Source organism: Zeus faber (assembly GCF_960531495.2).
Source record: "Zeus faber genome assembly, chromosome: 18".
NCBI lineage: Eukaryota > Metazoa > Chordata > Actinopteri > Zeiformes > Zeidae > Zeus > Zeus faber.
Window position 1 is genome coordinate 30416351 of NC_137210.1, and position 72089 is coordinate 30488439.

The 72089-nt window shown below is 45.2% G+C and overlaps 2 protein-coding genes across 3 annotated transcripts; both read right to left on the reverse strand.

Moving 5' to 3' along the window:
* Positions 1-13478: 13478 nt before the first annotated feature.
* Positions 13479-38253, reverse strand: ttll4 (tubulin tyrosine ligase-like family, member 4). 2 transcript variants are annotated; one of them, XM_080019658.1, is made up of 21 exons: positions 38159-38253; positions 33744-34562; positions 32782-33151; positions 32147-32324; positions 31832-31911; positions 29073-29136; positions 22320-22438; positions 22003-22113; positions 21614-21690; positions 21336-21530; positions 20840-20922; positions 17624-17752; positions 16496-16618; positions 16210-16308; positions 15090-15224; positions 14793-14921; positions 14671-14710; positions 14338-14542; positions 14188-14255; positions 14025-14086; positions 13479-13891 (listed from the first exon to the last, which is right to left on the reverse strand). In XM_080019658.1, exons 2-21 carry the CDS (start codon positions 34524-34526, stop codon positions 13738-13740), a joined length of 3204 nt encoding a protein of 1067 aa, XP_079875784.1. In that variant the 5' UTR covers positions 34527-34562; positions 38159-38253; the 3' UTR covers positions 13479-13737. The 2 variants fall into 2 exon arrangements, with proteins under 2 accessions (XP_079875784.1, XP_079875783.1); XM_080019657.1 differs by having other exon boundaries at positions 14629-14710.
* Positions 38254-40871: 2618 nt separating this feature from the next.
* Positions 40872-47562, reverse strand: tmem237a (transmembrane protein 237a; the record flags this gene model as incomplete). The annotated part of the gene is made up of 10 exons (XM_080018987.1): positions 40872-41025; positions 42368-42489; positions 42789-42876; positions 43035-43108; positions 45099-45290; positions 45686-45803; positions 45944-46095; positions 46187-46295; positions 47057-47185; positions 47493-47562. 10 exons carry the CDS (start codon positions 47560-47562, stop codon positions 40961-40963), a joined length of 1119 nt encoding a protein of 372 aa, XP_079875113.1. The 3' UTR covers positions 40872-40960.
* Positions 47563-72089: the final 24527 nt, after the last annotated feature.

Below are 72089 nucleotides of genomic sequence, written 5' to 3' on the forward strand. Positions count from 1 at the left end.
ATCTCTAACTCTAACCCTATATCTAACCTTAACCCTAACTCTAATCCTAAGCCTAACCCTAACTCTAACCCTAACTCAACCCTAACCCTGACCCTAAGTCTTACTCTGACCCTAACTCCAACCCTAACCCTAACCCTAACTCTAACCCTCACTCTCACTCCAACTCTAACTCCAACCTTAACCCTAACTCAAACTCTAACCCTAACCCTAACTCTAACTCAAACTCTTACTCTAACCCTAACTCCAACACGAACCCTAACTGTAACCCTAAATCTAACCCTAACACTAACTCTAACCCTAACTCAAACCTTAACCCTAACTCTCACCCTAACCGTAACCCTAACCGTAACTCTAACCCTAACTCTAACCCTAGCCCTAACTCTAACTCTAACCCTAACTCTTACCCTAACACTAACTCTAACCCTAACCCTAACTCTGACGGTAAATCTAACCCTAACTCCAACCCTAACCCTAACTCAAAACCTAAGTCTAACCCTAACCCTAACTCTAACCGTAACCCGAACGTAACTCTAACCCTAACTCTAACCCTAGCCCTAACATTACCTCTGACCCTAACTCTAACCCTAACCTAACACTAACCCTAACTCTAACCCTAAGACTAACTCTAACCCTAACCCTAACTCTGACCCTAACTCTAACCCGAACTCCAACGCTAACCCTAACTCTCACTCTATCTCTAACCGTAAATCTCTAACTCTAACCCTAACTCCAACCCTAACACAAACTCTAACTATAACCCTTACACTATCTCTAACCCTAACCCTAACTCTAACTCTAACCATATCTCTAACTTTAACCCTCACCCTACCTTTAACCTTAAGCCTAACTCTAACCCTAACCCTCACCCTAACTCTAAACCTAACACTAACTCTAACTCTTACCCTAACTCTAACTCTAACACTGACCCTAACTCAATACTTAACTCTCAACCTAATCCTAACTCTAACCCTAACCCTAACCCTAACCCTAACCCTAACTGTAACCCTAACGTAACTCTTACCCTAACTCTAGCCCTAACCCTAACCCTAACCCTAACTCTAACCCTCACTCTAACTCTAACCCTAACTCTAACCATAACCAAAACTCTAACCCTAAACCTAACCCTAACCCCAACCCTCACTCTAACTCAAACTCTTACTCAAACCCTTACTCTAACCCTAACTCTGAACTTAAGTCTAACCCTAACTCTAACCCTAACCGTAACCCTAACGTAACTCTAACCCTAACTCTAACCCTAGCCCTAACACTAACTCTGACCCTAACTCTAACCCTAACCCTAACTCTAACTCTAACCCTATCTCTTACCCTAACACTAACTCTAACCCTAACCCTAACTCTGACCCCTACCCTAACTCCAACCCTAACCCTAACTCTAACTCTAACCCTATCTCTTACCCTAACCCTAACCCTAACTCTAACTCTAACCCTCACTCTAACCCTAACTCTTACCCTATCTCTAACCTTAACTCTAACTCTTACTCTAACCCCAACTCCAACACTAACCCTAACCCTCACTCTAACTCTAACCTAACTCTAACCATAACCGTAACTCTAACCCTAAATCTAACCCTAACTCCAACCCTAACCCAAACCCAAAACTCTAACCCTCACCCTAACTCTAACCCTAACTCTAACTCTGACACTTACCCTAACCTTAACTCTAACTCTAACCCTAACTCAAAACCTAACTCTAACCCTAACTCTAACCCTAACCCTATCTCTAACTCTAATGCACATATTTGTATATACATAAGCATATTCCCTCTATATATTCCATTTTATTTCATTTTATTTTCATTGTATTTTATTTTATTCTATATATTTTTATTTTATTCTATAAGTATTCAACTTACTGTATTACGTTTTAGGAGTCAGTTAGTCGGTCTATTAGAAATAAAAAAAACATTTCTTAGGACATGTTGTGTGTTATCACCGGGTGCATTGCATTTCACTGCATATATGTATGAAAGTATGTATATGTATGTGACAAATAAAAATCTTGAATCTTGAATCTTGAATCTTGAACCCTATCTCTACCCCTAACTCTAACCCTAGCCTTATCTCAAGCTCTAACCCTCACTCCAACCCTAACCCTAACTCTTACCCTAACTCTAACCCTAACTCTAACCCTAACCGTAATCCTAACTCTAACCCTAACCGTAACATTAACTCTAACCCTAACCCTAACTCTGACCCTAACCCTAACTCTAACCCTAACTCTAACCTTAACCGTAACTCTAACCCTAACCCTACTTCTAACCCTAACTCTAACCCTAACTCTCACCCTAACCGTAACCCTAACCGTAACTCTAACCCTAACTCTAACCCTAGCCCTAACACTAACTCTGACCCTAACTCTAACCCTAACTCTAACTCTCACCCTAACCGTAACCCTAACCGTAACGCTAACCCTAACTCTAACCCTAGCCCTAACACTAACTCTGACCCTAACTCTAACCCTAACTCTAACACATTCCATTCTCCCCGTCTATATGTCTTCTCGGTGTCCTCTCCTCAGTCGACCCACCACTGAAACACCACCAACCCATTTTGATCGCCTTAACAATGGCCAAGAAAACTATATTACTCATTTGGAAAAATAGAGATAATCTCACCACTTCCCAATGGTTACATTTATTAATAGATTACATCTCAATGGAAAACCTTTTGGCAATATCCCAAAACCATGTTGATTCTTTTAATGAGATATGGGCTACTTTTATCACTGACATAACTCCATCATTTAATACTTGAGTCTTAAGTCGGTGCAATGTCGTTGCGCTTTGGGGCATGTGGGGGCCCTCCTGGTCTGCCGGGGCTCCGCGTTTGGGTGGCTGCCCGGGCGGCTCAGGGGACATCTGTGGTGCGTGGGCCGGTGTTGTGTGTTCTGTGCCTTCTGGGGCCCTTGGGGGACTGCCTGTTGTTGGGGGTGTGGGTTGGGGTGTGGGGGGTGGCTGTTGGCCTTTTGCTTCTGCGGCGGTGCTTCTCCGCAGCGGGCGCCCCGGGTGCTGGGGGTGGTGGAGGGCCTGTATACCTGGCGGCTGGCCAGCATCGCCGGAGGGGGGGTTACATTGAGGTGCCCCACGCTGGGCACTTGGCACTTAAGCCAGGCGGGGCGCCTGGTCGGCTGCGGTGGGGCGCCCCCCCCCCACCCTTGTGCGGGGTGTCGGTCTGTCACCGTGGGGCAGTGATCGGGGGGTTGGTTGTATGTGTGCGCCCCGGAGGCGCGGGGCCTCCTCGTGCTCCCTGGGACTTAGTCATGCTCCTTGGGCTCGGCGCGGGAGTTGCTCCACGGCCCTCTGGGGGCCTGGGGGTCTCCCATGGCCGCAGGGCAGGGTACCCGGGGATCTCCTGCAGCCGGGGATTGTCCGTGGGGCTGTGGAGTTGGGGGGGCTTCGGGGCCCCTTGCACTGCCTGGAGGCGCTGCAACATAATACCGACCTTCTACACCAGAACCAATGGGGATAAGTCATGTACACTCACTGGTGGACATCTTACACACACACACACACACACCTGCTTGGAGTGCACCCCAGCGACCGGGGGTACCTTCCCCTCCATAACTTTGACAGGAAGAGGCCACGGGACCAGTTGTAGTTCCAGTTTCCTGGACCTAATTCAGTTTTTCAATACATGTTGTCGTCCAGTGTTGATGTTTTAGTGTAAATGTTTGTGTTGTTTGTTTCTATGTTTGTTTGTCTCACCGTGGTGATTCTCCTCCTCTTGGAGTGGTGATCAGTTGTTTATAGATCCGAACATGATGAATAGTTCTCCAAAGAGGGTGGTTGGTGGTGCTTCTCCATAACCAAAGCTGTACTCTTGTCATTCTACAGGGCATCCACAGGACAGAGTTATTGAAGCAGTTCTTGATGATTTAAGAATTAATAAAGAGTTGCATTGCAGGTTGAGAACTTGAGAACTCCTCTTGCAGACTAACTCTGTCCTGAATGCAATGGCGTACAATGCTCTGTGTTTTATGCCCAGCATGCTGACAGCACAGGTTAAAAAAAAAAAAGATTTCACATAAAATGTAACGCATTTAAGCAAAGAAACCCCTGAAGACTCCCTTAGGAGATATCTACTCTTGCTTTGCAGAAAATTCTTGTTTGGGGCTTGGTCGCCCAAAAAAGGAACAATGTCGTGGAAACGTTACAGAATGTGTTCAGAACAACAACTTGTTTGGGTTTTTGAAATAGTGGCCTGAGCGGAGGGTTCTCACTCGATGCCACTCCCAAGAGATAAGTCTGCTAAACAGTACTATTTAATCAGATGAAATGTTGGAATATTCTGCTAAGTACACACTCCATGACTAGATACTATAAAAGGGTTTGTATCTGTGTATTTAGACAGTCTTGTCCTCTGCAGAAACAAAACTCAGATCTTTTTATAATAAATGATCTGAAATGAAAGAACCTCTTCTCCAAGGAGATTTTTTCCCACCACAGTATTCTATTTTTAAACATTATGCATTCTATGTATTCTATTATTTTTCTTTACGTAGTTTATGTTCTTTTACAATGTGTTTCTTTGCCTTTTGTCTTGATGCTTCTGACATTTAATTCAATCAATCGTGATGATTGATGACAGAAAGAAGTCGATAAATATCATCATAAAAATGAGCGTGTATTTTTCTCCCTGGTCCTTGTGTTGCTGCAGGACCTGGCACAAAGCTGATAAGACTCAGATCCTGATCAGTTTTGGTAAATCCAGTGAGGAAGTGTCTCCAGAGTCTCTGCACCATATGAGTCCATGTGTCACGCTGGCGACTCTGCTGAACACAGAAGATGTTGTCAATGATTTTTCTTTCATATCCGCACCTCAGACTCAATAGAGAAAAAGTGAAATAATCAAACTTTACAAATGCTTACCATCTTATTACCTCCACAGACCATATTGAACTAGCACTCAGACATCAGCATTACAAAGTACTTTGCTGATACTGTACTTTTAAGTACAGTGGTACCTCTACTTACCACTGCATCTACTTACCACTAATCCAAGATACCAGCAGCCATAGGCGCCAAAATTTGCATCGACTTGCGACTGACTGCTCCAAGATACGACGTGGAAATTTGCAGTTGGCGCGTCAGTAGCCAGTCAGCGGCCAGTCAGCGGTCAGTCAGTGGTCAGTCAGCGGCCATTCAGCAGTCAGTCAGCGGCCAGTCAGCGGCCAGTCAGCAGCCAGTCAGCAGTCAGTCAGCAGTCAGTCAGCAGTCAGTCAGCGGGCGACCTACATGGTGTGTGCACGTAGTTCGTGGCTTATGGATATTTTTTTCATATTTACTGTGTTTATTCTGTGTATTTAGTTTATTTTCACCCTTCATGATTTCATAATTTGATATGGGAAAAATTGCTTGGACATACGACTGTTTTAACATACGACCGTTCTTATAGAACCAATTACAGTCGTAAGTCCAGGTACCACTGTATAAGTGGCAATCACAGAAAAACCGGATGTGAAAACATTGATACAACAAATGTCCCATAATATGAACCGTCAGCAATGCTGAGGTGCTGTACCTTATATTCCATCCTGTGAAAGTGAGCCACAGTCTGTTCCCTTATTCTGGGCAGGTCCTAAAAATGGCCGGGACAGTCACCGTCAGCTGTCCCCGCCTGTTGCTCTGAGGCTGGCCAGCTCCTCCTGTGCTGCACTCAGGCTACTCTGTGTTTGTCTTACACATGACAGGAGCCTCATTTCATGAGCTTTTCCTCCTCGTTCCTGGTACTGACGCACGGAGCTCCACCAGGACCTGCTGCTTCTAACTAAATAACACGTATTAATAACTTATTAATAACACTTATTAATAACTTATTAATAACACTTAACAGCTCCTTATTTACTGGAGCTGTACTTCTTGTACTTCTAACATCAACTATCTGCAAGAAAAGTTTGAGGGAAAACGTTTGGTGTCATTTCATCGACTTACAAATAGATCTTTCAAGGTAATTATTACATGAACTCACAGTAAAGCATCCTCTCTTGTACTTGTACTTACCGTAGTACCGTCTTCACAAGTATCAGACGGAGTTGAACCTTAAAAAAATATTCCCGCCTCCCCTCCTCTGCAGTTTCTGGGACTAATTCTATGTTCGTCACCTTGTGAGAAGAGAAGCAGAGGTTTCACATATTGACAAAAATAAACGTTTCTAAAACCTGGATTCTGGACGTCTGAAGGACGGATGTCCGATACAGGCACCAGAGAACTTTACCAAAAATGTTGATAATGATAGAGTCAGGCTGCATGGTTTACTTCTGGATAAATAAAACAAATAATACATAATACACAATACACAATAATACACAATTCGTATTTTCTCATTTTCTTTGCTCTCATCACTCTAGAGCAGGGGTCGGGAACCTATGGCTCTTTCAATGACGGTATATGGCTTGCAGACAATTTTCTGCTTAAATCTTTCATCACAATTAACAAGTAATAAATAATTATTCAGTGTAATTTTCAAGTAAAACAGGTAAGCAAAATTACAATTTTGAAAAATAATTCAAAATATAAATGTGGCGGACAATGGGACGTAGTCAAGCACGGGCTGCAGACCACAGAGAGACTCCGGGGGCCTTTTACTCGGCGCCCTGCCCCTCCCGGGTCTCTGCTCAGGCCTCGCTTGTGGGAGTCTCTGCCACAGGCGGAGCTTTAGGGAGGGAGACGGAGTCTTCCTGGCCGTGGTGCGTGAAAATGTAGGGATGCGTGCTTAGCAAGTTACCCCACCCAACACTTTGATCTCCAGCAGCGAGCTGGCTTCACCCCCAACCTCCTGCAGTCATTCAAAGCCTTTTAGAGGATTTTGTGAGCGCTCTATTCTGTTTGAATTCATCACTCATCCACAGCAGCGTGCAGTGGACAAAGCCGACCTGACGTGCATCCCCGGGGTCTGCATCGGAGACTTTGAGCTGGAAGTTGCTGACCTGAAGGCTTCAGATATGTGGGTAAGTAAGTTCAAGTCACTGAATGGAGAGTTGGAAAGACTTACACAACAGGGTGCAGCGCTGGCAAGTGAACACAAGTGGACAGAAATGGAAAAAACTTCAATATTTATGTGACAAATGATCTCTTGAACCTAAAGCTGATTGTTAACACTCGGAAGGAGCTTCCCGTCACATAGCACACCATGCAGCGTGGGAGTGCTGCCCTGCGGAGCGTGCTTGGCTCTCCATACGCATGTGAGCAGTCTTTGTGGCGTCTGAGAAACATGAAGAGCAACCTACGCTCACGTTGAACTGATGGACCCTAAAGGCAGCATGAAGCTCCACCTCACTACGTACGAAGCAGACAAGGCCACCAGCAAAACCAGGCAGCTCCACAAGTCACATCCATGCTAAAAAGTATTTCATTTATTATTGCTTAGCTGCAGTATAACAATAATATTATTAAGAAGAATCAAGAGAAATGTATTATGTATACCGCTTTTTGAAGTACTCAGAGATGTGTTATACATTAAAAATGTATGCCTTACTCAAAAAATGTACGCATTAAGTTGCATTCAATTTTATTAAATATTATATGGATCACAAGGAAATACATTTAGAAATATTTGGCTTTAATGGCTCTCCCAGCAAAAAAGGTTCTCGACCCCTGCTCTAGAGTACAATAAATTAAAGGGGGGGAGAAGACGACAGCCTCCATGTGGCCTCCCCTGCAAGTAACAAGATATGGTTTAAGACCAGTTTGTGAAACAAATGTCGCCACCCAACCACCCAGCTGGAAGACCAAGGTGCAAGAGGCCCGGGGGGACGCAGGTCCATGTCAGGGCGGGCGGCCATCCCGACCATCGAGCGCCAAGGAATTCCAGTGCTTCAACTCAATGTCGAGGGCCTTACCACCGCCAAATTGGAGGTCATACGCCATCTGGCCAAAACCAATGTAGTAGCAGCTGTCCTTCAGGAGATCCACTGCCCAGAAGAGGACAAGTTCAGGCTGCCCGGGTTCCATCTCGCTGGGTCCATCTACAGTAGACAGCATGGCCTGGCAACGTTTGTGAGGGATGACCTCAACTGGACAGACAGTGGCCAGTCCCCACCTGGCTCCAGTGTTGAGTGGCTGGTCACTAAAATCCAGGACACATGGCACCCGCCATCTACACAGGGGACTTCAACTGCCAGCATACCGACTGGGGATACAGCCATACATCTGCAGATGGAGAGACGTTGTGTGAATGGGTCTCCGGGACCAATACTCTGCTCCTGTATGATGCAAAACAGCACCCAAGCTTCTACTCTTCCCATTGGAACATCCATACCAACCCTGTCCTGGCCTTCGCCTTGTGCCACATCAGAGAGAAACATCCTTGACAGGTTTCCCCCGATCACACCACGACCGTCCATCATCCACTCTCCCTCCCTGGTGCAGCCAGTACCAGGCAAGCCTGTCAGGAGATGGCACTTCAGGAAGGCCAACTGGCAGTCATACACAGCTGAGACAGAAAAAAGATCAGCCTGTCTCCCGGACCTAGATTCTGCAGATGTGGACGTTGCGTATGCTGCCTACTGCAAAGTCCTCCTAGGGGCAGCAAAGAAATCCATCCCACGAGGCTACAATGAGAGCTGTATCCCGGGCTGGGATGAAGAATACAGCCAGCTCCTGCGAGACCACCAGCAGGGTAGCTCGAGGGAGGCTTCTCCAAAAGCTGGATGCGACTCATACAGCCAGATGGACTGAAGTTGTAGAGTCAATCGACTTCACCCACTCCAGCTGCAAGGCATGGCTGACCAGCAACCAGCTGGCAGAAAAACATCACCCCCCCAAATGCCCAGTGACAGCAGATGCCATCACATCCCAGCTTCTCAAGAATGGCCGTTTCCCTGGAGCAGACAAGAATTTCACCCTCCTGACATCGCGCAAGGTTTATACCCTCTCCAGGGCGGCCAGTGCCGATGCCAACCTATCAGAAGACTTCACCACAGTGGAACTCATTGCGGCCATCAGCAAACCAAATCAAGGCAAGGCCCCAGGCCGTGATAACATCCAACCGGAATGTGTGATCCACCGGACTGCGACAACATCTGTTTGGCTCTGCGCCTTCCTCTCGTCCTGCTTGCAGGGATCCAAGCTCCCCAAGACCTGGCGTCCTGCTTCAGTCATAGCCCTGCTGAAGCCAAACAAACCCTTGGAAGACCCCAAATCCTCCAGACCCATCTCGCTGCTCTGTGTCCCATTCTAGAGAGGGTGATCCACAGCCGCATTGAGCCAGTGGTGGACCCACAACTTCCAAGGGAACAGGCCGGTTTCTGCCAGGGCGGGTCAACGGTGGACCAGGTAACATTGGTCACGCAAGACATGGAAGACAGTTTTCAGGCTAATGAGAGAGCTGGGCTGGTGCTTCTGGACCTGACAGCCACATATGACACTGTCTGGCACCGCAGACTTCATCTGAAGCTAATGAGAACAATCCCAGATAGGCATATGGTGAACTTCATTATGAAGATGCTGTCGAACCGCAGCTTCATCCTACAGACCAACAATGGTCAGAGAAGTAGGCTCAGAAGACTGAGAAACGGGGTTCCTCAGGGTTCTGTCCTCCCACTGATGCTTTTCAACATCTACATCCATGACCTTCGAGGTACAACATCTAGGAAATATGGTTACGCAGATGACCTGGCCATCATGCTGCGTCAACCTACATGGAAGCCGATGGAAGAGGGTCTCAACCAGGACATGGGCATCTTGGCTTCCTACCTCCACAGGTGGCGCCTGCAGCTCAGTACTAGGGAGACAGTGTCGCCAGCATACCACCTTAACGACAGGGAAGCGAAGAAGGAACTGGATACGTTTGGGGGTTACAAGCGTCTAGAGTTCCAGCAAGCCATTCAGAGTTCCAGCGAGCCCCAAAGTACCTCGGCATACGCCTGGATAGGACACAAACCTTCAAGCAATACCTAGAAGATATGAGGGCCAAGATGACATCAAGGGCCTCGCTTATCCGATGTCTTGCTGGTTCAAGCTGGAGGGCCTCTGCCAAGACACTTCGGATTTCTACACAAGCCCTGGTCTTCTCTGCAGCTGAACACTGTGCGCCAGCCTGGTGTAGGAGCCCACATGTCAAAAAGGTCGACACCGTGATCAACAACTGTCTCCGGACAATAACCGGCTGCTTGAAGCCCACCCCTGTGTCCTACCTGCCAGTCCTTTCAGGAATTGCCCGGGCCGGACTTCGATGAAAGGCTGCTAAACTCAACCTCACCAGGAAAGCCCAGACACACAGCTGGCATATCCTGCATGACATGACCTCCACACAGACTCACGTCCCGCCACCCCTGCAACAAGACAGCACAACAGATGCTCTGTTCCATCCCGGAGGACTTGTCGACTCGTGCATGGCTGGTGGCATCCTGGAAGCAGGAGTGGGGGTCGGCTGGGCCATCATGGATGCATGTATGCATTCAGGACCCGGGAGATTGTGTTTAAGGAGAACATCCACCACGCCAGCAATGGACCCTGCTGAACTGCCTGCGAACCAGAGTCGGCCGCTTCAAGTCATCTTTGAAGAAATGGGTCTTGGCAGACAGCGCAGCGTGTGCTTGTGGCGGACTGTCGAACATATAAGCACCACCTGTCCTCTGTACAAACCACCGTCAGAGATCAGCCTCTTCCAAGTGGGACCAGAGATGAGGGCGTGGCTGCAAGACACTGAGTTGGACATCTGAGGATGATACACGAGAACAACAACAAATTAAAGTTCCATCCAACGCAACACTTTCAATGACTGCGACTGAATGTGAATTCCAAATTCCAAAGAGTTGATAGTTAAGAATAATAATAAGAAATAAAATAAAATAATAATAATTATAATAATAATCTTATTTTTCTTTTGGCTGCTCCTGTTATTAAAAAAAAGAATAAAAATAATAGTAATGATAATAATAATCTTCTTTTTCTTTCAGCTGCTCCCGTTAATAATAATCATGATAAAATTATATATGTATGTATACTTTATATATATATATATATATATATATATATATATATATATATATATATACACACATATATATGTATATATACACATACACATACATACATACAGTATACACATACAAATATATATACATTTACACATGTTTATACTGTATATATATACATACATATATACAGATATGTACATATATACACACACATATATGTATGTGTATCTATGTATATATATATATATATATATATATATATATATATACACTGTATATTGTTAGGCATAATGGTAAACAAGTCAGTGGGTCGTATACAATCACAACATTAATAAGTCGTCACACACGGAAGTGCTTCAAATATGAACTTTTATTGTGAAACCTGAGCGGCCCCTCAGAGCCGTTTTATGCCGTAACGAGTTAAGAACACAGATCAGGAAACAGTTACGTCAGCACGGCTCCAAATCAGTCTGGTTATGATGCTTAATAATATCAAACAGGTTCAATGAGCCTCCAAGTACAGTACAACAGTTCATCTCCAAGCGGAAGACCAGCTGCTCTGATTGGCTGATGGCGACACGCAGCGACATCTTCAACTAACTTTACCACATTAACACACTGGGTGGTAGCAGTACAGGAACACACTGTGTAGTGCTGGTATTGGTACACTGGGTGGTAGCAGTACAGGAACACACTGTGTAGTGCTGGTATTGGTACACTGGGTGGTAGCAGTACAGGAACACACTGTGTAGTGCTGGTATTGGTACACTGGGTGGTAGCAGTACAGGAACACACTGTGTAGTGCTGGTATTGGTACACTGGGTGGTAGCAGTACAGGAACACACTGTGTAGTGCTGGTATTGGTACACTGGGTGGTAGCAGTACAGGAACACACTGTGTAGTGCTGGTATTGGTACACTGGGTGGTAGCAGTACAGGAACACACTGTGTAGTGCTGGTATTGGTACACTGGGTGGTAGCAGTACAGGAACACATCATGTGATGGGTTGTTATAACATTTGGCAAAACATTTCGTGTTTATTCCAAAATGTTATTAACTGGTCATCAGCTGATGTCCTGTTCACTTCCTGGTCAGTGTACAGTCCAGCTGGCTCCATAAGCCCCACAAAACAAGATGGCGGCACCCTCTACCTTCTCCCAGCGACTGTGGGGCGCCAGATCCACTGGTAGAGGATCCAGATCTGTGGGTGGAGGAGCTCCATCAGGTTTCCCCACTTTGCACCACCCGCTGGACACTGGCTCCATTGTTTATCGATAAGTTTGTACATGAATTCATATTGAATCAAAGTGAGACATGATGCGTCACATCATCAAGGAGTTCCTGCAAACAAACACACACACACACACTTCACTCTCCACCCTCCAGGGGGCAGGCAGACAGCTTCCTGTCATACTGCTCCAAACCAAAGCAAAACAAAATGGCCGCCACAGGGGGGTGGGGGTTAAGGCCTCAGATCCAGATCCAACTCCAGCATTTAAGGCTTGAAGCAACCAATAACTGCACATTAACAATAACTGCAAATTATCAATAAATGCACATTATTAATAGTAACTGCACATTACCAATAACTGCACATTAACAATAACTGCACATGACCAATAACTGAAAATTATCAATAAATGCACATTAATAGTAACTGCACATTACCAATAACTGCACATTAATAACTGCACTTTATTAATAAATGCACATTACCAATAACTGCAAATTACCAATAACTGCACATTATTAATAGTAACTGCACATTATTAATAGTAACTGCACATTACCAATAACTGCATATTATTCATAACAATATATGATCAATAACTGCATATTAATAACTGCACATTATAAATAACCGCATGTTATTAATAACATCACATTATCAATAACCTCATAATAACTGCACATTATTAACAACTGCATTGTATTAATAACTTAATTTGATCAATAACTGCATATTATTAACTTAATTTTATTAATAACTGCATATTATTAATATCTGCATATTATTAATAACTGCACATTACCAATAACTGCACATTACCAATAACTACACATTATTAATAGTAACTGCACATTACCAATAACTGGACTTTATTAATAAATGCACATTACCAATAACTGCACTTTATTAATAAATGCACATTACCAATAACTGCACATTACCAATAACTGCAAATTATCAATAACTGCACATTATCAATAACTGCACATTATTAATCGTAACTGCACATTACCAATAACTGCATATTATTCATAACAACATATGATCAATAACTGCATATTAATAACTGCACATTATAAATAACCGCATGTTATTAATAACATCACATTATCAATAACTGCACATTATTAACAACTGCATTGTATTAATAACTTAATTTGATCAATAACTGCATATTATTAATAACTTAATTTTATTAATAACTGCATATTATTAACTTAATTTTATTAACAACTGCATATTATTAATATCTGCATATTATTAATAACTGCATAATATTAATAACTTAATTTAATTAATAACTGGACATTATTAATTTAATTTATTAACAACTGCACATTATCAACAACTGCATATAATGAATAACTGCATATAATGAATAACTGGATCTTGTAAAAACTTGTAGAAGTTGAAATGCACTTAAAAATGTCCCTGAAAAGCAGTTATTGATGTAATTGATGTTATTGATGTTATAGATGTTTTATCATTTCTTTCATCAGCTTTGTGCCTGGAAATAGTTCTTGTTGACGTAACAGTCATGGTTGCTACGGTTTCATGCTACAGCCCTTTAGCAACGTGTGGGGGTGGAGCAGGGGCTGGGGGTGGGCGTGGCTGAGGGCGTGGGGGCGGAGCCGCAGCTGGAGGCGGGCGACATGGCGAGGTCCAGGACCTCTTCCTCCGTGTCCACCGAGGGGGCCCGGCCCCGCACGCTGACCACCACGCTGCAGACAGACAGGGAGCACACAGACAGCCAGCAATGAGACGGGGAGGAAGAGAGACAGGGTGTGAGAAAGACGGGGAGGAAGAGAGACAGGGTTAGGGTATAAATGTCTTATTTTGACGAGGGGTTTGTACCTGGAGCTGCTGAGGTCTGGTCGTTTGGATTCAAACCTGGAAATGAAGCTGCACTTGGACCACTACACACACACACACACACACACACACACACACACACACACACACATTAGAGTGATGTAACATGTGTGACATCACAGGGTGTGCTCCTTCAGGTCCTCACCGTGTGAGCTGGGTCGCTGGTTCCCAGATGAACTGCTTTCTGACACAGAGACATCAGCAGAGCCACGCCTGCAACGAGACAGGTAATACTGAGAGACAGACAGGCAGAGAGCGAGAGAGAGAGAGAGAGGCAGACAGACGGTCTGTCTACCTGAGCTCCTGTCGTTGCAGTATCTCTGCTCCCAGCGGTCCAGCAGGACGTTGAGGTACCGCGGCGCCTGGAAGAAGCGCAGGTATTTGGAAGAGGTGCATGATGGGAAAACCCTCTGGAACTGGCCCCTGCGCTGCAGCTCGTCCTCCGTCTGGGCCAGGACACGCACGTCCCCCGGGGTCAACACGTCCAGCACGCTGGATGCCTGCCATCGGGACCACACCTGGTCTGAGCACCCTGTGTGTACTGAGTGTGTACTGAGTGTGTACTAAGTGTGTACTGAGTGTGTACCTGGTCTGGGAAAGGCTGTGAAACGTAAAAGGTTTGTTTCACCTTTTCATCAGTAGAGAGGTCTGGTCTTGTCCCGTCCTTGCTACACACACACACACACACACACATCAGCTTGTAGGACTCCAGCAGGTCCGTCATTGAAGGGTGCAGTAGCTCCACCCTACCTGCAGGTGGAGCTGTAGCAGGATGCAGCCACATCCTTCCTCCTTGGAAGCAGGAAGCCAGCGAGGTTCAGCAGATCTCTGATCATCTGCCCTTTAATCGAGACGTCCAGCTCTGTGTTGGAGTGGAGGCTACACACACACACACACACACACACACACACACACACACACACACACACACACACACACACACACACACACACACACACACACACACACACACACACACACACAGGTTTTTCTACATGACGGTGGTGTTACCTAGGTGACGGTGGTGTTACCTAGGTGACGGTGTACCTTGGTGAGATATTGACCTCCAGCACCCAGGGTTTGAGGTTCTGGTCCAGCATGATGTCGAAGCCAAAGAGCTCGTGGCAGCTGTAGGTGGAGCTCAGGTGCATCTTCAGCAGTGCATTGACATAGGGCTCCGAGCTACATGGTACACCATCACATCACACCATCAGTTACACCATCACATCATACCCTGAGCTATGCCATCATACGTATAACTTACACCATCACATAACACCGTCAGTCACACCATCACATCATACCCTATGTCATCATCATCATCATTACATTTGCATCTTGTATATGGTGGCACGGTGGTGCTGTGCATTGCACTGCTGCCTCACAGCAAGAAGGTCCTGGGTTTGATTCCCGCCTGGGGCGCTGTTGGCACCGTGCTCCGGTGGGTTATCTCCCAAACAGGAGCCTTTCTGTGTGGAGTTTGCATGTTCTCCCCGTGCTCACATGGGGTTTCCTCCACCTCACGTCAGTAAGGACCCCCACCAAAAACATGCACCCATCATGGTCTGACCAGCGATGGACACTTATCACCTGGTCCCCGGGCGCGTCCACGTACACTGCCCACTGCTCCTGGCTGTGCCCCCGGAGGAAGGACAAGCCAGGATGGTTAAAAGCAGAGGATCCATTTCACCGGCCACCATCAAAAGCATGTGCATGTGTGTGTGTGCAAGCATGTGTTGTAGTGTGGTGTGTGACAAATAAAGATTCTTCTGCTTCTTCTTAAAAAATCTTTCTATTTTTTAACTGAAAACAAAAGTCCAGTCAACAAACACCAGCGCTAATAACTACACCCAGTTAGAGTGAAAATACTACATCCGCAGAGCTGCTGGAAACTAAGGCGCAGACCAACCCCCCAAAAGGATGGAGGAGCTCTGCTGCACACACCATGTTTAACTACACCTTCTTTACATACCACATGGACAACTGTGATCAGATGCAAAACAAGGACAAACTACACCAAAACTTTATGGTCTGCTCACGCCGACATATCAGTGGCGCAATATCTTTTGTCAATTGGACGTTGAGACGGTGCAGATTGGGGCATAACTGATGGTGCTATGAGCAGAACCACCCATTCTGGTGAATCCACCCCTGTGTGCTAACTCACGCAATGATGGTTTTGACGACGATGTCTTTGATCTTCTCCCAGATCACGGTGGTGTTGACTCCCTTGGAGCCCAGGTACTGCCACAAGGCCTTGAGAGCCCTGCGCATGCACACACACACACACACACACACAAATTTGTACTTTAATTTTTCCACCTACTTTAATTTTTGGTACCGTGAAATTTGATGCCACGATATTCTTACAGACCAATAAATTATTGAAGGACAAAAATATGCATGAGAGATTGAAGAGTGCAGCTCGGCCCCCACGGGGCCACGCATCTCACCACTTGTGGCCCTGACAGGCCTTGTCGTCGCTGTTGCTCTGGTACTCTGAGTTCTTCTTGTTCACGCTGTAGTTTGTAAGATGCATGAACTTGTTGCTCAAGCTCTTCATGGAGGAGGAATATCTGCACACACACACACACACACACACACACACACACACAGTCAGTTCCCCTAGAGGGTTTTAGGTGGAGTGGTTGTGCATGGTTCCTCCTGCTGGATTGCTGGTGCAGTCTGTACTGAAGGACATCCGTGTTGGATGACTACTTTCTCATCAGACATCACATTGGATACGTGCTGTGTTTACATACAACATCGTTAAAAGACTCACTTCATATGACACGAGCTCGCGCATACTTTTATTTTTGTCTCCTTTCCATGGCATCTTTTATTCCACTTTCTTTTCTACTACGTAGTGACGCTGCTCAGCTACGTCAACAAACAGAGCAGCAAGAAAAAAAAAAAGACAAACACAAACAAATCAAAATCCTCCGTTGGGAATGAGGGCGTGGCCTAGATGAGCGCCGTGGCATCGTGTGATTTGTTGTCGCCGCTGTGGTTTTTCTTCTGGATTTCCTGCTGTTGATTCCAGCTCTGCCGCCATGGAAACCGCAGAACAAGCGGGCTAAGAGGCGTGGCTCGACAGCACCGTGGAAATGAACCGTCAACCAACTGATTGAGCTGCGTCATCATTCACACAGAGGTAATAACTCAGTCTCCGGGTTATTAATACCGCAAATTCAACCAATATTTGGGACAGAGCCTCCGTCACGGTCTCACTGAACTGATTTGTTAAACTGAAGCATTATTTTACAGATTTATAAAAGTATTGTTCAAGTTCAAGTTCAAGAGATTATTTGTCACATACATATACATACGTTCATACATATATGCAGTGAAATGTCATGACACCCGGTGATTACGCACAATAAGCTCTATAAATACTAAAAAATACCAAAATTGTTAGTTTGAGGTCATGGTTCTAAATATTCAGAAAATAAAAAATATTCCCATTTTGTGGGATGCAGAATGTGTTTTATCACAGGAAGTGATGTCATGTGATTGTATTTATCCAGTCTACTGAACTCACACGGAACCTGAAGAGGAACCAGAACATGGTGAGAACCTACTTGCAGCTGGCGAAGCGGACCAGGCCGTCAGAGAACACGTAGATCCTCAGAGGGTCATAGGACGTGACGTAAACGTAGATCCTGAGGTCGAACTTGTTCCCGCTGATGAGGTAGGGCTTGTGGAGGTACCTCCACACACACACACACACACACACACAGTTTGGAATGTAACTATGGTTCTATGAATTGACTGCCAGAGACAGTGCTTCACACTGGGCCTGTCCTCCTCACGCATGCGCAGTAGAGAATTTTATATCAACAAAGTCACATGGGACCCCCGGTGCCCACGTGCCGCCCCTATAGAACCACATGGGACCCGGGTCTCTCGTTCTACAGAATCTTCTTGCCAAGGTTCTGAGTGAGAGAGAACTCTGGTGGTCATCCAGAAATCATAGAACCGTAGTTATATATACATGCAACTCTTGTTCTATTCATTCTTACTGACCACCAGAGGCAGTGCTTCACACTGGATGACTGATACCAACAAGGTCATAAGGAACCACCACCCCTCACCTGTTGATGGCCGTGGTAGAACCGCCACTCCTATGGCACTGGGAGTGGCGACGTTGACCCAGTAGTACCTGGCGAACATGCAGGGGGATGCCCAAGTAGCTGCAGCACAGATTTCCCTCAATGGCAAGCCCTTCACAGGGCTGCCCATAATGTTGCAACACTTCTGGTAGGGTGGGCCCTAACCCCAGCAGGAGGAGGACAGCCCTCCTGGGATATCATTGAATCCACGATCCAATGAGACGGCCGCAAAGAAATGGCCACTGCATAGACCTTTAGGGTGGAGGGTGACCTCTTACCTTCCAGATGGGACTGCAGGAAGAATAGTATTATGGGCACCAAACAGTGCTCTGGATCTTCCTAATCAGACGCGTACCACCTCGAAAATATCCTCCATCGGCATGCATAGAGTAACCTGGTTGATGGAACCCTGGAGTTTAAGATGGTTCACCTAGGATTTCCGCCTGGTCACAGGCATTCAGCAGTGGTTCAAGCGCCTCAGGGGACAAACCCACGACTGTAGCTGGCCTGGATTTGGGTGCCAGACCCAACCTCCCAATTGGGAGAGGAGGTCCAGTCTCCGGGGTAGATTCTCGGGGCCTCCTGGGGGAGGTTTCTAACGCGACAGGAAACCCACTGCCTCGTTCTGTTACCCCGGGAGGTGCTTGCCCTGAGGCACAAAAAGTGAGGAAGGGAGGAGTCAGATCCCGCACCTCCCTTGTGAATTAACTGAACACTGTAGAGGTATTTGTCCGTTAGGACGTGTCTGTCCACCAGATATGGAAGGATCAGCCTGACCTTTAAAGCTGCGATCGGAATCTGAAATTAAGCATCTTTCAGGTCGATGGTCGTAAACCAATCGCCAGGTGAGATGGCCCACAGTATGTGCGTAGCATGTGAAATTGCAACACCTTCAAGAATTGGTTGAGCCTTCTCAGATCGAGGATTGGGCGAAACCCACCATTCTTCTTCCTTAATAAATAAACGTAATAAAAGTCCATCGAGCTGTGCAGGTTGACCAACAGCCTCGATGACACCCTTTTCCAGGAGGGCGGAATTCTCCTGGCTGAGGGCTAGCGGGATCCTGAACAGAGGGGGGGAGGGAGGGGTGATCCTGGGTTGTCCTTCTGACCCCGTTGAACAATAACCCTAGCCAATGCGTCGCTGAGGCGTCCTCACCTGACGTCTGTAGCGTCTGGGACAAGGCAACCATGAGGTGAAAGAGGTAGTTCCCCATGCGGCCCGCGCGGAAAGCTGTGTAATATGAGCTGGTGATAAGGTCATAAATGATGCTGCACTGAGCCCGAGGGCAACGGGCGTTAGGCCTCTATGCCTCGTCAGGGGACAATCAGCGAGGAGGCGATGGTGGGCTCTATCGCCGGCATGTGATCCATCCCATAGGCACTGGCATCCTGCATATCCGCCAAGGCCCTGCTACCATGACAATGACTTGAAAGGGACCTGGGGTCCACCCAACACCTTTGTAGCTTCCCAATGTAGTCTGGAGACAGGGAACACTACAAGTCACTGGTGGGGGCAGGTATGACTGGGGCTTCATCCAGCCCTAGGCGTGCCAACACCATCCGAATGGCTGACTTCAGTACCTCCTGATTACTCTCGGAATCCGGCACTGAGCCATGGTCAGAGCTTGAGTTCGATGCAAAGGTGGAGATTGAGGAGTACGCCTACTCCCCCTCATCGAAAAGGTTGCCAGTGGCAGCAATGGACACAACTTCCTCCTCCTGGAACCCCTCAGACTGTGGTGGTATAACGGCACCCACTGGCCCGGCTGGGGCATGCCATGGTTGGAGCGAGAGTAGGAGTGAGTTGATCTGGGCCATGTCCACTGTCAGGGTATCTACCTTTGCTGCCAGCGGGTCCTTCTTGGCCCTTTTCCGGGTTGGGGCCCCTGACACTTCAACTGGAGGGTGCCTGTGGCCTGTCACTCTGTCTTAGGAGCCGAGTGGGGGACCTTTGACCTGAGCCAGGCGAAAGACCTTAGGGGTCAGTGGCATGAAGGAACAGTTCATGCAGGTACCGTCAGTCAAGCCCTGCCTCAAGTGCTCCAGCCCCAAACAACTAGGACAGAGATCCATCTCTGGCCAGCAGAGGAGCCATGCACTCGGAACAAGTATGAGCCGGAAAACTCGGAAACATCGAAAAACTACGCACAGACAACGTAAGTTTACCTACCTGTTGCGTAGCCTCCTCGGCTCAGCTCTCTGCTCCGCTGTTGTGTTCCCCCGATGTGATGTGTAGGATAACCACAGCGGGTCCGCTTGCTTGAAGCACAGACCAGTGATGTCGAAAGCAGGTCCCCAGTGGTGTTGCTTGTTTCCGTGCTAGCAGTCAAACTGTAGGGCTCTGCCTTTGGGGAACGAAGTATCACCGACGAAATCCCACACTGCAATTTTTTTCTTTTAAGTTTAGACTAATCTCAGTTTAGACCACAATTTTTTCCCCCAACCTGCTTTTCTTCCTGCTATGCGGGAAGATCTGTAGAAAGAGAGCTCCGGGTCCCATGTGATTATACAGGGGTGGCACCTGGGCACCAGGGGTCACATGTGATTTTGTTGGTATAAAATTCTCGACTGCGTGTGCACGAGGTGGATAAATCCAGCGTGAAACACTGCCTCTGGCGGTCAGTAAGAATGAAATAGAACTTGTCCTCCGACAGGTCGCAGGATGGACAGATCAGAGACTTACTTCTGCACCAGCAGGGGGCGCTTTCTCGGCATCTGACTCCACTTGTGAATCACCTGGATCCCAATTCCTCTGGCGGAGGCAGGCTGAATGGATGGAGGAAGGGGAGATGGAGGAGAAGAGGATAGAAGGAGGAGAGAGGGAAGGAGGGGTAGTAAAGAGGAGGCGAAAGAGAGAAGAGGGAGAGGAGATCAGATGAGGAAAGGAGGAAAAAGGGAGGAAAAAGCACTATTACAATTCGCCACCAGGTGGTGCTGCAGACGGTATATGTGCTGCAGTGCTCAAAGTCATGGGTTCTCAACGTTTGTTCCTGGTAGCCCCAGGGGAGCTTCCAGAGGCTCCCCAGAAAAACGATAAAGAATTTAACTGCAACATTATTTCCTTAAAAAAGAGAGAACGTCCAGGATCGAGACACTGGATCCAATCAAAACAATATCAATCTGAGGGGTTTGGATCCAGGGCCCCCAATGAAGCCCTGCTCTGGGTGGGGGGGACGTACAGGCTTGATGATCCACTTCTGGCGGGCCCCGGCGTCCTCCCAGGCCTTGCGGAGCAGCTTCATGTCCTGCGGGAGGACAAAGGAGCGAGGGAAGAAGCCAAACTCGCGTTTCCCGAAGCGCGACTGCATCTTGGACAGGTTCCTCCAGAGCCGGTCCTTCCGGCCGATCTGGAAGGATCCCGGGAAGTGGTTCAGCTGGGGAACAAGGCAGAGATCACAGTGAAAACAGGACACGTGGTGTGGTCATAAGGTTCCAGTGCCAGGAGAGCCAGTCCTACCTTCTGGTAGTCCCTGATGCTCTTGAACAGCGGAGACTTCATGTGGTGTCCCCAGCAGCCCAGCCAATCATGGCTCCCTACAGTCAGAACAAAACCATGACAATGAAAAGCATCAAAAATAACAATGATGGCATCATGACACCAGACACACTGCAAGATTACAATTATTATAAATCATAAATAGAAGAGAGAAATCAAAGATGGTTTGAAAGCCTTAATGGCTGAGCCTCTCTGCATGGAAAATTATTCTCATTTCACTCAAATCACACACACACACACACACACACACACACACACACACACACACACACACACACACACACACACACACACACACACACACACACACACACACACACACACACACACACACACACACACTTACTTACTCTTGGTGACCTGGAAGTGGGATCGGGCGATGGTGTGTTTGACCACGTTGGGTGTCACCGTGCTCATCTTCCATTTCAAGAGCCTCCTCTGCTCAGGAGGCAGCAGCTCCACTGCAACGCAACACACATCATCATTATCTACACCACCACCACAAACATCATCATTATCTACACCACCACCAACATCATTATTATCTACACCACCAACAACAACAACATCATTATCTACAACACCACCAACACCAACAACATCCCCCAAACTGATAGATGGCTGTGATTGGCTGAGAGAGAGACCAGTGGATGGACGGAGGTCTGACCTCTCTCGCTGGCTGTGCTGAAGTACAGTGTGGGGGGGCAGAGAGGAAAGAGACTGGGAACCAGAGCAGCTTTGACCTCCACCTCCTCACCCCCTGCTGGAGACATGGGGTCCTCCACGCTGAGAGAGGGAGAGGGAGAAAGAGGGCAGACATTGAGCTTCACAACAGTCTGAAAGCTTCAGTGCCGTCAAGTACTGAAATTTGATCCGATCGTAATATGTACCATCGTACTATTACAACAGGAAACAAACGTGGTTGGCCAAAGTACCACGAAACTAAGATCAGACACAAAATGATAATACACATCAGTACACCACCTTCTAACAGGAAACACCTTACAGTCACATCACACCAGCACTCACTAAAGCTGCTTCCACACATCAACTCCTGACAATGTCCAGATAATCAGGTCTGGACATTGTCTGGAGTTGCCTTACACACACACACACACACACACACACACACACACACACACACACACACACACACACACACACAGTCCATGTCAGATGCGTTCACACAACCTGGAAATACTCTGGGGTTAAGGTGAGGGGAGGAGCCTGGTTAATGTCCGCTCCAACCGATTCAGACATTTGTCTTCACACATTCAGCTCCTCTGGGTAATGTCCAGATAATTTCAAGGTTCGAGGTTTATTCGTCACATACATATACATACTTCATACATATATGCAGTGAAATGTAATGCAACGCACCCGGTGATTACACACAATATGTCCTAGGGAAAAATTTATTTCAAATAGACCAACTAACTGATTCCTAATTTCAGGGTTGCAGTACATGTGTGAAAGCAGCTTGAGACGTCAGCTCTAATAGTTTAAGTACAGTCGCTTTAACTACAACTACAGCACCTTAACCACAGCCATTTCAGCTACACCACTTTAACTACAGCTCAACCACGTAACTACAGCGGCTTTAACTACAGCTACATCACTAAACTACAGCTACACCACTAAACTACAGCTACACTACAGCCACACCACTTAACTACAGCCGCTTTAACTACAGTTAAACCATTTCAACTACAGCTACGCCACTTTGACTACAGTTGCTTTGACTACAGCTACACCACTTTGACTACAGTTGCTTTACCTACAGCTACACCACTTACAGTGGGGCAAAAAAGTATTTAGTCAGCCACCAATTGTGCAAGTTCTCCCACTTAAAAAGATGAGAGAATTGAGAGCCTGTAATTTTCATCATAGGTACACAACTATGAGACAGAATGGGGGGAAAGAATCCAGGAAATCACATTGTAGGATTTTTAATGAATTAATTGGTAAATTCCTCAGTAAAATAAGTATTTGGTCACCTACAAACAAGCAAGATTTCTGGCTTTCACAGACCTGTAACTTTTTCTTTAAGAGGCTCCTCTGTCCTCCACTCGTTACCTGTATTAATGGCACCTGTTTGAACTCCTTATCAGTATAAAAGACACCTGTCCACAACCTCAAACAGTCACACTCCAAACTCCACTATGGCCAAGACCAAAGAGCTGTCAAAGGACACCAGAAACAAAATTGTAGACGTGCACCAGGCTGGGAAGACTGAATCTGCAATAGGTAAGCAGCTTGTTGTGAAGAAATCAACTGTGGGAGCAATTATTAGAAAATGGAAGACATACAAGACCACTGATAATCTCCCTCCATCTGGGGCTCCACGCAAGATCTCACCCCGTGGGGTCAAAATGATCACAAGAACGGTGAGCAAACATCCCAGAACCACACGGGGGGACCTAGTGAATGACCTGCAGAGAGCTGGGACCAAAGTAACAAAGGCTACCATCAGTAACACACTACGCCGCCAGGGACTCAAATCCTGCAGTGCCAGACGTGTCCCCCTGCTTAAGCCAGTACATGTCCAGGCCCGTCTGAAGTTTGCTAGAGAGCATTTGGATGATCCAGAAGAGGATTGGGAGAATGTCATATGGTCAGATGAAACCAAAATAGAACTTTTTGGTAAAAGCTCAACTTGTCGTGTTTGGAGGAGAAAGAAAGCTGAGTTGCATCCAAAGAACACCATACCTACTGTGAAGCATGGGGGTGGAAACATCATGCTTTGGGGCTGTTTTTCTGCAAAGGGACCAGGACGACTGATCCGTGTAAAGGAAAGAATGAATGGGGCCATGTATCGTGAGATTTTGAGTGAAAACCTCCTTCCATCAGCAAGGGCATTGAAACGTGGCTGGGTCTTTCAGCATGACAATGATCCCAAACACACCGCCTGGGCAACGAAGGAGTGGCTTTGTAAGAAGCATTTCAAGGTCCTGGAGTGGCCTAGCCAGTCTCCAGATCTCAACCCCATAGAAAATCTTTGGAGGGAGTTGAAAGTCCGTGTTGCCCAGCGACAGCCCCAAAACATCACTGCTCTAGAGGAGATCTGCATGGAGGAATGGACCAAAATACCAGCAACAGTGTGTGAAAACCTTGTGAAGACTTACAGAAAACGTTTGACCTCTGTCATTGCAAACAAAGGGTATATAACAAAGTATTGAGATGAACTTTTGTTATTGACCAAATACTTATTTTCCACCATAATTTGCAAATAAATTCTTTAAAGATCAGACAATGTGATTTTCTGGATTTTTTTTTCCTCATTTTGTCTCTCATAGTTGAAGTGAACCTATGATGAAAATAACAGGCCTCTCTGTGGGAGATCTTGCACAATTGGTGGCTGACTAAATACTTTTTTGCCCCACTGTAACTACAGGTCAAGCACTTCACTTAACTACAGGTCAAGCACTTCACTTAACTACAGCCACACCACTTTGACTACTACACCACTTTGACTACAGCTACACCACTTTGACTACAATTGCTTTAACTACAGTTACACCACTTATCTACAGTTGCTTAAACTACAGCTCCACGACTTAACTACAGCTACACTACTTAACTATACAGTAGTTGCTTTAACTACACCACACCACTTAACTAAAGCCGCTTCAACTACGGTTAAACCACTTCAACTACAGCTACACCACTTTGACTACAGCTACACCACTTTGACTACAGCTACACCACTTTGACGACTGGTCAACCACTTAACTTAACTACAGGTCAACTACTTAACTACAGGTCAATCACTTAACTACAGGTGAACCACTTACATTACATTACATTGATCAGACGCTTTTATCCAAAGCGACTTACAATTATTCAAACACCGACGGACGCAGCCATCAGGAGCAATGAGGGGTTAAGTGTCTTGCTCAAGGACACTACAGCATGCTAGCAGGAGGAGCCTGGGATCCAACCAGCAACCTTTAGATCACTAGAAGACCAGCTCTACCTCCTGAGCTACCATCCCCACTTAACTACAGGTCAACCACTTAACTACAGCCACACCACTTTGACTACACCACTTTGACTACACCACTTTGACTACAGCTACACCACTTTGACTACAGCAACACTGCTTTGACTACAATTGCTTTAACTACAGCTACACCACTTAACTACAGCTGCTTTAATTACAGTTGCTTTAAGTACAGCTACACCACTTAACTACAGCTGCTTTAATTACAGTTGCTTTAAGCACAGCTACACCACTTAAAGCAACTGTAGTTAAAGCAACTGTAGATAAGTGGTATAGCTGTTAAGTACAGCTACACCACTTAACAACAGCTACACCACTTAACTACGCTTGCTTTAACTACAGTTGCTTTAAGTACAGGTACACCACTTAACTACAGCTACACCACTTAACTACAGCCGCTTTGACTACAGTTACACCACTTAACTACAGTCACTTTAACTACAGCTACATCAATTAACTACAGCTACACCACTTAACTAAAGCCGCTTTGACTACAGCTACACCACTTGACGTCACACCACACCACCTTCTGAGAGCAAACACTCACATTACAGTCATATGGGACGGATGAAGAGATGACAGGTGGAACGATCCTCCGCAGGGTGTAGTTAGATGGAACACCACTCGCTGTACTCTCCATAGAGGAGCTGCAGCCTCAGCACGGGGTGTGTGTGTGTGTGTGTGTGTGTGTGTGTGGGGGGGGGGGGGGCAGGGCAGGACAATGGCGTCCCTATCGAGGCTGTTTTAGCAGCAGCAGCCTTTAGGAGGAACAATATGGCAGACAAAGAGCGGATGTTTCCACGAGGCTCTGCTTGCTTCAACGTGTTGAGAGCAACACAACAGGCGGCTGGGGGTGACAGAGGAGAACAAGATGGAAGGACGGGGGATAAAGGAAGGGAACAAGATGGAAGGTCGGGGGCATGGTGGGGGTGAGGCACTGGGCTGTTAGGAGTCCAGTACTGAGTGTTTGGATCCTAGTTTCACTGTCATCTACCTGACGACAGCAGACTCCGACACAGGTATCAATACTAATCTGATCACACTGATTGATCCAGACACTGAACGTTGTCAAACTCAGGCTCCTGGATGTGGACATGTTGACAACCACTGATCTTACACTTTACAATCTGAGAAGGTCAGCCATGTTGCTGTAGCTTTGACCTCCCTGCAGCAGGGAGGCTGATGATGATGATGATGGAATTAAATGGTTCAACTCTCATTTAGCAGCTAACTGGTACCACCTTGTGGCTCTGAACGGTAACTGCTGCCAAAATACCTCAACTACTAAAACTGCCAGTGGGAGGAGGAGACATGAGGAGGGATGAGGAGGAGAAGATGAGGAGAGATGAGGAGGAGGAGATGATTAGGCAAGATGATGAGGAGGAGATGAGGAGAGATGAGGCGAGATGAGAAGAAGATGAGGAGAGATAAGAAGGAGGGGATGAGGAGAGATGAGAAGGAGATGAGGCGAGATGATGAGGAGAAGATGAGGAGAGATGAGAAGGATGAGATAAGGAGAGATGAGAAGGAGGAGATGAGGAGGAGATGAGGCTGAGAAGATGAGAGTTGAGGAGGAGATGAAGAGAAGAGATGATGATGAGGAGGAGGAGATGAGGAGGAGGAGAGAAGGAGGAGGAGATGAGAAGGAGGAGATGAGGAGAGATGAGAAGGAGGAGATGAGGAGAGATGAGAATGGGGAGATGAGGAGAGATGGGAAAGAGGAGGTGAGAAGGAGGAGATGAGAAGGAGGAGATGAGATGATGAGGAGAGATGAGAAGGAGGGGATGAGGCTGAGGAGATGAGTTGAGAAGGAGATGAAGAGAGATGAGGAGGAGAAGATGAGAAGGATGAGGAAATGAGAGATGAGAAAGAGGAGGTGAGGAGAGATGATGAGGAGATGATGAGATATGAGAAGGATGAGATGAGGAGAGATGAGGAGGATGAGATGAGAATGATGAGATGAGGAGGAGATGAGAAGGATGCGATTAGGAGAGATTATGAGGAGGAGATGAGGAGGAGGAGGAGATGAGGCTGAGGAGATGAGTTGAGAAGGAGATAAAGAGAGATGAGAAGGAGAAGATGGGGAGAGATTAGGAGGAGATGAGAGATGAGAAAGAGGAGGTGCAGAGAGAGGAGGAGGAGATGAGGAGATATGAGAAGGAGGAGATGAGGAGATATGAGAAGGAGGAGATGAGGAGATATGAGAAGGAGGAGATGAGAAGGATGAGTTGACGAGAGATTATGAGAAGGAGATTAGGAGAGATGAGGAGGAGGATATGAGGCTGAGGAGATGAGGAGAGTTGAGAAGGAGGAGATGGAGAGATGAGGAGAAGGAGAGATGGGATGGAGGAGGCGATGAGGAGAGATGAGGAGGAGGAGATGAGGAGAGTTGAGGAGGAGGAGATGAGATGAGGAGCTGAGATTAGGAGAAGATGAGAAGGAGGTGGAGATGAGGAGAGATGAGAAAGAGGAGGTAAGGAGAGGTGAGAAGGAGGAGATGAGAAGGATGAGATGAGATGATGAGGAGAGATGAGGGGGGGATGAGATGAGTTGAGAAGGAGGTGAAGAGAGATGAGGAGGAGTAGGAGAAGATGAGGAGAGATGAAGAGATGAGAAGGATGAGATGAGGAGAGATGATGAGGATGAGATGAGAAGGAGGAGATTAAAAGAGATGAGGAGGAGGAGGAGAGATGAGGAGGAGATGAGAAGGATGCGATGAGATGATGAGGAAAGAGGAGGAGATGAGGAGGAGGAGAAGATGATAAGAGATTAGATGAGAAAGAGGTGAGGAGAGATGAGATGATGAGGAGGAGGTGGGGAGAGATGAGAAGGAGATGAAGAGATGGAGGCAGAGAAGATGAGAAGAGATGAGTATGAGATGAGAAAGAGGTGGTGAGAAATGAGAATGGGGGAGATGAGGATAGATGAGAAGGACGAGATGAGATGAGGAGGAGCGATGAGGTGATAAGGTGTGACGAGAAAGAGGTGAGGACAGATGAGGAGATGAGGAGAGATGAGAAGGAGGAGATGAGAAGAATGAGATGATGAGAGATAAGGAGGAGATGAGGAGGAGGAGATGAGTTGAGAAGGAGATGACGAGAGATGAGGAGGAAGACTGGGAAGAGATGAGGCAGAGGCATTTCCTGTTCTCTTTAGAGTTATGAATAAATAATGTCATGTATAAGTGTATTTATGTAAATGACAAATATGATGCATGTTTCATGTTTAAGTAATGATAAAATAACAATACAGTGACTTAAGAAATGTAATAATAAATAATTGATAAATGTATTGATTTTTTGAGTTTCTTTGCTGAAAATGAAAGCATTCCATCATCATCATCATCATCATCACAGCCTCATCATCACAGCCTCATCACGCCCCCTGGTGCAGCACTGCTGTAATGACACGTCTCACCTGGACAGAGCAGCCATGGAGTGTGAAGACGACGTGCAGGGGATGGAGGAACAGTCAGATCCACCTAAAAGAAAAACACCACTCTTTTACTGCTCCATCCACCAACCATCCCTCCAGCTACACACCAAGCCTCCCTCCATCTACACACAACCATCCCTCCGTCTACACACCAACGATCCCTCCATCAATACACCAACCATGCCTCCATCTACACACCAACCATGCCTCCATCTACACACCAAACATCCCTCCATCAAACACCAACCATCCCTCCATCAAACACCAGCCATCCCTCCATCAAACACCAGCCATCCCTCCATCTACAGAGTCAGTGTTTTTCTGTTCATACGGCTCAGCTTCATCCATTGGTAAAATGGTTTACACAACGCAAGTCATGAATGTATTTCTAAATCAGCAAATAATGTATGTCTTATTGTTTTAAACCGTAATACTGATTTGTAGATTGTAGTATTTATTGATCTTTTGACTTTGTATTTATTGCATTATATGTATTTGTAAATCATGACACTTAATTCCTTCCATAACCTGTTTTTATTAACTGTAAAACGTACAACATTTCAGCTATAGGACGTCATTTAGCTGCCACTTTAGTTCAAAGCCATTTCCAAATATATTTTTCCGTAAGTTCCAATATAAGTAGAGTTGTTATGGATATAAAAAACTGATTTGTTACGAGCAGCAAGTCATTTTGACGGTAAATTCCCACGTGACTTGAATGCAGCATCTGTAGGAATCACAGCGGCAGAGACTCCACCGCGGAGTCCAGCGCAGACGGAACTCAGCCAGGGACTACCACCGTTGAGTCTGAAAACTCCCAAAGGAGGAGATCACGATTCAGGAGGATTCTTCTGACGCCAAGGTGCTGTTTAGGTTTTGTGGTGTTGATACTTGTGGCGCTGCCAACAAACGCTGAGGCACCGAGTCTGACGGTGGAGGAAACCTGCTGTTTATTATGACATCATGTTGGTGACATTATGTAAACAAACACGGAAACACAACGTGCATCATCCAGGTCACCTCCATATACAGTGGGGCAAAAAAGTATTTAGTCAGCCACCAATTGTGCAAGTTCTCCCACTTAAAAAGATGAGAGGCCTGTTATTTTCATCATAGGTACACTTCAACTATGAGAGACAGAATGGGGGGAAAGAATCCAGGAAATCACATTGTAGGATTTTTAATGAATTAATTGGTAAATTCCTCAGTAAAATAAGTATTTGGTCACCTACAAACAAGCAAGATTTCTGGCTTTCACAGACCTGTAACTTTTTCTTTAAGAGGCTCCTCTGTCCTCCACTCGTTACCTGTATTAATGGTACCTGTTTGAACTCGTTATCAGTATAAAAGACACCTGTCCACAACCTCAAACAGTCACACTCCCAACTCCACTATGGCCAAGACCAAAGAGCTGTCAAAAGACACCAGAAACAAAATTGTAGACATGCACCAGGCTGGGAAGACCGAATCTGCAATAGGAAAGCAGCTTGTTGTGAAGAAATCAACTGTGGGAGCAATTATTAGAAAATGGAAGACATACAAGACCACTGATAATCTCCCTCCATCTGGGGCTCCACGCAAGATCTCACCCCCTGGGGTCAAAATGATCACAAGAACGGTGAGCAAACATCCCAGAACCACACGGGGGGACCTAGTGAATGACCTGCAGAGAGCTGGGACCAAAGTAACAAAGGCTACCATCAGTAACACACTACGCCCCCAGGGACTCAAATCCTGCAGTGCCAGACGTGTCCCCCTGCTTAAGCCATTACATGTCCAGGCCCGTCTGAAGTTTGCTAGAGAGCATTTGGATGATCCAGAAGAGGATTGGGAGAATGTCATATGGTCAGATGAAACCAAAATAGAACTTTTTGGTAAAAACTCAACTTGTCGTGTTTGGAGGAGAAAGAAAGCTGAGTTGCATCCAAAGAACACCATACCTACTGTGAAGCATGGGGGTGGAAACATCATCCTTTGGGGCTGTTTGTCTGCAAAGGGACCACGACGACTGATCCGTGTAAAGGAAAGAATGAATGGGGCCATGTATCGTGAGATTTTGAGTGAAAACCTCCTTCCATCAGCAAGGGCATTGAAGATGAAACGTGGCTGGGTCTTTCAGCACGACAATGATCCCAAACACACCGCCCGGGCAACGAAGGAGTGGCTTCGTAAGAAGCATTTCAAGGTCCTGGAGTGGCCTAGCCAGTCTCCAGATCTCAACCCCATAGAAAATCTTTGGAGGGAGTTCAAAGTCTGTGTTGCCCAGCGACAGCCCCAAAACATCACTGCTCTAGAGAGGATCTGCATGGAGGACTGGACCAAAATACCAGCAACAGTGTGTGAAAACCTTGTGAAGACTTACAGAAAACGTTTGACCTCTGTCATTGCAAACAAAGGGTATATAACAAAGTATTGAGATGAACTTTTGTTATTGACCAAATACTTATTTTCCACCATAATTTGCAAATAAATTCTTTAAAAATCAGACAATGTCAGACAATCAGACAATTTTTCTCATTTTTTTCCTCATTTTGTCTCTCATAGTTGAAGTGTACCTATGATGAAAATAACAGGCCTCTCATCTTTTTAAGTGGGAGAACTTGCACAATTGGTGGCTGACTAAATACTTTTTTGCCCCACTGTATCGAACAATAAGTCGATCAAGTAATTATCACCACAGGGCTGGCGAGCATGAGAGTGAGGTCAGAGTCAGAGCTCCTCTGTCTGTCTACCTGTCTCACCATCGTCACTGCAAGAGTTCTCCTCTTCATCAGAAATCTCTTCATCCTCGTCATCCACCTGCATCATGGCACACTCCTGGCTACACACACACACACACACACACACACACACACACCTCTCTGAGTGACAGAGGCGATGGAAATACCACCAGAACACACTGGCGCCAGGTTCTACGGGAGTCACTGACAGTTCCTGAAAGCCTGGTGACGTCATTTCAAGTTCCCTCACGTTGAGGTTCCACCACCAAGATGAAATAACATGAGAGCAGAACGAGTCAAAGCAACAGAAGATGTAAGCGTCCGCTCAACACTCACCCAAACAGGTCATTGTCTCTAGAGGGCGAGGGGGAGAGGGAGGGGGAGGGCAGCGTGAAGGGCAGGGGGGAGGGCGTGGCAGGAAGCGTCCTCTTGCTCAGGTTGATTGCAGAGATCTGGGTGGTGACGGAGCCCACCGAGGGCCCAGCGGAGTTGGAGGCGGTGCTGGAGGCGGGGTCTACAAGCAGGACAACACATTCACATAGAAGGCCGCCATCTTGGCACCACAGCGCGTGTCCGAGCTGAGGCTTCTGGGTAATCTAAGGCCATTGTCCTGAGGTTACCCCAAAACTAAATGGTAACTTTATTTTAGCATTTTTTACCAAGCTGACAGACTGATCAATATACAGAATGAACCAGGACTCGGTTGCCAGGACAACCTGATTTGAGTACAGTTGATACTATTGGCTCCATTTTATCAATGCATTTTAGCCATAGCAACCCATCTGCTGTGGTCTGGTTGTCACACCTGGTCAACCTCCATCCCCTGCTCAGAAACTTCCGCTAAGGAAGGAATGTGTGAGGAATGTGAGTATTTTGAAATATGGATTATAACTGTATTGCATGATTATCACTACATTTTTCTAATTCGGCAACTATTTTGCCAGTCTGAGTGTGAAGCCCTGGACAGTCACCTGGCTGTGTGTCTATGGCTTCCTCCTTCCTGTTTCCTTCCTCCTGTGGGGGGCTGCAGGACCTGGAGGCCGTGGAGCTTCTGCTTGGCTCTGATTGGCAGCAGGGTGGACTGTTTACATCCCTAGTTGGCATTATGCTGTTTGCAGTAGTCTGGCTGTTTGTTTGTACCGTTGAACTGCTGCCAGCAGAGCCCTCTGCCGGGCCCTCTGCCGGGCCCTCTGCCGGGCCCTCTGCCGGGCCCTCTGCCAGGCCCTCTGCCGGGCCCTCTGCCGGGCTGTTTTCACTTGTCGTGCCTTTCATCTGGTTTGGATCATTGTCATGGCTGGAGGCAGCGCTGGTCTCTGTGGCTTTCTTACCCTGCCACGCCCCCTGATGGTCGGAGGGAACAAGGCCGACAGGAGACACTGCTGGTGAGGAGCGCTAGGGATGGCTCTACACGAGCAACAGAACAACCAAAAACAGACTGATAGATACCTTCTCCATTTATAACAGAGGGAGAAAACACATCTGAACATTTCTATCATTTAGCTGTTTCAACATGCTGTTAAAACAATACAACTTTCTTTGAATTCAATTTGTAGGATTCGCTGTTGGTTAAGGTAATTACCAAGCCTTTTTCTTCTATAAAGAAACGATAGTTGAGACGTTCTCCTCTTGGGATTCAACATTAAACTTATGTGCTTAGAGCAGTTTAAATGCTCCTCCTAGCAGCCATTCTACAATTCCGGCCTTGACATTCAGGGTTGCCCAGTTGGAGCAAATTTGGGGGGGAAATTTACTTATTATAGTGAATATGAATGTGGATGGATCTTCAACTAAAATCTCTTTTGACTCAGCTGTCGTGCTGCTGGAAGGTGGATTAATAATAACTAATTTCACAGCAAGGCTAGGTGCTCTCCTCTGCAGCCTTGTACTGAGCTTACACTGTTGGCGTACAGCACCGTCGTTATCCTCTGAATACCTGCTGGCAGGGCCCTCCACTGCTGCTTCTCCTGGCTCTACACTCGGCGGCTGGCTCGGCACCCTCTGGGCCTTTGGCGTCACTGGGGGCCGCTACACTAGAGGAGTAGGTTCTGCCTGGGATCCGGGGACTAGAAGGCACTATGGTTGGCACTGTGGTCTTGACAGGGTGGTCCGGCTTGGAGCCCGCCCGGAGCGTCCCGCTGCCCCAGGGAGAGGACTGGTTGGTGGGCATGGCACGCTGGCAGGCAGGGGCTGCTCTTGAAGATCTGTGGTCGAGGGACTCGGGTGGAGAGGGACCGTTGGGGAAAAGGATGGTACCAGCAGGAATTTGGAATAGCTTCTTCCTTGACGGAGCCTCTCCTCGGGGGCCCGGCCTCAGTGACTGGACCGTCGGAGAGGGGAGTTTGCCGGCCGTCAGCTTCGGCCAAGCCGAGCTCTTACTACTGGACTCTGAGAAGCAGTGAGCATCATTTCCTCTGGTGTCGGGGCCATCTAGTGGAGAGTCGGCGAGGCCGCAGCTTGGGGTGGCAGCTGCACTACAGGGCCGCCCGGTGGGAGGAGCTAGGGCGGAGGAGGCCTGGGATGGAGGTGCTGACGTGCAGCGATGCAGCAGGGAGCCGATCCCTGAGAGGGAGTGACAGTGATTGGTCGCTAGTTCCCAGGCGGGTCTCCTAGAGGAAGGGGCGTGGACGACGGCAGACCGGGCGTGGACCCACAGCGTTGGCTTTGAGGAGGGGAGGGGGGTCCTCGTCCGGGTCGTGATGTTTCCACCGTAGTCCATAAACTGACACCAAACCAGCTCAACCAGCTGCTTACGCTGAAATCAGAGAGAGGTGGAGTCAGTCCATGGAAAGGAACAACACTTCACACACCACTGTCTCCACTTCACTATGTTTTTTTTAACGCTCTCTTCTTAAGGATATTCAGTTGGGAGACTTTCAACTCCACTACGTAGCAAAGCAAACATCTATACGGTTTACTGGACTACAGGCCTGACTGATGCTCATGCAGGATCTACATCAGCTCCATGTCCTGACTGACTCCACCCCCACTGTGTTGTTTAAATTCTAGGATCTGCATGAGCATCATCTGCAGGAAAAAGGTTTGGTCGTTTTTTATGACGTAGGTTCTGTTTTATCAGGGCATTGAACACTGGGCTCCAGATTATCCAGTTGGTTGCCCAGTTGCCCCAGGCAACCCCGGATTTGGGCCATTATTAACCATGTTGTGTGGTCTGGTTGCCCTGTTGCCCGGGCAACCATCAAAACAAATGAGTGTAAATATACCTTTGAAACTTTCCAACATCGTTGAACAAATTTCTGATTGAAATCAGTCGAGATTAAATTGCATTCTTTCCAAGACAGATCTAAACAAATAATGTTATAAACAACCAAAAGAAAGATTGTGTTAATTAATATGCTTCCCCTTTCTTAATAATGTTATAATTATATAGGACCATTATCACTCACTTATAAATGATTTGGGTGAATGACAATTAAAGATTTTAAAGTAGTGTACAAATAATTACTGAGATATATATAGTTCTTATGGTGATACATGTGCCTTGTTTATCTTTCAAGTTAAGACTTCCTCCGTCAGATTTTCAACAGGATCTCTTGCACTTTATGTTGGGCGCTACAACTGTAAATATATCATCATTCATAGAGTTAAACATGTATTTACTGCTACTCAACACTTCTGGAAATCTGAGCACAGTAAAAGAACAAACTGACGAGGATCATTAAAACATACAACAGCGCTGTACATAGAAAGACATGGTTAATGTGATGACACCAGCCACGCCCTCCACCTGACCTTGACACGCCTCCCTGAGATCAGCGCTTTACAACTGCTCGGACAGAGAAACAACAACCATGTTCCTAGAGGCAGCAGAACAAAATCACGGAACATTGTCCGTTTGTCCTGCAGCGTCTGCTGCTACCGCAGTCTGTGATGACCCGGCTGGTGTTATACCACTTACTAACCCTAACCCGGGTGGTGTTATACCACTTACTAACCCTAACCCGGGTGGTGTTATACCACTTACTAACCCCAACCCTAACCTCACCAGGTCTGCTCGGATTTGTTTTCAAATTCCACTAAAATATGGAAATAGCAAATCAAAACAAGCTCAAGATTCATTGTAAGATTCATTGAAAGTGAGAACTATTATCAGGTCCCAGTAATAATCACAGCGCCCCGTCTTTGTGACGTTTTTAGTGGGTAACGGGGTAGTGGTGTGGCGTGGGATAATTTCATTCATCAAAAAGGTTGGGAAACACTGGTCTACAAGGTCCACAAGGTGTACGGGGGTCTATTGGGTCAACAAGGTCTACCGGGTCTACAGGGTGTATAGAGGTTTACTGGATCTACAAGGTCTACAAGGCGTACAGGATCTACAGGAGTCTACTTACTGGGTCTACTGGCTGTACAGGGGTCAACTGGTCTACAGTGGTCCACAGGGTGTACAGGGGTCTACCAGGCTCTAAGGGGGTCGACACGAGACTACAGGGTCTACAGGGCGTACAGGGGTCTACAGGGTCTACAGGGGCTACCAGGCTCTACGGGAGTTGACAGGAGACTATAGGGTCTACAGGGTTCTATGGAGTCTACAGGGGTCCCCTTTGTGATGTCACTTGCTTTGTGAGACTCTTTAGGTGACATCACTCAATGCTGGCTCCACTCGGGCAGTAAATACAACAAAACAGGCTCCACACCGTCATAAAAACCCCAGAAGAAGAAGGATGACTCCACTACTTTTGGTTAGAAAACAAACATGTCCTAAATCCACCTGCTGAACATCATCATTTACCATTTCTTGAGCTAAAGATAATTATGCTAAAACTTTATCAAGAATTTAATGGTGAAAGGGAAAGAGTGGAATAAAACCACTTTTACTCACTAACATTCAGATGGTTGCACCACCTGACATTAAGACTCAAGCCACAAAACTACGTTTAAAGTGGTTTAAAATTGAGCAAACTGCCATTATTTACTTTAAGCATTTTCTAATTTGAATGTGTCTTAATACCCATTTTATTAAAATGTTAACTGATATGAACACACACACACACCTTATTTTTGTGCGTGTTCAAAAGCTCATCTGGCGACCCGCCTGGGGTTCGGGACCCACAGTTTGAGAACCCCTGTCCTAGAGTGTCCCCTAGCTCCTAGGCTGTCTCCTTGTGTGTCTCCTAGCTCCTAGAGTGTTTCCTAAAGTGTCTCCTAGCTCCTGGAGTGACTCCTCCTAGCTTAAGGAGTGACTCCTGCTAGCTCCTAGAGTGTCTCCTCCTAGCTCCTAGAGTGTCTCCTAAAGTGTCTCCTAGCTCCTGGAGTGTCTCCTTGCTCCTGGAGTGTCTCCTAAAGTGTCTCCTAGCTCCTGGAGTGTCTCCTTGCTCCTGGAGTGTCTCCTTGCTCCTGGAGTGTCTCCTAGCTCCTGGAGTGACTCCTCCTGGCTTAAGGAGTGACTCCTGCTAGCTCCTGGAGTGTCTGCTAGCTCCTGGAGTGCCTCCTCCTAGCTCCTGGAGTGTCTCCTAAAGTGTCTCCTAGCTCCTAGAGTGTCTCCTAAAGTGTCTCCTAGCTCCTGGAGTGTCTCCTAAAGTGTCTCCTAGCTCCTGGAGTGTCTCCTTGCTCCTGGAGTGTCTCCTAAAGTGTCTCCTTGCTCCTGGAGTGTCTCCTAGCTCCTGGAGTGACTCCTCCTAGCTTAAGGAGTGACTCCTGCTAGCTCCTGGAGTGTCTGCTAGCTCCTGGAGTGCCTCCTCCTAGCTCCTGGAGTGTCTCCTAAAGTGTCTCCTAGCTCCTAGAGTGTTCCTAAAGTGTCTTCTAGCTCCTGGAGTGCCTCCTAAAGTGTCTTCTAGCTCCTGGAGTGCCTCCTAAAGTGTCTCCTAGCTCCTAGAGTGCCTCCTTGCTCCTGGAGTGCCTCCTAAAGTGTCTCCTAGCTCCTAGAGTGCCTCCTTGCTCCTGGAGTGCCTCCTAAAGTGTCTCCTAGCTCCTAGAGTGTTCCTAAAGTGTCTCCTAGCTCCTAGAGTGCCTCCTCCTAGCTCACACACACTTCTTCGGGAATTGTCTCTGGGTTGTTCATTTTTTAGCATATTACTTTATTTTGAGGTAATTATTATTTAGGTTGAATTACATTCATATGTTCCTGTTTCAAACGCTTATTGTTTTGGGCCTTATGTTTATTCTATTTCCATTACTTCATTTCTCAGTCACAATATTCCTGAACATGGAGCCACATGCTAAGCTACATGCTAAGCTGCATGCTAAGCTGCATGCTAAGCTGCATGCTAAGCTACATGCTAAGCTGCATGCTAAGCTGCATGCTAAGCTGCATGCTAAGCTGCATGCGACTGCCTCACAAACTTCCACACCATCGAGTAGTACAAGCCCAAATCCATTCATCCGTTCCCTTACCTGCAGGGTCCGAGGACTTGGACTGGAACCCCCCAGTGGTCCAGCCCCGGTTGAGCTAGCCTAGCTGGCTGGAGACGCACGAGCAACCCAAACACACGATGAAATTCCCGATTTCCGACTGGTCTTGAACGCACCATGCTGGGTTCAGAAGCATCCGAAAGTCGGACACTCAGCGACGCGGACGTCAATTGTTTCCTTAAGAAAAGCGTCTTTTTCCCTCCTAATTTAGATTTGAATGTTGCAGCAGTACTTCACTTTATCTTTCATCTCGAAATTTAAACTTAGAAGATAAACTTTTTTCCCCTCAAAATTCTGTCTTCTCGAATTAAACTCACCATTTCAATGTGATTACCAAAATAAAAACATATGTTTGAGCCTTGATGACCCTACTCCCCCAAGGGCCACACCTTGAAAAACCAAGATGAAAGAATTAATAATTCAAGAATAACTGCAACATTTTCCCGGCACAAGATTAAGATCAACATTACGAGTAATTTCAATTGCATTTTAATGTGACTAATTCTGTTAAACCTGAAGTGTTTTCTTATCTTTGTGCTTTCCTTTTTTATGAGATTTGATACATTTTTAATCATTATTATTATTATTATTATTATTATTATTATTATTATTATTATTATTATTATAAGGGGTCCAGTCCACATTTTTATTATTTTCCTCTGAATCTTTCAGGCTAAAAGTGTCTGGAACAGGACACCTTCTGCAGCTACAGACACGGTTGAGGTGTCGTTAGGACCGGGACGTCTCAGACATCTCATGATTCAAGTTCATCTAAATCAATCCACATACGGAGCAGGGATTAGTGAAAAACTGACTAAATTTGACTGGAAGTAGCAGAAAGTGTGTGCTTCACCGACACACCAACGTTCAAACTAATGGAACGAGATGAGATTTAGAATAAGACACGTTGTGATGTCATCACCCAATTTGCTATAAATGTGCAGGTCGTGGTTCTGAATGTACATTGGATCGTGTCCAGTGTACGGTGTAGTTTCCGTCACTCTGTAGTGGTAAGAGGCTACAAACTAGGAGTGTCTGTGTGTGTTTATGTCCTTATTCTGATGATACATATGTCCTCATGGCATTATACAGTATATGTCCTTATTCTGACGGATAAGTCCTTATGTCGATATATATGTCCTTATTCTAATATATGTCCTTATTTTGAGATATTTGTTCTTATGTCCATACATATGTCCTTAGTGTGATATATATGTGCTTTTTCTGATATATATGTCCTTAATTTGATGTATACAGTATGTCCTTATTCTGATATATATCCTTATTCTGATATATATGTTCTTATTCTGATATATATGTTCTTATTTTGATATATATGTCCTTAATTTGATACATATGTCCTTATTCTGATATGTATGTCCTTATCTTAATATATATGTTGTTATTCTGATTTATAGCTAGCTCCCTCTGTCTGTCTCTGTCTCCCTCTGTCCCTCCCTCGCTCACTCTGTCTGTCTCTAGGTCCCTCTGTCTGTCTCTAGGTCCCTCTGTCTGTTTCTGGCTCCCTCTGTCTGTCTCTAGGTCCCTCTGTCTGTCTCTAGGTCCCTCTGTCTGTCTCTAGGTCCCTCTGTCTGTCTGGTTTCAAGTCACATCCCTGTCACTGCACACCTGTGCCCAGTTAATAATCCCACCACCTGTCTCCACCTTCCTCGTCACTCCTTCGGTATTTAACCGGGTCCCATTCACACTGTCGGTTGGTTATATAATTATAGAACCGGAATCAGCATTGTGGCCACGCCCCTTGAGGCCCCCTGCGTGAGCGCCTCGTGTTCATTAGGCACATTTTAGCATTTTTAGAGTTTATTGTGCATAATCAGCAGGTGTCATGGCATTTCACTGTATATATGTATGACCGTATGTATATGTATGTGACTAATAACCTCCTGAACTTGTAGAAGAGTATTTATTTACAAAGTCACTGTCTGGAACACAAACTGCTATACAAGTAAAAATGACAAGTTATACAAAAGAGATTAAAATGACAAAAGTGATGTTTAAACAGGATTGGATAGATGGATGGATGGATGATATAGATGGATGGATGGATGATATAGATGGATGGATGGATGGAATAGATGGATGGATGATATAGATGAATGGATGGATGGATGGTATAGATGAATGGATGGATGGATGGTATAGATGGATGGATGATATAGATGGATGGATGATATAGATGAATGGATGGATGGATGATATAGATGAATGGATGATATAGATGAATGTATGGATGGATGGTATAGATGGATGGATGATATAGATGGATGGATGATATAGATGAATGGATGGATGGATGATATAGATGAATGGATGGATGATATAGATGGATGGATGATATAGATGAATGGATGGATGGATGATATAGATGAATGGATGGATGATATAGCTGTATGGATGATATAGATGGATGGCTGATATAGATGGATGATATGGATCGATGATAAGGATGGATAGTTGGATGGATGGACGGATGATATAGATGGAGGGATTGATGGATGGTATAGATGTATGGATGTGTAGATGGCTGGATGGATGATATAGATTGATGGATGGATGGCTGAATGGTATACAGTAGATGGATGGATGATTTATGGCTGGATGGATGATATGGATGGATGGATGGATAGTATAGATGGATGGATGGATGATATAGATGGATGGATGGATGGTATAGATGGATGGATGGATGGTATAGATGGATGGATGGATGATATAGATGGATGGATGGATGGATGGTATAGATGGATGGACAGATGAACTGTTTCAGGCAGGAATGTCCAGGTTGTCATCTCTTGGATATCCCTCCACTTCCATCGCCATCAAAACATCTGAAATAAAATATTGACAAATATGACCTGCTACAGTATAATGTAACGTTATGTTATATCATCATAACTTATGTTGTATCGTGTCATACATCATACTGTATATAATTTTATATCATATCATGTTATCATATCATGTTATGTTATCATATCATATCGTGTTATGTTATATCATATCATTTTTATATCATGTAATGTTATGTTATATCATGTTATATCATATCATGTTATCTGATATCCCATCATGTTATGTTATATCATGTTATGTTTTATCATATCAAATATTGTTATGTTAGATCAAATGTTATGTTGTATTATATCACATCAAATATTTTGTTATATCATAAATTATATTTCATATCATATGTTATATCATGTTATGTTATATCATATATCGTAACATGTAATGTTATATCCTTTCAAATATCATATTGCATTATGTTTTATCATAACATCATATATCATATCAAATATGTTATGTTATATTACATCATATAATATATATCCTATATCATGTTATATTATATATCATATGATGTTATGTTAAGTAATATCATATAGCATCTTATATTATGTTATATAATATATCACCTTATGTTATATCATCATATATAGTATATCATGTCATATTATATCATATTTCCTTTCATGTCATATCATATATATCATGTTACGCTATGTTATATCATATCATATATCATGTTATGTTATATCATTTTACATTATGTTATATGATATCATCATATAATATATCATGTTATGTTGTATCATATCATACATAATTTTATGCTATGCTATGTATCGTATCATTTCATGGTATGTTTTGTCATGTTATATCATGGCATATAATATTTAATATCATATCATGTAGTTATTTCATTTCATTAGATCATATAACACATCATGTTATGTTGTATCATATCAAATGTTATGTTACATCATATCAGATCATATATCATATGCAATTTTTGTTATGTTATATCATATGTATATTATTATGTTATGTCATCATATCATGTAATATATCTTGTTATGTTTTGTTATATGGTATATCATATATAATGTTATGTCATGTCATACAGTATGTTATGTTATATCATATTATATTTCATATCATATATAATGTAATGTTACATCTTATGTTATATCATATAATTTCATATCATATCATCATATTATGTTATATTGTGTTCTATCATCTCATATCATGTCATTACATTATGTCATATTATGTTTTATATCACATCATATATGATATTATCAGACCATGCAATGTGAAACCGTATTAATGTGTGTAACATTATTATTATTATTATTATTATTATTATTATTATTATTATTTTACCCTCTGTGTAGTCCACCTCCGGGTGGCTGGAGACGAAGGCCCAGGCCACGCCCACCAACAACGCCACCACCAGGTTGACCACCATCCAGGGCTGGAGGATCTGCTGCTCCCTGCCTGCAGGCCTGGAAGGATTGAGAGACAGACTGATAAATAGTCGGGCAGACGGACAGGCAGACGGGCAGGCGGACGGACAGATGGACGGGCAGATGAGCAGACAGACTGACAGGCAGACGGGTAGACGGACAGGCAGACAGACAGGCAGAGGGACAGACAGACGGACAGGCAGAGGGACAGACAGACAGACAGACAGACAGGCAGATGAGCAGACAGACAGACTGACAGGCAGAGAGACAGACAGAGAGACGGACAGACAGGCAGACGGGCAGACAGGCAGATCGGTGGACAGACAGACGGGTCTCACCAAAGACTGTGATTGGCTGTAGGATACAGGTTGATTCGGTCGCTGGTCATTTGCTGACTGAGAGACAGGATCAAGGCTATAAAATACACTGCACACACACACACACACACACACACACACACACACACACACACACACACACACACACACACACACACACACACACACACGTAACCATAGTCACTTGAATTGCATAATCGTGTGTGTGTGTGTGTGTGTGTGTGTGTGTGTGTGTGTGTGACTCACAGAAGGAAGCCATGGCTGCAGGGTCGAGTGTCAGGAAACCTCTCAAAGCCAGAGAAGCCTTTGCCAGATTGACCCTGAGAGATTGAGACAGAGTGACAGAGAGAGAGCGACAAAGAGAGAGAGAGAGAGACAGACAGACAGAAAGAGAGACAAAGAAAGAGAGAGAGAGAGAGACAGACAGACAGAGAGAGAGAGAGACAGAGAGAGAGACAGACAGAGAGTGAGACAGACAGAGAGAGAGACAGACAGAGAGAGAGAGACACAGAGAGAGACAGGGAGAGACAGACAGAGAGTGAGACACAGAGCGAGCGAGACAGAGAGCGAGACAGAGAGAGGAGGTTGAGCTGATAAAGACAAGTCAACATCCTATCTAATCAGTGAACGCTCTGTGCTGCTTCGACTGATACTCTGTTGATACTCTGCTGATACTCTGCTGATACTCTAGTGATACTCTGTTGATACTCTGCTGATACACTGCTGATACTCTGCTGATCAGCAGAGTATTCTGTTGATACTCTGCTGATACTCTGCTGATCAGCAGAGTATTCTGTTGATACTCTGCTGATACTCTGCTGATACGGTGTTGATACTCTGATACTCTACAGATATTCTGTTGATACTCGACTGATACTCTGCTGATACTCTGATACTCTAGTGATATTCTGTTGATACACTGCTGATACTGTGTTGATACTGTGTTGATACTCTGTTGATACTCTGCTGATACTCGGCTGATGCTGTATTGATACTCTGCTGATGCTCTGTTGATTCTCTACTGATACTCTTCTGATACTCTTCTGATACTCTGTTGATATTTTGTTGAAACTCTACTGATTCTCTGTTGATACTGTGTTGATACTCTGTTGATTCTCTGCTGATACTCTCCTGATACTCTGTTGATACTCTGATACTCCGATGATACTCTGTTGATACTCTGTTTATAATCTGCTGATAGTCTACTGATATTCTCTTGATACTCTGCCGATACTCTGTGATACTCCTTTGATACTCTGTTGATTCTCTGCTGATACTCTGTTGATACCCTGATACTCTACTGATGCTCTGCTGATGCTCTGTTGATTCTCTACTGATACTCTACTGATAGTCTGTTGATACTCTGTTGATGCTCTGCTGATACTCTTCTGATACTCTGATACTCTGTTGATACTCTCCTGATACTCTGTTGATACTCTGTTCATAATCTGCTGATAGTCTACTGATACTCTACGGATACTCTGTGATACTCCTTTGATACTCTGTTGATTCTCTGCGGATACTCTGTTGATACCCTGATACTCTACTGATATTATGTTGATACTCTGCTAATACTCTGCCGATACTGTGTTGATGATCTGTTGATACTCTGTGGGTACTCGACTGATACTCTGTTGATATTCTCTCGATACCCCACTGACATTCTGTTGATACTCTACTGAAACTCTGTTGGTACTCTGCTGATACTCTGCTGATACTCTGCTGATACTCTGTTTATACTCTTCTAATACTCTGGTACTTTGCTTATACTCTGCTGATACTCTGTTGATACTTTGCTGATACTCTGTTGATATTCTCTCGATACTCTACAGATATCCTGTTGATACTCAACTGATACTCTGTTGATGCTCTGCTGATACTCTCTTGATACTCTGTTGGTACTCTGCTGATACTCTGCTGATACTCTGCTGATACTCTGTTTATACTCTTCTAATACTCTGGTACTTTGCTTATACTCTGCTGATACTCTGTTGATACTTTGCTAACACTCTGTTGATACTCTGCTGATACTCTGTTGATATTCTCTCGATACTCTACAGATATCCTGTTGATACTCAACTGATACTCTACTGATATTCTGTTGATACTCTACTGATACTCTGTTGATGCTCTGCTGATACTCTCTTGATACTCTGTTGATACTCTACTGATACTTGACTGATGCTCTGTTGATAGTCTGTTGATACTCTACTGATATTCAGTTGATACTTTTCTGATACCCTGTTGATACTCTGATACTCCACTGATACTCTGCTGATACTCTCCTGATACTCTGTAGAGCAGACTGACCTGTCGAAGGCAGACACGGTGCTGATCGCCAGCAGGAGGTAGAGCAGTGACTGTGCAGGTGCTGCCAGGCGGTGGTACTGCTGCAGCAAGTTGGATAGAGTACTGAGCTGCTCCCCTGCCAACACATACACCACCACCATGTTCCACACGGCGTAGCCAGCCAGGAAGCCATGCGAGAAGAAGCCAGCCACCCTGAGGGGAGGGAGGAGGAGGGAGGAGGCTCAGTGCTGCCCAACTTCAAACCCAAATCTTCTGACTGTACAAGAATGTATTTAACCCCGTCCAGGGCAACGGAGCAGAGCGGGAGGACTCTGTCTGTCTCTCTCTCTGTCTCTATCTCTCTCTCTCTGTCTCCTCCTCTGTCTGTCTCTCTCTCTCTCTCCGTTCCTCACGAGGGACGAGACACAAGTTCTGGTTTGGGCCTCGACACCGTCTGGATACTGCAACGCTCCGTTGGACCACCTGCCTGTTCCATCTGACCTCTACTGACCTCTACTGACGTGTGACTGTGATACATAGGGCTTTGAGTCTACCGACAGTCTTATCAATGACGTCAGGTAAAGGAATGTACTGTGTACTGTTTGTACCTGAAGCCTCTATGTACTTTGAGTGCAATGTCCCTGGTGGTCCACAGGGTTCGGACCTCCATGGGAGGTCCTTCCATCTGCTCAGAACATCTGTCCAGACGCTCTGCCAGGAACCTCCCTGACACACACACACACACACAGAGCATACACACACACAGTACACACAGTACACACACAGTACACACACTCTTGTTTATAACCTGTCCTCTGTATACACGCCAGGTTTTAATATAATTCACCTCCTCATGTCTCACTCACTATTTCTCTCCACAAACATCCGTCCGGCCGGGGGGGCGTGTCCCAACGGGGCGGAGAACAGTGAATGCTGGGGAATGGAGGCGTGGTCAGTGACAATGTCATCATCCTCTGCTCCCAGGTCGTTGCTGTACTGCTCCGCCGCCTTCGCCTTCCTGTCATGAAATACCATTTAAAAACGTGATCTGTTTCCATGGCGTCACCAGAGGGCACTGAGCCGAGCCCCAGCCACTGGAGTCGTCTCACCTCTTCTTCTTGGTTTTTCTGGTGGTGGTGGTGGCGTTGGTTTCCTCTCGGTCGCTGGGCTGCTCCACCACGTCTCCGTTGGTGACGTCGGCCGGATCTCCTTCCTGCTCTGAGACACCAAAACAGGAAGTAGCCAGACACTCACAAAACACCAGACTCACTTCTCTACCTGTCGCCCATCACTGTTCACATGCAACACCCCCCACCCACACTAGGGGTGTGGAAGTGGCCTCTTCCACGATTTACCACAATTATGGCTTTGATAAGTACTATGGTGGAAAAAAATACCCTCGAGAAGAGGTCCTTGAATTCAAGATCCTTAATTATAAAAATAGACCTGAGTTTGTTTCTGCAGAGGATAAGACTGAAAAAAATCCAAGGATTCAAGGCCTTCATGTAACGTCTAGTTAATGGCGTAGAGTTTTCCAACACCTGGTCTGATCAAAATGCTGTTTAACATCTGAGCGTCGCCAGGACGTCCTGCTGGCTGATAGGTTCACGCTCAGGTCCTCCGCTCACAATTACAACCATTTTTGACACAACCACTTTGAGCACAGTCACTCCAGGAACTTTCCATGACAGCACCAAACTGTGAGTGCATTTGAAGTTGATAAAGATCCTAAAACATCCCATAATACCTTTCTGCTTCCTGTGCCCAGTGTTTACGTGCTCCTGAATGAAACAACCTGATTGGCTGACAGGTCGGCCATGTGGATGTGCTGCTGAGCATCGGTCCAGAGATCTGAGCTTGTGTGGAGGTAAAACATTGAACCGGATTTTCTGAACCTGGACTTGACCACCTGCACTGGCGTATGATGTCATAACTCAGTCATACCCATCAAACAAGATGTTGAGATCTTGTCCTGGTACCTAGGGTGAGAGCCTTCTTCTTCCTTCTCTTCTTCTGTGGTGCCGGGTCCTGGGGTTCTGGGGTGGAAGGGTCCTTGCTGTTGACCTGGCTCCTGGCTTCTCCGTCCTCCAGCTCCGGCTCCACGGCCACTAGGACGCAGCAGAGCAAGACACGCTGGCAACCATTCAGCAGAGCAGAGCCTGTGTGGTTGGAGTCCTGCCACCACCCTCCTCCTCCTCCCTCCTCCTCCCTTTCCTCTCTCCTTGCCTCCTCTTCTTCTCTCGCCTCCTCATCTCCTCCTCTCTCCTCGCCTCCTCCTCTCTGCTCTCCTGTTCTCCGCTCTCCTCCTTTCGCCTCCTCCTCTCCCATCTCCTCGCCTCCTTTTCTCCTCTCTCCTCCTTTCGCCTCCTCCTCTCCCCTCGCCTCCTCCTCTCCTATCTCCTCGCCTCCTCTCACCTTCTCCTCGGTCCTCTCCATCATGTCCCTCCTTCTTGGACTTTTTCTTCTTGCTCTTGACGGTTGGCATGGCAACCTCGCTCTGTGTGGACCAAACATCAGAATCACAAAGTCAAGTATTGACATATTGACATATTGACGTATTGATGTATTGACATATTGACGTATTGATGTATTGACATATTGACGTAGTGATGTATTGACATATTGACATATTGACGTATTGATGTATTGACATATTGACGTATTGATGTATTGACATATTGACGTAGTGATGTATTGACATATTGACGTAGTGATGTATTGACATATTGACGTATTGATGTATTGACATATTGACGTAGTGATGTATTGACATATTGACGTAGTGATGTATTGACATATTGACGTAGTGATGTATTGACATATTGACGTATTGATGTATTGACATATTGACGTAGTGATGTATTGACATATTGACGTATTGATGTATTGACATATTGACATATTGACGTATTGATGTATTGACATATTGACGTATTGATGTATTGACATATTGACGTAGTGATGTATTGACATATTGACGTAGTGATGTATTGACATATTGACGTAGTGATGTATTGACATATTGACGTATTGATGTATTGACATATTGACGTAGTGATATATTGATGTATCGACATATTGATAAAATGGACTCATTGACGTAGAAGAAGAAAGAAGAAACAGTCTTTATTTGTCACACTACAACACATGCTTGCACACACACACACGGACATGCTTTGGATGGTGGCCGGTGAAATTGTTCCTCTGCATTTGACCATCCTGGCATATTGACGTATTGATGTATTGATGTATTGACATATTGACGTATTGACATATTGATGTATTGACATATTGATGTATTGACGTATTGATGTATTGATGTATTGACATATTGACGTATTGACATATTGATGTATTGACATATTGATGTATTGACATATTGATGTATTGACATATTGATGTATTGACATATTGATGTATTGACATATTGACGTATTGACATATTGATGTATTGACATATTGACGTATTGACATATTGATGTATTGACATATTGATGTATTGACGTATTGATGTATTGACATATTGATGTATTGACATATTGATGTATTGACATATTGATGTATTGACATATTGATGTATTGACATATTGACGTATTGACATATTGATGTATTGACATATTGACGTATTGACATATTGACGTATTGACATATTGATGTATTGACATATTGATGTATTGACGTATTGACGTGTTGAGGTATTGACGTATTGACGTATTGACGTATTGACATATTGATGTATTGACATATTGACGTGTTGAGGTATTGACATATTGACGTATTGACATATTGATGTATTGACGTATTGATGTATTGACATATTGGCATATTGACGTATTGATGTATTGATGTATTGACGTATTGACGTATTGACGTATTGACATATTGATGTATTGACATATTGATGTATTGACATATTGATGTATTGACATATTGACGTATTGACATATTGATGTATTGACGTATTGACGTATTGATGTATTGACATATTGGCATATTGACGTATTGATGTATTGATGTATTGACATATTGACGTATTGACATATTGATGTATTGACGTATTGACGTATTGATGTATTGACATATTGACGTATTGATGTATTGATGTATTGACGTATTGACGTATTGACGTATTGGCATATTGACGTATTGATGTATTGACGTGTTGATGTATTGATGTATGTACTGACTGAAATATTGATCCAGTTGTGCTTCGTGTGAAGTTATTCAACTAAATGTCAAATAGTAAGTGAAGCAGGAGCCACAGAATCAGGCATCGATGGCGGTTTCTTTGATTTATGACTGGAATCAGAATCAGGATGTGATGGTGCAGGATGTGACGAGTTTTAGGATGTGAAGAGTTTTCATGAGTTTTAGTGACTTTGGGCCTGAAGTTTGTTTATGTTGATGAAAGAGAAAAGTTGAAAACTCAAAGCTGCTGAACATCGGGGTTTTTAACTTGTGGAGGAGATGGAACGTTGATACGTCAGGTTGATCAGGTCACCTCAGCACCTTCCACTTTGACTGCCTCTTTGCATACTTAGTATATTTAGTAGAGTTGATGTTGCTTTTATAATGGCATGAAATAAATCACATAAAAGTAAAATGTCGACCAACTGCTGCAGATTGGAACATGAAGGTGGAAGCAGAGTGAAGGCAGCCGAAGCAGCTTCACTGTGGCTGTAAAGACACATAGGAATGTGGATTAAATCCATTTTACAAAACGATTGTAATCTGCTCAAATAATTCTGATGATGTCATAATTGTCCCACATTGGTGCGATCTCTACGGAACAGTCTGGAGATGACGTTTATTTTTTGAACAAAAGGACCAAAGCATCAGGAGCGTTAAAGCTCCAGGTCCTCACTTCCTCTCGCTCGCTGTCCAACAGGAAGAGCATCAGAGAGTTTGGCTCCGCCCCCTTTAAAAGTCACCCAACTCAGTGTCCACTTGTAGAAGCTGGTGCTCACAGGGAGGTGGTGGCTCCTGAGGACCTGGTGCTCATCAGGGTGGAGAAGGCTCTGAACTCCATCAACCGATGGACAAATGGAGAAGAACCACCTCCATTCAAGGTTTGAATGTTCCAGGATATCAAAGACCATCAGGGAGCGTCCAAGGACCTGCCTCCGCTCCATATCCTGATGAGTCCACCCCGAGGAGGAGGAGGAGGAGGAGGAGGAAGAGGAGGAGGAAGAGGGGAAGGAGGAGGAGGAAGAGGAGGAGGAGGAGGAAGCCACTGCTCTACAAGGAGGAGGAAGAGAAGGAGGATGAGGAGTTGAAGGAGGAGGAGGAAGAGGAGGAGGAGGAAGAGGAAGCTACTGCTCTACGAGGAGGAGGAAGAGGAGGAGTAGGAGGAAGAGGAGGAAGCCACTGCTCTATGAGGAGGAGGAAGAGGAGGAGGAAACCACTGCTCTACAAGGAGGAGGACGAGGAGTTGGAGGACGAGGAGGAGGAGGAGGAAGAGGAGGAGGAGGAGTTGGGGGAAGAAAATGAGGAAGAGGAGGAGTAGGAGGAGGAAGCCGCTGGTGATGAAGTTCAACCCTCTCCAGAGTGTGTGGTTGTCTGTGTTTGGTTGGTGTAAGGTGTGTTTGGTTGGTGTAAGGTGTGTTTGGTTGGTGTAAGGTGTGTTTGGTTGGTGTAAGGAGGCAGCAGAGCGGCTCTGGAGTCCTCAGACTGCTGCCGTGGGCGATGCATCATGGATCCTCGTTGGCGTTCAGCCTCTGAGCAGTCAGCCCCCACCCTGATCCACTGTCATGTGAAGTCAGTACCTGGAGGAGGTGGAGGTCCTCAGCACCATCACTGAGGTGGAGGAACAAGTCCTCAGCTGATGGACTGAAAGGGTCACATCCTTTATCTGACCAAGACTTTTGACGTCAGATCATTTTCTCAGTTAACGATAGAAAGAAGATCAGTACGCAGAGTAGAGAGTACTCTGCGTACTGTGTACTCTGTATAGTGTGTACTCTGTGTACATTCTTACCTTGCGGCTCCTCAAAGTGTGAATCCACAGCAACAGAAGAACGACACATCAACAGTAGAAACCATCAGACACAGCAACACAACACAGTATAACCACCTCTCTGTCTATCTGCCTGTCTGTCTGTCTGCCTGTCTCCAGATGATCTCATTGTCCAATAGAAAGTCTCTTAGGGTAAGTCTTGATGCAGTGAGTGTCCTTCCTCCACTCCTCCATCCTCCCTCCTTCCTTTTCCTTCTCTCCTTTGCATTTCTGTTGCAGAAGGATTTTAAACTATTCTCCACCTCGGTGGAGGTTGGCACCGGAGGAAGGAGGCGCAGTCACAGTATTGAGCCGCGGCCCGGCTTAGCACCTGTTGATCTGGTTCACTGTGGCAGCTCTGTAAGGAGCTCTGTGATTGGCCGATGAGGTGTGAAGCCGCCATCTGCTGCCGGTTCGACCTGCAACCACTACTCCCGCCGCACGGTGCAGAACTCCACCCTCGGTGCCGTCGGGCGGATGTCCATAGGGATCAGTATGGATGCATCATCTGCTCATTGGTCTGTTGTCCAAAGTTCAAAGTTCAAAGTGTTTTATTTGTCAAGGGTACAGTACAACACCAGGTCGTTCGGTACAATGAAATCCTTGGGGCATGACAGGCCATAAAAAGTGACATAAAAAGATAAATATATATATATATATTTTTTTTTAATAAAATAAGAGTCAAATATAAAATAAATTTAAAAAAGAGTAAGAGTCGATGTTACAAATACGATGTTACGGAGGTCCCAGTGTATGTACATCAAATGAAATAATAAAAATAATCCTAAAACAGAAACTAAAATAACTGGAGCGTTGTAGCAGATCCAACAGAAACAGATCAGTCTGCTGCACAAGACATGGATGTAAATATAAATATATAAATATGAAGTAAAGTACATGTACATGTATGTGTACATGTACATGTATGTGTACATGTAGTTGTGGTGAAGTACATTCAATTGACAGAGGTGATGACAGATGTTGCCGCTTGAGAAGCCTGATGGTAAAAAGAGTTGGTGAGGCTGGTCGTCCGCTAACAGTCAGCAGCCTGAGCAGTCAGCAGCCTAAGCAGTCCGTAGCCTGAACAGTCAGCAGCCTGAGCAGTCAGCAGCCTAAACAGTTAGCAGCCTGAACAGCCCGTAGCCTGAACAGTCAGCAGCCTGAACAGCCCATAGCCTGAACAGTCAGCAGCCTGAACACTCCGTAGCCTGAACAGTCAGCAGCCTAAACAGTCAGCAGCCTAAACAGTCAGCAGCCTAAACAGTCAGCAGCCTGAACAGTCCGTAGCCTGAACAGTCAGCAGCCTAAACAGTCAGCAGCCTAAACAGTCAGCAGCCTGAACAGTCAGCAGCCTAAACAGTCAGCAGCCTAAACAGTCAGCAGCCTGAACAGTCCGTAGCCTGAACAGTCAGCAGCCTAAACAGTCAGCAGCCTAAACAGTCAGCAGTCTGAACAGTCCATGAGTCCTCTCTGTAGGAGGACTCATCATTGTTGGAGATGGGACCCAGGATGGTGGTGTCATCCGCAAACTTCAGGATGGTGCTGGTGCTGCGCGTGACCACACAGTCCTGTGTGAGCAGGGTGTACAGGAGGGGACTGAGTACGCAGCCCTGCGGCGCTCCTGTGCTCAGGGTCAGTGCAGAGGAGGAGACGTTTCCCATTCTCACCAACTGGGGTCTGCCCGTCAGGAAGTCCGGGATCCAGTTACAGAGGGAGGTGTTAAGAGCCAGGATCCTGAGCTTAGTGGGCACAATTGTGTTGAATACTGAGCTGTAAGCCACAAACAGCATCCTTACGTGTGTGTTGCTCTTGTCCAGGTGGGAGAGGGTGCCGTGCACTGCCAGGGCGATGGCGTCGCCCATAGATCTGTTCGGGCGATATGCAAATTGAAGGGGGTCCAGGGAGTCAGGCAGGGAGGAGCAGATGTGGGTTCTGACTTGCCGCTCGCGCTTCATGATGGTAGAGGTCAGTGCTACGGGGCCATAGTCACCCAGGCAGGTGATGGGTTGTTGTTTTATTCCTGAATGATGTCGCAGTCTGTCAATAATGACCTTTACCACTGCCACAGTCATTATTGCTTCCAAAAAACGAGTGCTAACGCTAACACAAGCTAGTGGCACCATCTGGTGGTAATAAAGGTTTGAACAACATCCCTACGTGCACAACCTGATCATGTGACCATGTGAGGACACACAGAGCCAACATGGCCGACCTGAGCTGACATGGAGCTGGACAGCTGGGGAAGGGGGTTAAGTTCTGACCTGGCAGGTCAAAGACGATAAACTGGGTTAAGAAGAAGAATCCTATTAGACACACACTGCAACACACACACACTGCAACACACACACACACACACACACACACTGCAACACACACACACACACACTGCAACACTCACACACACACACACACTGCAACACACACACACACACACTGCAACACTCACACACACACACACACTGCAACACACACAAACAAACACACTGCAACACACAAACAAACACACTGCAACACACACACTGCAACACACACACACACACTGCAACACACACTCACACACACACACACTGCAACACACACACACACACACTGCAACACTCACACACACACACACACACACACACACTGCAACACACACAAACAAACACACACTGCAACACACAAACAAACACACTGCAACACACACACACACACTGCAACACACACACTGCAACACTCACACACACACACACACACACTGCAACACACACAAACAAACACACACTGCAACACACAAACAAACACACTGCAACACACACACTGCAACACACACACACACTGCAACACACACACTGCAACACTCACACACACACACACACACACACACTGCAACACAAACTGCAACGTACAAACAAACACACTGCAACACTCACACACACACACACACTGCAACACACACAAACAAACACACTGCAACACACACACACACACACACACACACACACACACACACTGCAACACACACACACACACACACACTGCAACACAAACTGCAACGTACAAACAAACACACTGCAACACACACACACACACACACACTGCAACACACACAAACAAACACACTGCAACACACACACACACACACACACACACTGCAACACACACACACACTGCAACACACACACACACACACACACTGCAACACACACACACACACTGCAACACAAACTGCAACGTACAAACAAACACACTGCAACACTCACACACACACACACACTGCAACACACACAAACAAACACACTGCAACACGCACACAAACAAACACACACTGCAACACACAAACAAACACACTGCAACACACACACACACACACACACACACACACACACACTGCAACACACGCTCACAAACACACTGCAACACACACACACACACACACACACACTGCAACACACACACACACACACACTGCAACACACACACACACACTGCAACACACAAACAAACACACTGCAACACACACACACACACACACACACACACTGCAACACACACACACACACACTGCAACACAAACTGCAACGTACAAACAAACACACTGCAACACTCACACACACACACACACACTGCAACACACACAAACAAACACACTGCAACACACACACACACACACACACACTGCAACACACACACACACTGCAACACACAGTTTAATAATTACAACTTGTTGAAACTGTAGTTTAATCCAGAATAATTTATATAAATAAAAAGACACTACCGGTGCAGGGCTGGAGGCTGCGTGTTGGGGGCTGGGGGTTGTGTGTTTTGTGTCAGGACGACAGGATGCAGTGTGATGTCATCAGAATGTTAAACCAAACGGACATCTGCTGAGGATTAAGAGGAGGAGGAGGAGGAGGAGCAGGGAGAACATAAAATGTTCCATGAAGATCAAATAGTTTTCCTGTCTGAATTTCTTGACAATCTGATGAAAATTGTGTGTGTACCTTGTGTGTGTGTACTGTGTGTACTTTATGTATCTTGTGTGTGTGTATGTGTGTGTACTGTGTGTGTGTGAACTGTGTGTACCTTGTGTGTGTACTGTGTGTACTTTATGTATGTGTGTGTGTACTGTGTCCGTGTACTGTGTGTACTTTATGTGTATGTACTGTGTGTACTGTGTGTACCTTGTGTGTGTGTACTTTGTGAGTGTGTGTACTGTGTGTACATTGTGTGTGTGTGTGTCTACTTTGTTCGTGTGTTTACTTTGTGTGTGTGAACTGTGTGTACTGTGTGTGAGTGTGTGTGTGTGTGTGTACTGTGTGTACTTTGTGTGTATGTGTGTGGATAGAGATAAAGGTGTGGTAAGGTAAAGTAAGGTAAGTTATGGATTCGGGTTAGGTATGGGGTATAAGGGTTAGGGTTAGTTATTCAAGATTCAAGATTCCAGATTCAAGAGGTTTATTTGTCACATACATATACATACTTTCAACCATATACATACTTTCATACATATACATATTTTTATACATATACATATTTTCATACATATACATACTTTCTTACATATACATACTTTCATACATATATGCAGTGAAATGTCAATACACACCCGGTGATTACACACAATATGTTCTAGACTGAACACAGTAGCTACCTAAGAATTTCTACTTGACTAACTGATTCCTAAAACGTAATGCAGTAAGTCAAATACTATAGAATAAAATACAATAAAATAAAATAAGAACTCAAGGGTAATGCAGGGTGGGGGTAAAAAATAGATAAAGGCTTATGTATATGGGATAGACTATTTATGTATATACAGATATGTGCATTAAAGTGGCATTTGAATAAAGTGAGGTAGTGTTTGTGAGATATACAGCACAGTATACAACAGTACGGCGCGGCAATACGGTAACACCGAACAACCCAGAACAGTGACACAGTATGCGGTACAGTATGCTACATACAGTACAGTATGCTACAAACAGTACAGTATGCTACAAACAGTACAGTATGCTACATATAGTACAGTATGCTACAAACAGTACAGTATGCTACAAACAGTACAGTATGCTATATATAGTACAGTAGGTAGTGGAGCCTATGTGTGTGGCTCAGTTAGGACCCCTGGTGAGGTCAGCGTTGACAGTTCTTATGGCTTGAGGGAAGAAACTCAGTCTCAGTCTCTCTGTTCTCGCTGTGTCACTGCGGAGGCCCTTGCCTGTCCACAGCAGCTGGAACAGTCCGTTGTTGGGGTGGTGAGGATCCTTCATGATGCTGCAGCTCTGCTACTACACCTGGTACGTTGGGCTGAAGGCACCACCCTCTGCAGGGCCCGCCTGTCCTAAGCAGTACAGTACAAAGCAGGCAGTGATGGTGCCTGTCAGGATGCTCTCCCCCACTCCATAGTAGAAGGACTTGAGGATCCTCACCGAGACCAGGAACTTCCTCAGCTGCCTGAGGTGGTAAAGACGCTGCCTCGCCTTCCTCACCAGAGTGTGTTTGTAAAGTCCATGTTAAGTCCTCTGTGGACTCCCAGGTACTTGAAGCTGCTCACCCTGTCAACAGAAGTCCCATTAATCACCAACGTGCGTCCTCGGTTGTAATCCTCGCCTAAAGTCCACAATCAGCTCCTTGGTTTTGCTGACGTTCAGCTGGAGGCTGTTGTCCTGACACCACAGTGACAGGTCAGTCACCTCCTCGCGGTAGGCCTTCTCATTGCCATCGGTGATCAGGCCCACGACAACAGTGTCGTCAGCAAACTTGATGATGGTGTTGGAGCTGGACCTGGCCACACAGTCATGTGTGTACAGGGAGCACAGTAGGGGGCTGAGGACGCAGCCCTGGGGGGATCCTGTGTTCAGAGTGAGGGAGTTGGACATGTGCTTCCCCACCCTAACCCCACCCTAACCATCCGGGGCCGGGCTGAGAGGAAGTCCAGGATCAGGCACACAGTGGAGTGTTAAGTCCGAGCTCCTTCAGCTTGACAGCCAGTCTGGAGGGGACTATGGTATTGAAAGCTTAACTATAATCGATGAACAGCAATCTCACATAGTCCCCCTTCCGGCCATCCAGATGCGTGAGTGTGGTGTGCAGTACCTGGGAAACCACGTCATCCGTGGATCTGTTCTGCTGGTATGCAAACTGTAACGGGTCCAAGGTGCGGGGGAGGGAGGTGCAGATGTAATCCTTAATCAGCCTCTGGAAACACTTCATGACCACCGAGGTGAGGGCCACCGGACGGTAGTCATTCAGGCAGGCAGGAGAGGCGATCTTCAGGACAGGAACAACGGTGGACCTCTTGAAGCAGGACGGGACTGCTGATTCAGCCAGGGAGATGTTGAATATTGTAGTGAACACCAGAGCTAGCTGGTTAGCACAGGTCTTCAGTACTTGCCCAGATATGCCGTCTGGGCCGCAGCTTTCCTGGTGTTCACCTGCATCAAAGCCCTCCTGATGTCATGCTCAGACACTGAGAATGCACTATCATCCCCAGCGATGTAACTCCAATTAGCCGGCGAGCTAGCGGTGCTGTCGCCAGACTCAAACTGCACATAAAAGTTCACTTGGTTTGCTAGGGAGGTGTCAACACTCGTGGCTGGGGAGGAGCTGCTCTTGTAGTTTGTTATCATCCGCAGCCCCTCCCACAAGCGTCTGGTGTCCCCCCGCTCCATCTGTAGCTCCACAGTCTCTCTGTACGTCTGTTTAGCGTCCTTCACCACCCTCCGCAGATTGTATGACGCCGCTTTGTAATTGTCCATATTTCCGGATACAAGACTGTCATTGTAAGCGGCCGTGCGAGCATTTAGAGCGCCCAGGATGGATTAATCAACCCACGGCTTCTGGTTTGGAAATAGCAGAGACACTAACTAGAGCAGAGACACTAACTAGAGCAGAGGCACTAACTAGAGCAGAGGCACTAACTGAGCAGAGACACCAACTAGAGCAGAGACACCAACTAGAGAAGAGACACCAACTAGAGAAGAGAGACTAACTAGAGCAGAGGACTAACTACAGGAGACACACTAACTAGAGCAGAGACACCAACTAGAGCAGAGACACCAACTAGAGAAGAGACTAACTAGAGAAGAGAGACCAACTAGAGCAGAGACACTAACTAGAGCAGAGACACCAACTAGAGCAGAGACACTAACTAGAGCAGAGACACTCACTAGAGCAGAGACACCAACTAGAGCTGAGACACCAACTAGAGCAGAGACACTAACTAGAGCAGAGACACCAACTAGAGCAGAGGCACTAACTAGAGCAGAGACACCAACTAGAGAAGAGACACCAACTAGAGAAGAGACTAACTAGAGCAGAGACACTAACTAGAGCAGAGACACTAACTAGAGCAGAGACACCAACTAGAGCAGAGACACCAACTAGAGCAGGGACTAACTAGAGCAGAGACTAACTAGAGCAGAGACACCAACTAGAGCAGAGGCACTAACTAGAGCAGAGACTAACTAGAGCAGAGACACCAACTAGAGCAGAGACACCAACTAGAGCAGAGACACTAACTAGAGCAGAGACACCAACTAGAGCTGAGACACCAACTAGAGCAGAGACACCAACTAGAGCAGAGACACCAACTAGAGCAGAGACACCAACTAGAGCTGAGACACCAACTAGAGCAGAGACACTAACTAGAGCAGAGACACCAACTAGAGCAGAGGCACTAACTAGAGCAGAGACACCAACTAGAGAAGAGACTAACTAGAGAAGAGACACTAACTAGAGCAGAGACACTAACTAGAGCAGAGACACCAACTAGAGCAGAGACACCAACTAGAGCAGAGACACCAACTAGAGCAGAGACTAACTAGAGCAGAGACACTAACTAGAGCAGAGACACCAACTAGAGCAGAGGCACTAACTAGAGCAGAGACACCAACTAGAGCAGAGGCACTAACTAGAGCAGAGACACCAACTAGAGAAGAGACTAACTAGAGAAGAGACACTAACTAGAGCAGAGACACCAACTAGAGCAGAGACACCAACTAGAGCAGAGACACCAACTAGAGCTGAGACACCAACTAGAGCAGAGACACTAACTAGAGCAGAGACACCAACTAGAGCAGAGGCACTAACTAGAGCAGAGACACCAACTAGAGAAGAGACTAACTAGAGAAGAGACACTAACTAGAGCAGAGACACTAACTAGAGCAGAGACACCAACTAGAGCAGAGACACCAACTAGAGCAGAGACTAACTAGAGCAGAGACACTAACTAGAGCAGAGACACTAACTAGAGCAGAGACACCAACTAGAGCAGAGGCACTAACTAGAGCAGAGACACTAACTAGAGCAGAGACACCAACTAGAGCAGAGACACCAACTAGAGCAGAGACTAACTAGAGCAGAGGCACTAACTAGAGCAGAGACACCAACTAGAGCAGAGACACCAACTAGAGCAGAGACACCAACTAGAGCAGAGACTAACTAGAGCAGAGACACTAACTAGAGCAGAATTCACATACTGCATTACACACAGTAGACAAAGTGAGTACCTGCGGAGCATGCTGGCCGAGGAGGCGAAGCTGCAACAGCTGTTTTGAGTTTGAAACAATAAGAAAAAGTGAAAACATAGACAATAGAATGAACACCATGAACGACATGAAATCAAAGACATAGTGAACAGCTTTGTTGTTGATACAAGTCAACAAATACATTCATAGTAACGACAGTGATAATCAAGTATGAAACAGGAACAACTGTAGGAGTAAAAATAAATAAATACACATACAGTGGTACTTTGACTTAGGAGTTGAATTTGTTCCATGACAGAGCTCGTCATTCAATCTGCTCATTTAGCAAATACATGTTCCAATTAAAATCCATTAAAATGAATTGAGATGCCATTCATCCATTCATCCATTCATCCAACCAGCCCCAAAAAAACACCCAATTTTATTCTGTTACGTGTTTTTGAATAAGAAAAATGTATTTATAAATAACAAATATTGTATAAAAACATAATTAAAGAGAATGTGTAGATCATTTTTGCCTTCTCGCAGATGAAACCCTCTGTCACGCTGTCTCCTGCGAGCTGCTTCTCCGTCAACCACACCCACAGCAGATTCTCCATCTTTTCAGGGAAGGCGGTCCACAGTGTAGACGTTATTTTAAACGTCCTTGGCTGGCGTAGTACCCTTTATTGTCTCCTTCTGCTTCAGTATGGTACATATGGTAGAAGTACTACGCTCGTACTGCCTCGCCAATTCCTTCACACCAGACCTTGCTCATGTGTTTCTATGATAACATGCTTTAAGTCAATGACATCATCCACTTCTTCTCAGCACAAAAAAAAATTGGTAAAATGACTGCACAAAAAGCACAAAACGCACAAAACACAAAAGTGAAGGAGTGAGACGCGGGCCGCATTCTCTGGCCACACCCCCAGCGGCACCTGAAGCTCGCTCCTCCTAACTCACCTTTCTGCTTGAAAATCAATACAGAACATCGACCGAACGACGGCTCCTACCTCGAAAACTCCTATGTTAGTGCGCTCGTAACTCAAGGTACCACTGTATAAATAAATACATATATAAATAAAAACATATTTAAAACAATAAATATAAATCAATACATATATGAATAAAAACATATATAAATCAATACATATATAAATCAATACATATAAATAAATACATATATAAATACATCAAATAAGAAAATCAAATGAATGAAAAGGTTCAACTAAAATAATAAAGAAAAACAAATAATAAATAGATGTATAATTATTTAATGGTCATAATCACAAGTCCAGCTGTAGGACATCGTCTTGTACGGAACATAGGACCTGTTCGATCCCCCAGGTGTAGAAATCAAACTGCACCCGAAGGCGAGCTGCCAGCAGGCAGGTCAGCATGAGAACGGGTCTAGAGAGCCCTAACAACAGCTAACAAAGATGAATGGTGGAGCCGCTTCCTGTTTGTACCTGGGGCCCAAAATAAAGAACAGCTGTGCAAAAACCAAACCTAGTCCCTACCACCATCCCTGCAGCAACCTGAACCTCCCTGCTAGCCTAGCACACCCAAGGAAAGTTTCTCCACAGTCCATCCACCTGGCACAGCGGACAGCCCTCCCCTCTCCCTGGATACAGGTGCGCTACGTACCTGTTGGTGACTATCATCCCCTGCGCCAACCTCCACCGGAGATTCCATTACATTACATTGATCAGACGCTTTTATCCAAAGCGACTTACAATTGTTCAAACAGCGACGGACGCAGCCATCAGGAGCAATTAGGGGTTAAGTGTCTTGCTCAAGGACACTACAGTATGCCAGCAGGAGGAGCTTGGGATTGAACCAGCAACCTTTAGATGACTAGACCACCAGCTCTACCTCCTGAGTGACCATCCCCGTCCTTTTGTCGACGGGGGTTTGTACATGGAACGCCGGCCCAAGCGTCGGGGCCAAAGGAGCGGATCCGCCTGGAGGCTCTCTCCCCTCGCCCCTCTGAGAGAGCGCAGGTGCTACTCTCGGGCGAAGTAGAAGTAAGCGGCAACGCCTACACTAACAGGGCGTCCACCCAGAAGCTGCTCTCCACCAACTGGGTCAAGTTGCACTCCTCATCAAGTAACACCACCACCACCACCACCACCACTCATGTGGGAGGTGATGGACAGGTTCTGGGGCCCGACCTCCCGGGCCCCGGCATCCAGGACCAGGCTCACGCCTGGGTCCAACGGAACTGCTCTCTCTCATTGGTTGAGAGACAGAGCTGGCATCGGTCTGAATGCCATGACAACAAAACCCCACGTCAACAAACAACAAAAGAAAACAATAAACTCAAAGAAAACAATAAAGTAAAACTAAGCAATAAACTCAAAGACAACAATAAACTCAAAGAAAACAATAAAGTAAAACGAAACAATAAACTAAAACACAAGTTGCACTGAAGCAGTGTAAACAGAGAGACAGGGAGAGAGACAGACAGATAGAGGGATGGGTCACCGAGCTCTGGATGATGGAGGTTTGAGCCGAGTTGGGAATCACTTTAAACAAGATGGCTGCTGCCGGGGTCTGCATCTGAAACACAGACAATACAGCAACCACAACAATGTCTGTTTCCATGGCAACAACCACTTCTACTGCTTTCACCTCATAACTCCATAAAACTTTATTAAATTAGACGATAGTTATTACAGTAAATACTTTGTTATTGTATTAGATGGTATTTCTTACAGGAAATACTTTGTTATTATACAGTATAAGATGATAGTTATTACAGAAAATACTTTGTTATTGTATTAGATACAGTATAAGATGATAGTTATTACAGGATATACTTTGTTATTATATTAGAAGATAGTAATTACAGGAAATACTTTATTATATGAGAAGATAGTAATTACAGGAAAAATGTTATTAAATTAGAAGATAGTTATTACAGGAAACACATTATATTAGGTGGTATTTCTTACAGGAAATAGTTGATTCATATGTAGGAGAATAACTATGTTCGCTTTGTTGCTTTGACTATTGTCAGTGGAAGCTCTTAAACTAGTCATACGAGTTATAAAACTAGTCATACGAGTTATAAAACTAGGCATGCTAGTTATAAAACTAGGCGTACAAGTTAAATAACTAGACATTTTAGTTATAAAGCTAGACATACTAGTTATACAACTAGACATACGAGTTATACAACTAGTCATACTCGCTCTAAACTACTAGTTTATAGTATGACTAGTAATAAAACTAGACATACTGTACTTGTTTTAAATCTAGTCATACTAGTTATACAACTAAATTTACTAGTTACAAACTAGACATACGTTATAAATTTAGTCTGTAGGATGTAGGATGAATGGATACAGTGTTATATTGAATGGATAAATAGTTATGGATGGATGAATAAAGTGTTTCACAGCTTTTCACTCTACAACGTGGCACAAAACAAGGATGTCCACTCTCCCCTTTACTATTCGCCATCTTTGTTGAACCCCTCGCGGTGGCCATCCGTCAAAACAGTAATATCGTTGGCATACAAACAGGAAACTCTGTTCACAAAATCAGTTTGTATGCAGACGATATCTTGTTGTGCTTACGGAACCCAATATCATCCCTACCGGAGGTGTTCAATCTTATATCTAAATTCTCAGCTTTCTCAGACTATTCAATAAACTGGACTAAAACCACAGTCTTACAACTCAGTGGGGGGGACTGCAATGCTGCAACCCAGAAACTTCCCTTAACCATCACAACAGGCAACATTAGATACCTTGGTATTGATATCTCCACTAATCCGTCAGATTTGTTTACCCTTAACTTCACTCCATTGCTTAAATCCATTGAAGAAGACCTCATTTGATGGAACAACCTACCCATCTAACTAATTGATAGGCTAGCAGCAGTGAAAATGAATATACTTCCAAAAATACACTATATACCCCAGTGCAACCAACAGTACATTGGATTAATACTCTAGACTCAATAGTCAATACATTTTATTGGAAATACAAGAAACCGAGAATTAAACTTGCAACACTACAGAAAAACAAAGACTGTAGAGCCTAGCAGCCCCAAACTTCAGATACTGTACTACGATCGAGCAAACCATCTTCAGTTTATAATTAAATGGTTACAAGCAGAGCAACAACTGAGCCACGGATAGAGAGACATTGAACAAACCGAATTTCAGGATTTACCAAAATCTGATCTAACATTCCTTACTCAATCAATAAGGAAGCATAATTACTTCCTGGTTAAAAGACACCAATAATCTTGAGGTCTTGTGCTCGGGGCTTTCCTGCAGCTGTAGGGGTCTACAAGGCTGCGGAGCTTGGGCCCTTTCCACTGCTTGGAGGCACCACAACATAATACCTTCTACACCACAACCAAGTGGGATAAGTCTCACACTCATATCCACCCATCCATCATACATCCATCATCCATCCATCCATCATACATCCATCATCCAGCAATCCATCATCCTTCCATCCATCCCTCCATCCATCATTCAATCATCATACATCCATCATCCATCTCCCCATCCATCCATCACCCATCCATCCATCCTTCCATCAATCCATCATCCATCCATCGATCTATCCATCATCCAATCATCATCCATCCATCACCCATCCATCCATAATCCACCCATCCATCCTTCCATCAATCCATCATCCATCCATCCATCCATCGATCTATCCATCATCCAATCATCATACATCCATCATCCATCCATCTATCTATCTATCAAACATTCATCATCCATCTTCCAGCCATCCATCATCCTTCCATCCATCCCTCCATCCAGCATCCATCCATCCATCATCCAATCATCATATATCCATCATCTATCTGTCGATCCATCATCCATCCATCCATCCATCATCCCTCTTCCATCATACAATCATCATCTATCCATCCATACATCCACCATAGATCCATCATCCATCACTCCATCCACCATCCATCCATCCATCCATAATCCACCCATCCATCATCCTTCCATCAATCCAACATCCATCCATAAATCAATCCATCTATCTATCATCCTTCCATCAACCATCCATCCATAAATCCATCCATCTATCCATCATCCAATCATCATACATCCATCATCCATCCATCATCCACCCATCCATCCATCCATCATCCACCCATCCATCCATCATATATCCATCATCCATCCATCCATCCAATCATCAGATTTCATAATCTATTTATCCATCCATCCTCCATCATACATCCATCATATATCCATCATACATCGACCCATCCATCATACATCCATTCAGCATCCATCCATCCATAATCCACCCATCCATCCATCATCCACCCATCCATCATCCACCCATATGTCATCCTTACATCCATCCATCATATATCCATCATCCATCCAGCCATCATCCATCATCCAGCCATCCATCATCCTTCCATCCATCCATTCAACATCCAATCATCATACATCCATCATACATCCATTCATCAAACATTCATCATCCAGCCATCCATCATCCTTCCATCCATCCATTCAACATCCAATCATCATACGTCCATCATCTATCTGTCCATCCATCTGTCCATCGTCCATCCCCCATCTATCATACATCCATCATCCAGCCATCCATCGTCCACCCATCTACCCATCCATCATCCACCCATCATCCATCCATCGATCATACAATCATAATACATCCATCATCTATCTATCCATCCATCATACATCCATAATTCATCCATCATTCATCCATCCATCCACCATTCATCCATCCATCCATCCATCCATCCATCAATCATTCACCCCCATCCATCCATCATTCATCCACCCATACATCCATCACTCATCCATCCACCCATCCACCATCCATCCATAAATCCATCCATCATCCATACATCCATCATCCATCCATCCACCCATCATCCACCCATCCATCATTCACCCCCCATCCATCCATCATTCACCCCCCCATCCATCCATCACTACATCCATCATCCATCATCCATCCATCCATTATCCATCCATCCATAAATCCATCCATCATCCATACATCCATCCATCATCCATACATCCATTATCCACCCATCCATCATCCTTCTATCCATCCATCATATATCCATCATCCATCCATTATTCATCCATCCATTATTCATCCATCCATCATCCACCCATCCATCCATTATTCATCCATCCATCATCCACCCATCCATCCATTATTCATCCATCCATCCATCTACCCATCATTCATTCATCCATCCATCCATCATTCATCCATCCATCTATCCATCAATCATCCATCCATCCATTATTCATTCATCCATCCATCCATCATTCATTCAAGATTCCAGATTTTTATTTGTCACATACATATACATACTTTCATACATATATGCAGTGAAAAGTAATAAACATTCATCCATCATCCGTCCATCCACCCGTTGCCCACCGCTGTGATGGGCCAGTCCTCCATGAATCACTGATGTCAATCTCTCCGGTTTCCTCATCCTTCTTTATTGTGGTACCCTGAGAGAGTGAGACAGGGAGGGAGAGACAGGGAGAGAGAGAGAGAGAGAGACAGGGTTGGAGAGTAAGGGGGGGGGGGGGGGGTTCACAATTACCAATAAAGGGTTTACTGAATATTGATGTGTGTACTCCATACTTCCTGAACCAGGATATGAATGTACACAGACAGGCAGGCAGGCAGACAGACAGACAGACAGACAGACAGACTCATTTACAGTCTGTACCTTTGAAGAACAGACTGTGTTTGTTGAAAATATGAATTGATCATAATTATCAATGAAGCCAAAGGAATCTACAGCTGGTTGCTAAAGTGAGGGTCGGGACCCCAAAGCGGACGCAGGTTTGCTTCTGTTCGGTCCTCGTGTCACAATGAGACACGGATCAAAATTGTTCTTTCTTTTCTTTTTCTTCCTTTTCTATTTCTTCATCTTCTTCTTCTTCTGAGTCGACACACCCGTCGTGCCTTTCTTGTGCCGGTTCTCCGGTGAGTCCCGTGACTCCCGTGCCACCGGCCCTTGGTTGAGCCTCGCCAGTTGGTCTCGCCCTCCGCCCGGCTTCTGGGTGGTGCCGTGGCCCCCCACGCTGCCGGTGCAGCCCTCATTTCCAGGGGGCCTCAGGGAGCACAGGGAGCTAGAGGAAGAGCGGGTGGAGGGGGAGGACGAAGGGGAGTGTGAGGACGAGGAGGAGAGCGGGCGGAGCCTGGCAGACTTGGCTTTGGGGGATATGGAGGAGGTTCTGGGAGGAGGCGGAGGCGGGGTCCGCCGTGGAGCCGTGGCGCTCGGGGGTCCGGTGGCGCTCCCTCCCATGATGCCCTGCAACTTGTCCACCACCTCGGCCAGCAGGCTGAGCGCCTGGGCATTCTCCTCCACCCTTTCTGACACCAGTTCGGTGGCCGCCAGGACCTTCCTCCCCAGGTGGTGCACGTCCTGCAGGGGGCGCCGCTGCGCCCGGCACCGCAACTCCTCCGGGCCGGCGAGCTCCAAAGATGGCCAGCAGCAGTGAAGCTCACGGCGGTCGTGGAAAGGCTGGAGCGGCTTCTGGCGGCCATTTTGAGGAGGGTCTGTGCTGACGCATCCATTTTGACCCGGGGGTGCGGGGAGGGTGCTAACCCCCTGCCGCCGGGTCAGGCGGCGGGTGGTGGGGCTGGAGGGTGCCGTCTGGGCCTTGGAGGGTGTGGCCCGGGCCACGGGGGGCACTAGAGCGGGGCCGGGGCCCGGGGGCGCACGGCCGGGGGTGGGCACGTTCCTGGAGTGCCCCCCTGCGGTGCGGTACACAACGGGAGAGCCGGGAAGACTGAAGCCGGAGGCGGAGATCGGGGGCGGGGGGCGAGCGTAGTCATCACTGTTCCCTCCACCCGAGGAAGGCTTCACCTCTGGGGGGCCCCACAGGACGAGTCAGAAACGGGACCCCAAGAAGGAAGCGAGAGGAAAACAGGAACCGAAAGAGATGAACAGAAGGAAAAGAAGAAAGGAAAAAAAACAATGAGTGCAATTATTTTTTTTAAAGAGATAAATATAGATTCAAATTCAGATGAATATCTATATTTATATTAAAATCTGATTTATATTCATATTTAGATTCAGTTTCAGATTCATATTTAGATTTATATCTATATTTATATTCAGATTTATATCTATATTTATATTCAGATTCAGATTTATAATTATATTTATATTTATATTCAGATTTATATTTATATTCATATTTATATTTATATTCAGATTTATATTTATATTCATAATCAGATTTATATTTATATTCAGATTTATATTTATATCTATATTCAGATTCATATTTATATTTATATTCTGATTTATATTTATATTCATATTCAGATTTATATTGATATTTATATCCAGATTTATATTCATATTTTGATTCAGATTTATAATTATATTTATATTCAGATTCAGATTTACATTTATATTCATATTCAGATTCAGATTTATAATTATATTAATATTTATATTCAGATTCAGATTTATAATTATATTGTTATTTATATTCAGATTCAGATTTATCTTTATATTTATACTTATATTTATATTCTGATTTATATTTATATTTATATTCAGATTCAGATTTATATTTATATTCTGATTTATATTTATATTCAGATTCACATATATATTTATATTTTTATTCTGATTTATATTTATATTTATATATTTATAAACAGTTCAAGGGAGCTACTGAGGAGGAGAAGCAACCATTGGCTGAACTGCATAACATCCTGCGAAAGAAGCTGATAACCCTCCAGAGAGCAGAGTGGCACAGGAGGCGGGGAAGAGAGAGAGCCAGGAAGCGAGCGGCCTTCATTGCCAATCCCTTCCGTTTTGCTAAATAGCTGCTTGGGGATAAACGCAGTGGCCGGCTTGAGTGCTCAAGAGAAGAAGTGAACCACTTCCTCCAGAACACTATGAGCGACCCACTGAGGGAACAAGATCTAGGACCCAACAAAGCTCTCATCAGCCCTGCCCCACCAACAGCAGAGTTCAAGTTGATGGAGCCTAGCCTGAAGGAGTTTGAAGAGGTCATCAAGGCAGCCCGCTCAGCATCTTCCCCAGGCCCCAGCGGTGTACCCTACCTCGTCTACAAGCGCTGCCCAGAGCTTCTCCGGCACCTGTGGAAGACCCTGAAGGTGATCTGGCGAAGGGGGAGAGTGGCCGACCAGTGGAGGTGCGCAGAGGGAGTTTGGATTCCCAAGGGGGAGGACTCGAAAAACCTCAACCAGTTTCGGACAATTTCACTACTGAGTGTGGAAGGGAAGGTGTTCTTGAGCATCGTCTCCCGAAGACTGACCGAGTTTCTCCTCAAGAACAACTACATCGACACTTCGACACTCCCGGCTGCCTAGAGCACACTGGTGTAGTCACACAGCTCATCAGAGAGGCCCATGAGAACAGAGGTGACCTTGCTGTGTTGTGGTTGGACCTGACTAACGCCTACGGGTCCATCCCACACAAACTGGTTGAGCTTGCGCTACACCTCCACCATGTCACCTGATCCTGGATTATTATGCCAACTTCAGGCTCAGGTTCACTTCTGGGTCAGTAACATCAGACTGGCATCGCCTAGGGAAAGGTATAATAATAGGTTGTACCATCTCCATTACCCTTTTCGCGTTGGCGATGAACATGGTGGTCAAGGCTGCAGAGGTGGAATGCAGAGGGCCCCTATCCAGATCAGGTGTTCGCCAGCCCCCTATAAGAGCCTCCATGGACGACCTTACCATCACAAAAACATCGGTCCCAGGGAGCTGGTGGATCGTGCAGGGATTGAAGAGACTCATCACATGGGCTAGGATGAGTTTCAAGCCCTCCAAGTCGAGGTCCATGGTACTGAAGAGGGGGAAGGTGATGGACAAGTTCCGGTTTTCGATCTCTGGAACTGCAATCCCATCCATCACGGAGCAACCAGTCAAGAGCTTGGGGAAGCTCTTTGACTCAAGCCTGAAAGACTCTGCTGCCATCCAGGAGTTTGGTGTACAACTAGGAGCGTGGCTCACCAAGGTGGACAAGTCCGGCCTGCCTGGTAGATTTAAAGCCTGGATCTACCAGCACTCCATTCTGCCTAAAGTCTTGTGGCCTCTCCTCGTCTACGCAGTCCCTGTAACAACTGTTGAATCCCTCGAAAGGAAGAGCAGTGTCTTTCTTCTGAAGTGGCTGGGCCTTCCCCGCAGCCTTAACAGCGCTGCCCTGTACGGGACAAGTAACACCCCCAGCTACCCTTCAGTGGGCTCACTGAAGAATTCAAGGTGGCACGTACAAGTAGGGCAGTGGGACTCCGGCAGCAGGGGGCATGGACAAGATGGGAGAGCGCGTTGCAGCGCAAAGTCACTTGGTCAAACATCATGCAGGCAGACTTCCACCGCGTCCGGTTCCTTGTGCAGGCAGTCTATGATGCCCTTCCGAGCCCAGCGAACCTCCATGTGTGGGGGAAGAGCGAGACACCTTCCTGTCCCCTGTGCTCCGGAAGAAGCTCCTTGGAACATCTCCTCAGCAGCTGCCCAAAGTCCCTGGCTGATGCTCGCTACCGTTGGCGCCATGACCAGGTTCTGAAAGCAGTTGCTGAGAGCATAGCCTCGGCCATCAGCACCAGCAAACACCATCATGCTCCGAAGAAGGCAGCCACCTTCATCAAAGCTGGAGAGAGACCCCGGGCATGTCCACAGACAACAACAGGACTCCTCCACACAGCCCTTGATTGGCAGTTGCATGTTGACCTGGGAAAACAGCTGAGGTTCCCCCAGCACTTTGCTTCAACATCTCTCCGGCCAGACATGATCATCACCTCTGAGGCTTCAAAACACCTGATCATGCTAGAACTTACAGGGCCCTGGGAAGAGCGCATTGAGGAAGTCAACGAAAGGAAACGTGCCAAATATCAGGAACTGGTGGAGGAGTGCAGGGGCAGGGGCTGGAGGACATTCTACGAGCCAATAGAAGTTGGCTGCAGAGGCTTTGCAGGACGCTCTCTCTGCAAAGTCCTAGGCCGTTTGGGCCTGACAGGGGCGGCCAAGAAGAGGGCCATTAAATCCGCAAGCGAAGCCGCAGAGAAAGCCACAGGGTGGCTGTGGCTCAAAAGGGCAGAACCGTGGGTTGCTACTGGGACGCAAGCCGGGGCATGATCAACCCCAGCTGGGTCGCCTGGGGGAGGGTGTCTGATGTTGCGAGACCCGAAACACCCAATGATCTCAGGATACATCACTGAAGATGCGTCCCAGTGCATCCAGGAGATGTTTCTTTCAAGATATTTATATTCTGATTTATATTTATATTTATATTCTGATTCAGATTTATATTTATATTTATATTCTGATTTATATTTATGTTTATATTCTGGTTTATATTTATATTCTGATTCAGATATATATTTATATTTAGATTCAGATTTATATTTATATTTATATTCAGATTTATATTTATATTCAGATTTATATTTATATTCATATTCAGATTTATAATTATATTTTTATTTATATTCAGATTTATATTCAGATTTATATTCAGATTCAGATTCAGATTTATAGTTATATTTATACTTATATTTATATTCAGATTCAAATTCAGATGTATATTTATATGTTGATTGAGATTTATATTTATATTAAGATTCAGATTTATATTTATAATAAGATTCAGATTTATATTTATATTAAGATTCAGATGTATATTTATATTTACATGTATATTTAAATTCAGATTTATATATATATTTAGATTCAGATTCAAATTCAGATTTGGATTTATATTTAGATACAGATATATATTTCTATTTCTATTTATATCTATGTTTAGATTTAGATTCAGAATTAGATTCAGATTTATATTTATATTTATATTTATATCTATATCTTTATTTATATTCATATTCAGATTTATAATTATATTTTTATTTATATTCAGATTCAGATTCAGATTTATATTTATAATAAGATTCAGATTTATATTTATATTAAGATTCAGATGTATATTTATATTTACATGTATATTTAAATTCAGATTTATATATATATTTAGATTCAGATTCAAATTCAGATTTGGATTTATATTTAGATACAGATATATATTTCTATTTCTATTTCTATTTCTATCTATGTTTAGATTTAGATTCAGAATTAGATTCAGATTTATATTTATATTTATATCTATATCTTTATTTATATTCATATTCAGATTCAGATTTATAATTATATTTATATTTAAATTTAGATTCAGATTTATATTAATTATTAATTATTATCAGATTTAGATTCAGATTCAAATTTAGATTTAGATTTGGATTTTGATTTAGCTTTAAATTCCTCTAACAACAGAAATTAAAAGCAGATTGATTGACAGGAGAGAAAGAAGATCTGAGAAGATTGAAACCTTCAAGACGGAGGGAGAGAAAGAGAAAGACAGACAGACAGACAGACAGACAGGCAGACAGACAGATAGACAGACAGATCGATAGAGAGACAGACAGACAGACAAACAGATAGACAGATCGATAAGAGAGACAGATAGACAGACAGATAGATAGATGGATACTGTAGATCGATAGACAGAGACAG

Bases quoted from the DNA above. Each gene is read 5' to 3' on its own strand.
- ttll4 (XM_080019657.1), bottom strand. From the start codon at position 34,526: ATGGACTACGGTGGAAACATCACGACCCGGACGAGGACCCCCCTCCCC. The intron at 16,309-16,495 runs GTGAGATGCGTG...GTGCATGCGCAG, and splicing joins GCCTGTCAGGGCCACAAGTG to GGCTCTCAAGGCCTTGTGGC. The intron at 14,087-14,187 runs GTGAGGACCTGA...GTGTGTGTGTAG, and splicing joins CCAGCGACCCAGCTCACACG to TGGTCCAAGTGCAGCTTCAT.